This window comes from Anastrepha obliqua, chromosome 3 (genome assembly GCF_027943255.1).
Source record: "Anastrepha obliqua isolate idAnaObli1 chromosome 3, idAnaObli1_1.0, whole genome shotgun sequence".
In the NCBI taxonomy this organism is placed as follows: Eukaryota; Metazoa; Arthropoda; class Insecta; order Diptera; family Tephritidae; genus Anastrepha; species Anastrepha obliqua.
Genome location: NC_072894.1, coordinates 52,940,612 through 53,012,700, shown reverse-complemented (window position 1 = coordinate 53,012,700; position 72,089 = coordinate 52,940,612).

Sequence of the window (72,089 nt, the reverse complement as noted above, 5' to 3'; positions counted from 1 at the left end):
TTTTTTTTGTGCACTTCCAAATGCACAAATAAATGATAATACATATATGAAAATATTAGCTGCTTACGGCTTTGGCATTAAAAACAGCTGAGAGCAATTATAGTAGTGGTTAATACTACGGCTAAGGTTATGGCCTTATGGTATAGTACTTCTAATTTAACCTTTAAGTGCCTATAAAATACAGCTCGTCATTAAGTGTGAGATGTATCTTGAACGGCAGAAAAGAATAGATTTTCTGCATCACATCGTCACTGGCGATTAAATATGGATCTACAGGGTGAACGATATGAAGTGTTACCTATTCAAAAGACCATAACTTTTTTTGTGTGAAATTAGTTTTTATTGAATTCAAAGACAAAATTGTTCAAAAATGATTACAATTTTAACATATATTCACTTTAGCTCGATATGACCACCTTTTGCCTTGACTATAGCCTTCAAACGGTCAAAAAATGAGTTGCATGCTGCACGAATGTGATCTTGAGGTATTTAGGCCCATACTCCTATAATCGCTTTTTTCAGCGCATCCATACGGGCATATTTTTTAGTCCTCTTTTATTCCGTCTCCAAAATGGACCAGATGGAATAGTCCATCGGATTTGCGTCTGGCGAATTCGAAAGCCATTGTGCGGGCGAAATGAAGTGTGGAACATGATTTTTTAACCATTCTAGGTTCACACAAGCTTTATGAGACGGTGCCGAGTTCTGTTGGAACGTCCATGGTCTACGACCGAAATGTTTGCGTGTCCACGGCTCTAAGGCAGCTTCTAAAACATTTTTCCGATAATAAGTCGCATTCACTTTGACACCAGGCTCGATAAAAACGATTGGAGAGCGTCCATCAGCGGTCACTGCGGCCCAAACCATTACTTGCGATGGGAAATTGCTTCGAGTGGCCATACGTAGGCTCAAATTATCGTACAAGCGTTCAGTCAAGTTTGATTGTTTATGAACTGCTCAATTGGGAAATTTTTTCCATCAGAAAACTCAATGTTAGGAAATCCGCCACGTTCGTGCAAGCGCAACAACTCTTTTGCTCTTTCGCACCGAACTTTTTTTTGCTGAGGTGAAAGATCGTGTGCTTTTTGGAACTTATAAGTCCTGACCTTGAGCTCATTTTTCAAGAAAACTGAGACGCAAATGCTTTTGATGGCTTATAAACAATATATTGTATATACTGTCATTAGAACAATTTTGACGTTGATCTCATGAGCTGTTTTACAGATACAAGCAGTGTGAAATTGGTAATCGTTCACCCTGTATTATGATAACCTTAAGCGTCGAAAATGTTGGAGCCTGCCAGGTGAACTAGGTCCATAAAATAATCATGCTTCAAAAGTTATGTTGTGCATCTGGTGTCATCTATTTTGAAGTCCTTAAACCATCTGAAACCATCAATGGTGATCGTCACCGATTTATCGATTGCAGCTAATGCGTTTGAATCGAGCTCTCAAAGAAAGAAAGAAAAGAGACCGGAATGGGACGGTAGGCAAGGAAAACTAATTTTGCTGCATTGCAACCCACACGTTTTTAAATCGGTCCAGAAATACTTAGAGGGACTGAATTGGGAAATGTCGTATTTCCCAGACATTGCACCTTCAGATTACCATCTGTTCCGATGAGGAATCCGTATGCTGCCTGAAAGATGGAGTAAAGTTGTAGCTTCCAATGGCACATACTTTACTTAATATAATGGATTATTTAATTAGGTAAATAATAAGTAATTTTGGCTAAGAAAGGACGAAAACTTATTTCCATACCCAATAATTCGTTCCAAAATATAGTTCTTGGTATAAGTTCAACAAATTTGTTCTTAAATCGCACTTGGGAGTTTCTGCTAATAATTTTTATTTGTACCAAATATTTATGTATTTACACACATAAATATGCACATATGTATATGAAGCAGATTTCCGCTGCCTATAAAATATGTTATTTATATTCGGATATTAATTTAAATTTATTTTTAAACCTTTCGCAGCTTGTTTCTCTCTAAATAACAATTCACATTTATGCTACTACTTTCACCAAAACGGATTTTATGCTTTTCATTTTCTTTACCCTTCTGAAATCCAACCTTTTGTAAGTGGTTATCGAAACTCTAATGCCAGAAGTGAGCAAACCTTGAATAGGTGAATCATGGCCTTAAGTATGCCTTCAATAAATTTCAATACATATTTTGCCATTTTATTGAGTTTTATTTTCTCCTCGGTAAAATTTGTTTCCCCAGGAGCTTGTGCCGCTTACGCATCAGTGCTCGGCACGCTGTCAATACATATTTGGCGATTTGTTCTTCCTGCCAACAGAACCTGCAAGTTCAGTTGGAGTATATTTCTAGGTTAGTAACCACTGCAGATGCAAAACTTTGACAGCAATTATTTATGATATGCTAAATTTTATTTTAATTTTTTTTTTCAGGCAGTTGCCAAAATTAGCCGCGAAGAGATACTCAGTTGAACAAACCGTTTTATGAAAATGGTCGCTCTGCAAGAAATACCTACATTTCCCGCATGGTGGGATTTTTTTGAGTCAACTCATTTCAACAAGCAAAACAGGCGCACGGGAGAACATGCCATTCAAGAAGAAACTATAGACCCGAACCAGTCCCAAGTTTGGCGTAGTTTTTGGACTGGCTGAGTCATCGGAAAATAATAAAGTGTGATTTTTCATGAGCTTGCGGACTTAAAATGATGGTACAATACTGAAAAATTTTTAGAATGTATTTGTTTTGCCAATATCCTTACGTAAAATTGTCCACGTAGTCGAAAGACAAATGCCAACAAGTCGAGAATAATGGCGAATCCACAATTCGGCATCTTCTTCAACACTTCGCTTTATCAATTTCGCGAAAAAATTTATTTCAAAGGGAATTCCCACAATTTGGTTGCCTTGCCCTGGCGTTAAACGATTTGCGATGACTGAACAGAATAGTAAATAAAACCTTACTGAATAAATAATAAATTTCTTGAACTTGAACAATAGATGGGGCCACTTGCCACACGGCGCTTGAAGCAATGGGGGTATTGCAAATGAAGGTTCCAGAATGCATCATCTCATGAAACAATGAAATAAAATGGCCGCCGAGATCTTGCGAACAAGCCCGAGACGATTCCAGAACTGAAAAACGAAAACATACGCGTTATAAATGATATACAGCCCGAACTATACCAAGAAGTCATGGAAAATATAAGTCATGGAAAATATTTATATGAGCATCCTGTGTTGCTGGAGGAATATTGGAGGGCGTCTAACGGATTTTTTGCTTTATGTACTAAAACAATAGAAAAAAAATTATTTCGAAAAAATATATATTTATATAACATGGCGCGTTAACAGCGTATCATTAGATTTTATGCATGAGTTAAAATGGTTAAAGATACAATTTACTTGACTCCCATATTGGCATATTTTATGCACATTCCTTTTAAACAATTCGAACAGTAAACGTAGAGCAAAATCTCAGTCATCCAGGTACTGCTGATTAAAAGGACTAATCAAATATCGAGTAAGGAATGCAAGGAATGCTTTGCCAAGCCCTAAATAGTGTAAAAAGATATGCAGATCTTCTACAACTTTCATTAATCTACGCACATACACATGTACATAAATTGTAAAATGTACACACCCTAAAATAAATTTTCGTCATTTACTCAAGTGCCATTGATGCGTGCACTATTCATCACATGTCATGATCTGGTGCAACAACATTTTTAACGAAAAATTAGAGCATCTGAAACAAATGTTGCGCGGAGTTAAAGTGCCGATGCCAGCATTCGATATAATTTTGAAATTTCATAAGAAACAATTAAATCACTGACAATGCACTGACAGCTCAAAATGAATTAGTACACATACATGCATTTGTACGTTTGTATGTATGCTTTGAGGTAATGTTGTGACCTATTGAAATATGTGAATTTATTGAGTGAAAATGGCTTGAGACACTTGAGACAGTTTCTCGCATGATTTTCCATTTGTTCTGTCGCTTTTTCCTCATATACAAAAGTATATTTTGTGGCAACAACCGAAATTGTGTGTGTTCTATGTATGAGTATTGTAAAAATTCGAGTTTCTGTTTATTGCTTTCAAATTGAAATTTTTGGGTGGCCCTTAGCAGTCTCGGCTTTGGCGTTGCTGCCGCATCAAATCTTACATCAAATACTTAGTTGTATGACAGCATACAGCTGTGACTCTGAGAAATGCGCAGCTTGCTACATTTTTTCAGCTATTCACATTTCTCCTTTCTTTGCACATTTTCATTAAAACTTTTCCAAAAGTGCTTTTTTGTATGAGTGCATGCACGAGTTTTGAAAAGAAGAGGTTATCCATTCGACATAAATTTGTGTGTGTGTTTATGTTGCTTTCATAGGGTTGCAAAGGTAAGTTCACTTAAAACCTGAATATAAAGTGTATGCAAATCTGGGGGTCTAACTCAATGATAAATACAAAGTAATGTTCCCATGACCGCCATGTACTCGAAACCTAGGTCGTACACTCAAAAATAATAAATCAACGCAACGTCCTTTTTCGACTCACTACTGCTTAAATCTGGGCAGTTACTTTGATGGCCGAATTGTGTGTCACAGTAAATCAAAGGTGCAAAATAAAGGTCGAAATAACGGATGGCTTTCCATAGGGCTCGGTAAGCCTAGAAATATTATATAATGGATTAATGATAATAAAGAAATACTGATAGGTACGCCAACAAAAAAGCATCCACCACTACGACAGCACTGTCGAGTTGATGTTGAACGTAAGAGGACCAAAACAATCGGCGTCAGCTCCTGTCCAATGTCGTGAAAAGCCAAACTATGTATGGTGCACCTATTTGGGCGAAAAAACACATAATCTATCATACCTTCCATGATTAAAATCTACTTACCGGTTGTGCGTACCATCGATGATGCAGCCTTAGTTATATCTGGCATGTACCCGCTAGAGATAATATATTAGCAATGGAAGTTGCTCATACAGGCAGAATACAGAGACCAATAAACTCGTCTACTGGTACGGTATTAAGAGAAAACTGCATCGATGAGTGGCAAAGAAGGTGGAATGAATATTGAGGGATGTTGGACGCACAAATGTATTTCCAACCTAAAGCTTCAGATGACGAGCTGGAGAAGTGGATTTTTACCTGACCCAGTTCTTAGGTGGACATGGGTGCTTCAAAGCATATTTACACAGGTTCAATAACTACGATAATTCCTATTATGATTACTTCGACGATGAGGATTGAAGATGTTCAGAACATATTCTTCACACGCTCGCGCCTCCGTTCTGCAAAAGAAACACTCCATACCTTTGGATAACCTCCTTTGCCGGAAGCAGTCATGCAACGTACCTGAGTACTAGAATTGAGAACTTGAGTACAAAAAGTGCTCAGTACTTTCAACCTCAAATTCGCGAGAACTTCGATTTAAACAAGGAAATTATATGACTCATAAAACGACATTAAAAATATAATTGTGTTTGAGTTTTTCATAGTATTTACCTGTAGTTACTCGCAACAAAATGCCGCTAATTATGGCAAAGCAAGCCACTGGGCCTGATTAGCTTACAAGTAAACGTTTAATGCCCATAATAAACTTTAAACATTGAAATTTTCCTCGAAGAGAGGCCCATTTTTAGACTTTCATTGTAGTCTAAACTCTATATTCAACAAGACAAACTGTGGCGCGTACAAATCTATTATATTTTAATGGTACCAAGTCATAGTGGCAAATTACTCGATTGAACAAATTCCACATTTTTATTCTGATCGATTTCAAAACGTGCGATTTGACTAGTACTTTTCTTAAAGGATTTTCTGAAGCCACGGCCTATGCTACTAATCCACGACCTACTGCTGCCCTCAAAATCAACCTAGCTCAGATCCATGCAACTGGTTTTATTCTAATTCGATATGCCCTTTCAGGTAACCAATATGTATTAAATTGGTTGGTTTCGAAGTCTGATGTAAAGGGGTTTTAATAAGAGGTGTTATTTTGATATTCAAAGATATTAATATAAATGAACGGATGTTGATTTCATTATAAAGAGGAAGGTATGCTTTCGCCGTTAATAGTGGAAAATAACATCAGGCAAATGGACACCACGACCACGCTTACAGGACAATATCCTTTTCATGATATTTTCCATAACCGATTGCAAAGTGGCTGCTCTATGTCCTCGATAGCCTCACGAACTCCATCTTTGAGGTCTTTAATCGACCCTGGGCTGTTTGCGAAGATCTTCTCTTTCACGTGGCCCCAAAGAAAAAAGTCACAAGGTGTCAAACAAGTTATTGAGCCAGTTTTTAAGGAACTCTTTGTTATCGAAAGTAACGCCCTTCATATGGTTTGACAGGGAGCGCAAAATATGGTAATCGGTCGGTGAAAGATCTGGAGAATACGGCGAATGTTGAAGGACCTCCCATGTAGTGCGACTTTCACGATTTGTGTAACATGGAGCCTGGTGCTGTCGTGAAAGGGTATGGTTTGACCATGTCGATCAGGTATTTTCTGTCGAATAGAGCAATGTAGAGCTCCTTGTTAACAGTGGGATTCTTTTCGAGCATTTTTCAGAGCACCATGCTCTCCCAGTGACACCAAACACAATTATGATCTGTTCGACTCTTCCAAAATAGATTTGGAAATCGTTTCCTACAGGTATCAACTCTAATGCGAATGATGGTTGTGACAATACTCACCTTTTTACAAAACTGAGAGCTACTGCATTCACTAAACACCTAACAATCGCTGGTGGCCACTCTTATTAAGTTAATAGTAAATAATTCCTAGACGGTTACACAAATGTAGAATTACGCGTTAAAATTATTGAAATTTATTATAAAAATGGAAGTTATCGTCCGAGTGAATGACAATTCAAAGGTTGGCAAAACAATTTCAAGAGACTGTTTCTGTTGAATAGAGAAAAAAGGACTAGCCCAAAAACATGACGTTCTGTTGGGAATTTTACTACTGTAGCGCTAAGTGTTGCTCAACAACCTTCAAAATGAATATCTCGACGTTCTAAATAATCACGAATCGATTGTTTGCTGGATTTTAACTGTAGACGTGGTCGTGATGGACATTTGAATGAAGTGATTTTTCAGATTAATTGTTAAGAGCCGTACTTTGAATAAAAATATTAAAAATTGTGAAACTTAAAACAATCTACATTTGTAAATGTTTTATTTAAAACACCGTCCACGCACTTCTTTTGAAAGACTCTTTATTTTTATATGTACTCAATCTGCGCGTACATCTTTTGTTAGGCGCTTGTCTAAGTTTCTCCAACAATTTATGGTGAGCGTCTTAATGTTGGCGTAGAAATTAAAAAAAATTGAATTTTTATGCTGCTTCCAAATGATAAACTTTCTAATATCAGAAATGCATTTGCTGGTTTGCCTAGGGTGGCTGCTATTAAAATCCAATTTTTCTCTCAGTTCATGTCCTTTAACGTACAAACCTACACGGCTACCGGACAAATATTACTACCGGTTACCAACAGTAGCTGTTTTCGATTAATCTATTCTCTACTTGCTAAGGGAAAAAATTTTATGTAAAAGCAGCAGTTTAAAGATGCTCTAGCGATTTAGTTTTCAGCGGCATGCTTGGGTCAGTGCTCCTAAGAATAAGTAGAGATATTTGTTTATCATATTTTGCATACTTTCAAACTGGATACGTTGAGCAGCAATGGAGTTTCGAACAGTTTGTCAACACGATAACAATGCATTGCTTCTAAATCATGTGCAATATTGGAATCAAGCAAAATTCTTTACTTTATTTCCTACTCGGTAGTTGATAAGCAGAGATCGGATTCTTATGCAAGTGCATATTTTGTTTAACATCACATGAAGTTCGCACCTAGGTAGAAACTCATTATAATAAAATATTCAATTTGCATAAAAATCCGATTTCTAGTGATAAGTTAATCGAAAGCAATGAATATCTATGTAGGTCGGTTATCCACTAATCAGAAATGGATCAATAAAAAGTACAGAAAATATTTGTTCTCTATTTACCTGATTCATTAACGAAGTCGTGTCTATTAATTTTCCCTATACGGTTTTACTATTCTTTCAACTTTTCAATGCTACAAAAAATTTGTACGTTGTATATTTTTTACTTTGCTGACTTTTCCAGACGCCACAATACATTTTGACAGTTGAACAAGAAAGTTTTGACACTTATTTGACTTGGTGGCGTTTGTTAAAATGTACTTAAGGGTTAAACGAATAGACATGTGCGTCTGGTGGAAGAGAAATTGAAAACCGCAACGCGTGAAAGAGGTGTAAAATAAAACATAAATACGTACTGAAAATAGTGTGTACATGGAAATCAAATAGCAGGAGCTGAAATCACATTTGTTAAGTTTTTTTTCTTTTTTTTTTTGCATATTCACTTTCAATCAATTTACGGTGGCAACCACAATTCCACCGCAAGTACTCAAATAGCTGCCAGTATTCATTCTAATTAGTTAACTCGTGGCTTTGAATAGGATGCTGATGCAAAAGCCACTTTGTGGCATGCCTCTGCTTCCTGATTTGGCACTCAATAGGAGTGGGTGTGAAAGCCCATGCCCGTATGCAATATTCGCAGGCCGTAATGTTTTTTTTATATATAAATATATATATGTAAATATGTACAATACAAACGTGCACATGTATATGTTTTTGTGTATATTTATCGGGTGTTTTTTAATAACTTGAGAGCTTAAAATGATATATGGTATATTTATATAATACTCGTATAATTAGCGCTTACATCCTTTATTGGGTGTTTCGTCAAGGTCTTCCTCCTCTTTGTGGTGTGCGTCTTGTTGTTGTTGTTCCACAAACGGAGGGACCTATAGTATTAAGCCGACTCCGAACGAAAGATATTTTTTTATGAAGAGCTTTTTCATGGCAGAAATACAGTCGCAGGCTTGCCATTGCCTGCCGAGGATCGACCGCTGTTAGAAAAAACTTTTTTATCATTTTGGTGTTTCACCGAGATTAAAACCTACGTTCTCTGAATTCAGAATAGTAGTCACGCACCAACCCATTCGACTACGGCAGCTGCCAAACCTTACCGAACAGATGTATAAAAACAGTTTGCCATTCTCGACTGCTAAACCATAGTTATCGATGTCGATAGTTCTCATGCAGCTGAAAAAACACCCTATAGTACTAACATACATGCATACATACATACGTATTTGTTAATTTATAAATATTACTTTCTGAAAAGCAACACTAAAAACTCACTGGTGGCCAACATTGAAAAATATGGTATACAAGAGCAAACTGGAAAATGTACAAAAGGCATCATTCATACTTGTTACAGGAGCACTGCTTTCTACCCCAAAGGCCTTGAAACTCTGTTAGACCCCCGATAGATATTTATTGCAAATTTCGTGCTTATTGCAACGCAATCATTCTGAATGCATACCTACCCTAGAAAATTTTGAGATTTGAGCACCCGAATATTTTCGGAACTCTTCCGGGAACTCATACATAGGAAGCTAGATTACACTACTTCGCAATTCTGTTTTGAAAATAATTCTTCCACGCGAGTCTCAGAAAAATTTGAATGGGACAACACTAAGGATATTGACTCAGCGTCAGTGACTATCTTCACTGATCGACCAAGACTAAATAATAAGGTCGGGAGTGGCATGTACTCAGAAGTGCTGTAACTGAACTTGAGTTTACTGCATCGTTTTTCAAGCTGAATTAAGAGCTATAAAACAGCCTGCGTTGTAGATCAAGAATTCGTAGCAATAGAATGTAGAATGTGTCATTCTAACTGGTGCATCACAAATGTTGTCTGGGTTGCTGGACACAAAGACATTCCTAGAAACTTCAACGCGGATGAGCTGGCTATGAGAGAAACACGTTTCAAAACAGTAAATTCTGTCCAATAAGTGGGCATCCCTTTACCCTTAAGCAATCTCTACATTAGCTGGGTCTACATCCCGTAGGTCAACAGCAGATAGTCAACAACAGCTCACTTGTGAGACAACCAGACAGGTCGGGCTGAGAAAATGTTAACCAGATCCCTAATCAATCTAGACGGACCTTTCATTAGTGCAGTGGTTGTCATCATCATCGAGTAGTGCTTAATGGAAACATATGGAAAACATATCAGGTTGCTCTCCAATGGCTTTTGTCACAGCTGGAACAAGGAATAGGGAGGAGATGGGAAGTTGAACAGTTCTTCTGCTATCCGCTCTTACCAGAACGCCATAAGCGTCTTATCTTGGAATCAGCAGCCATCGACAATATTTTATAGTCTATTGGAGAGACTAAGTGGTTTTACGCCATTACGAATTAGAAGTTGAGTGCAAACTAGTGGTATATTAATAGACCTCCAGGTCAAAGTGGTCCCTCTCTATTCTCCGATGAGTGGTAATCACCGAAACCCAAATCATCGTCATGTATCAAGTGAAAATATTATATGGGCAACCAGCATCGAAAAATTGATAAGGGTTTGATAGACGGGTTCGAGAACTTAGAGAAATATTTATAGAAATATATATGTATATAAATATTTAATCAAAAGCTAAATTTCTTGCTACGTAGTTTCGCTTTCAAAGTAAAAAAAAAATAATTTCAAATGCTTTTCTGGCATGTTTTGATGGTCATTGCCAAGGTAAACGAGAATAAATTGATAGTCAGAAGTGGTTGGAGAGCTGTCGAAATACCTAATATCCTTAGCTTACCGTAAGTCACGGCTTAATTTCAGAGAGGTTGAGTTTTATTGCATACTATAAAAGCTTTTTATATTTATATTATACTACAGGGTGGCTGATGAATTTTGCTACATTAAGAAACTCAAATAACTTCTTTTTAGTGTATGGAATTCATTTATTTTTTTTCAAGTTGAAGATCATTAAATTTTAATAAATGTAGCTTAACTAGTTTTAAAAATAATTGAATTTAAATGCCCCCATGCTCGTTTACACAAGTGCGGCATCTTAGTAAAAAGTTGTTCATTGCTGCTTTGAGAGTTGCGACAGGAATAGCCGCAATTGTTGCCCGAATGGATTGTTTTAGTTCATCCAAATTTGTTGGCTTTGTTTTATAAACTTATTGTTTACATAAACCCCACAAGAAAAAGTCAGGTGCAGTAAGGTCAGGCGACCGGGGGGGCCAACGAAATTCGGAGTTTCTTGAAATCAGTTCATTGGGAAATTTTCGTCGCAACTCTGTCATAACAGTCTGGGCTATGTGAGACGTTGCCCCATCTTGTTGAAACCACACAGAGTTGAAAGGAATTCTCTTTCGGCGTAGTTCTTTCAGCATTTTCAAATAACGGTCTCCAGTAACCGTAACGGTGTGACCATTTTCTTCAAAAAAATAAGGCCCGACAATACAGCGTGAAGAAACCGCACACCACACTGTCACGCGAAGAGGATGCAATTCCGTCTCATGGAGTATCTGTGGGTTAGAAGTACTCCATATTCGACAATTTTGTTTGTTCACATTGCCGTTTAAATCGAAATGGGCCTCATCAGACATGAAAAGGCAGTTTAACATGTTTTGGTCTTCTTCCACCATTTGCAGGATCTTCTGGCAAAATTCCAAGCGAATCGGCAAGTCTGCTGCATTCAGTTTGTTAACCATTTGAATTTTGTAGGGAAATAAGTCTAAATCTTTGTGCATTATTGTTTGCAAAGACTGTCGGCTGACACCAAGTTGAGCAGATAAGCTTCTTGTTGAAACCCTTGGATTGCTTTGTATAGCTGCAGCTACAGCAGCGATCGTTTCCTCCATCCGAACTGGTGGGTTTCGATGATAAGGCCTTCTTGCGACTGTTCCTTGCTCAGCAAAATTATTCACCAGCCTCATTATGGTCCATCTGCTCGGGGGATCGCCGCCAAACATCCGCCTGTACTCTCTCTGTACCAAAACTACGGACTCCAGTGCGTGATAGCGGCGGACTATCCAAATTCTTGTTTGCGTGTCCCAGTTATCCATTTTAATAAATTTTAAAGATCAATCTGCAAATTAAAACAAAAATGGAACAGATAACTTAAAAAGAAAAAAAGTTATTCAATTTTTTTTTGGTAGCGGCTTTCATCAGCCACCCTGTATAATATCGAAAATTTATATAGTAATCTTAGCAAGTTTGAGCATTTAAGTACTTCTCACAAATTCCCATATACCTATGTTGTCCTGTGAACACATCCTCAGAGGTAACGTGGCAAATTTGTCCTAGTTTGTTTAAGATCAAGCCAAACAATTACTAAGGAAACTGTGAAGTTTTCCCAAATGGATCTCCTAAAGTTGACCTTCGATTTTGTATATCTTTGGTTGATTTTTTACTTCTTGGGTAAAAGTAAATGGACAAAATATTTATTTTTTAAAAGCTCACAGCTATTTAAAGCTAATCATCTCATTAAAAAAAAAAAAGAAAACTAAAAATAAAAGGTTATTTTCAGTTTTTTAAAGCGATATTGAGCATTCAGAAGAAACAGTTTTTTGTAGGCAGAAAATTGAGCCAGGAAAGTAGCAAAAAGACAACGTAGCAAAGAATTTCTGGAAATTTTACACTAAGATAATTTTAGTTCTGAACCTCATCAGAATTGTTTCTATCGCAAGTTAAATAGAGGAAACTTCTGAGGAAAGCGCAAAAAAGATGGTGCACCATTTCCTTATGTGCTATTTCGAAAACCCTTTGGCTCCAGTACAATAAACGTATGAAGCAGAAAGTCCTGGGGACTCCATGCCAATCAATTTCCAAACTCTTATCAAAGTGTTTACCGGTCGTTGGACGATCGGCACACACGCGGAAAACCTAGATTTATCATTTAACCCCCATTGCAAAGGCTGTAAGGACCATTTCAGAGACGGAGACTATTGAGCACATTCCCCGTAAATGCTCTTTTCAGCGATAGCTTGAGGCAGTGCGTCCACCTAAATCCCATTAAATCTCTGGCTGGCTGTAGATATGTGACCTCCAACCAGGGTCTCATAATAGTATCAATAACTCAACTAGGCAGGAAGTTTTTGAAGGTAGAGCACACCCCATAAACTTCTTGAAATTGTTCAGCATATTTTGTTGACTAATAATATACTATAGTCGAGTCCTTACACACGTGTTCCGTTTCCTCTTCTTACTACTTCAAAAATATTTCGTTATTAGGACTCTCCCATTTTTTTACAAATTCATACACGCATAATACAACGCCTCTGATTACTTTCTATCCACAATTCACACAAGCATACACAACACTTTTTCCAAGAGTTTGCACATGAAAATGGATGTCAAGTATGTATTTGAATGAGGGAGCAGAAAAAAATTTTATTTTTTATCTGCGTGTTTGTGGCAACTGGGTTTCGGTTGTCCATATGTTAGATTTGTACTGTATTGGGTGTTGAAACTTGGTCTGTAATCATTTTGATTTGTTTTTGTTAGAAATAAACTTTTATTGCCCAGAACGAAAAGTATACTTCATCCGTAGCTACAACTTGCGCATGTCTTTTTAAAGAAGCGCTATTCTTTGGATGTGATGTCTTTAATATAAAAAGTTTTGACATATTCAAAGAAATCTAAATGCCCTCGATCAAAGTACATAAATAGCAAAATAGTGGTGAATACTCGAATGCTTCTCAGTTTTAGCATTTTTCCCCCTGTTTACTCCTCTCGGGAGCATAGAATCCGACAACACTCACCCTTGCGTTGATTTCGTTAATCTATTTTGATTTCCGACAGTGTAAGTGATTAGCCTGCCGCTACCAGGCCTAAGTAGTGGGAATGTCCACCTGTCGTTGCATAGGAACAACGCCTTCTTACTAGTAGGAGCGCCATCTGTGTTTCACATTTTTCTGGCAGAAGGATCGCACAGATGGTTGAGCACTTCGCTAAGTTTCGTGCGCCTACGCTATTACCGCGATCGCCCCCTTCCTCTTGCTGGCTCCCCTGATGCAATGCCACTGATTTTTCTTGTTTAGCAGTCACAATGCATATAATGCGCTTATTATTGCGTGTAAGGATGGAAAGGATATGGTTTTGGGGTTGGGGAGTGATTTTTTTTTCTTTTTGTTTGTTTAAAACAGGGGAAGTATGTAAATTTGGAAAAGTGCGAGGGCCGTGCTTTACGTGGGGTTCGAACCTCCATCCTCTGGGATGGCAGGGTAGTGCACTTACGCTAGACTACCTAGGCAGTTATGGCATTACCAATGCATAATTTTTCTTTTGTACAGAAACATAAAATGCAGTCTACTAGTGGACGAAAATCAACTTATCATGACCATTGAGTCAATCTGGTCGCTTTTTGTCAATGCGGTAGTCATCATCCGGGAATGTTTCGGAGTGTCTCAAAAACTCATACAGAACTGTTAATACCATATTAGGACAAAGGCTTTCCACAATGATGTATATTTTCTCAATACTTTCTATTTCACTATAGCGGTCGACCTCTGATTTTCTATTCAGAAATGCAATATAATTTGTAGATTGCAGGAGGAAAATTAAGCCCCGCGAAAAAATATAGCATCCCAATATTTTAGCAAGTTTTGAATACTTATTTATTTATTTTCAAATGAGATTCAGTTCTTCCATGTTGGTCCAAGTTTCAAACGTTGCACAAGTCTTTTAAAAATTCGAAAAATTGTCATCAAAATTTTTAAGCAGAACTTACAAAAAAAATCGAGTATACAGTTGTATAGCCTGCTAGCTGTTCCCGGCGCGCGTTGCTACGCCAACAACTAATATAAATTTAAGAAAAATAACTTTAAAGAAAAATCTGTACACAAATATTCAATTCATTCTAAACCATTTTATTGATTTTGTTTATTTCAAAAAAATCGGTTGAACGGTGCAGAAGTTGCTACTCTGCAGCGCCACCTGGTGGCGAGTGGCTGCATTTAGCTTATTCTACAAACCTTCTCCGTGGAAAAATACATATATATATACCAATTTTTATAATAATCGGTCCAGTAGTCCTTGAGTTCATCAAGGACATACAGACAAACATTCATTTTTATATATAAAGAAGAAGATGGAATTTTAGTACAACAAAGTGGAAGTTTTACGGTTATGATGCGAGCCTTATAAAGTATTAGTTTTGTTCCTCGAGAGAGAACGTTACTACTTAATTGTCTATCGAAATCAGAACTGTCAACAGTGACGTGAGTGCCGACACGCGAGTGCGTCGACTGTTAGCAACAGTTTCCGATGTAACGATCAACATTTAGAGGAAATAATTAAAAATCAATAAATAAATAGTGTAAACAAGTTCTGTGTAATAGGTATTGAAAAAAAGTTTTGTCATTAATAATTATTTTTCAATTTAGTTTATAATTCCTAATTCTGGTCTAATGGTTATGCCATCGAAACCAAAGCCCAATCATCGCAATGAAAGAGTCCAGGAGAGCCAAGAGTCTATAGCAGAAAATCACAACATTTGTCTTATTTATGCCTCTCACAAACAAACTAAAACCGCGAACATATCTTCGAGGCAAATGTACCAACAAAGGAAAGTCGAATGCACGTAGCTCGCGAAATTCGGAAATTTGCCTTATTTTTTTTAACAGACCTCGTATATGCAAATAAGTACGCAAACTACCCACTGCGGAAATTTCACCCAATCACTTTTTAGATCTGCATAAATTCGGTGCGCGCCATATACTGAAGACTTACTGCATGAATTCGAAGTGCAAAATTGGCGTTGCTAAAATACAGCTAACAGAATATTTCCAGACTTTAGAAACAAGCAAACCATAGCACGTCAAATATTTATTTTGTAGGTTTACTGACACCCCAATGTGTCTACCGGAGGTTTGGAAGATTTGGTAGAGAAAACTATTGTAAGAGATGTTGTTTCGCTGAAGCTACAAACAAATGTTTTGCTGAAAAAATGTGCAAATTGCAAGCTCCCTTCTATTCGTATAATTTTCCGGTTTTCGCCAGTTAAAAATAATTACTTGTATTCTACCATTTGGCTTGTTACATAATAATTGTGGTAGATGTCATATTTATTCGTACCCATTTAGAATAACTGTAACATTTTCGCAAATAGCTGATCAGTGTAGTGTAGTAAATATCGTTTTTGAGAAAACGTCGTGTATTACTTTAAAGAACTTTGCAACGAATTGTGTACTAAATTAAGAATTGCTGCTTTTTACTTTTTGGAAAACACGTTTTAAGACTAAGCGTAACACCCCATATATGGTCATAGCTTTAAGGGTATGTACTGCCTTTTATTTACTTACTGCTAAGTTCGTTCGAGTTGTAGAGAGAGAAAATATTTTAATGGCATGGCGCGCCATATGCAAAAAACTTTGCACTTACGCACTTTTTGCAGATTACTTTGTATGTAAACACTTAAGTATGTACGTATGTATGCTAGTATATACGCGATCGCACTTTTACACGAGTGCATTGGAGATTTCCACATCCGCGCACTGAAAAATATGGAAAGTGCAAAAAAATCGATTACGAGAGTGAAAGTTTTAATGCGATGATTTTTCCACGCTGGCAGGAATTTTGAAAATAACTATTGCAAAGAAATCTCTCTATACGTGTATATGCAAGTACTTACATTCGTTTACATACACATAAATGCATAGACGCATATAGACATTTAGACATTTGCATTGGCGTACGTATACTTTATGCATGCACTTTAATTTGAGTAGTGTTAAAAGTTTAACTGTAACTGCGCCTTGAAGTTGGCAAACAAACCGTTAAAATATTAAAAGTATACTTTTGTAATTGGATACGAGCAAACAAACCGCCTGCAACTTGCAACACAGATTTAAATACAGCATTAATCATCAAGAAAAGTTTGAATATGCTTTCGAGCATTTTAAGGAGAGAAAAAAGTTACATAAATGCAAGTTTTTCACTTTAATGAGTATCCATTTGCAGAGCAAATCAAAGCTACGAGTATTATAGCGAACAGCTATAACGTTGTTTCTTTGTAGCACTTATGCAAACTCAAATAAGGATGGAAAAGGCTTTATCCTCTTTGAATTTTAGGCAAAGAATGAAAAGAGTAGTAATTTTACTCTCGTACCATAGTACTCAGTCATTACTAGCTATCACTGGCTTTTACTGGAGCATTAAGAAAATTGCTTGTAAATATTTGAAAAAGTTTAACAAGCACGCTTTTTAGCCTTAAAATATGCAAAGAAAAATAAAAAATCACACTTGCATTAGAATAATAATTGCAGTGTTGAAAAAAGGAATAAGAGTGGGGAGCATAAAATACTATTAGAAAAAATATTATATCTCTTAGTGCTCGAGGGCGGGGTGGGCGGAAGTGTATATTCTGAGCATCTGTGGATCTCCTGCAGTTTTTGGCTTTCCGACTACTGTAGTGTCTATAAGGCTGAACTGATGGCATTAATGAATGCCGTGGCACTGGTACAGTGTGATACGTTACCTGGAGATGATACCTACACTAAATCAATTTATTTTGCAAAACTACACATAAATGTTGGTTTTAACCATATTTATATCTGCTTTAAGAAAAATATGACGAACATATTCGGTCGAAAGTAAGGCATATTGAAAAGGTAGGATCAGTAGAGCAGCTGATTTGATTTTTTCCAATTATTTGGTCTCTAAATTGTCAGATTTTGTGTAAGTTACTCTAAGCGGCCAAGATCTGCTTAATGATTTTGACTAGCAGCGAAAGCAAAAAGTAAGAGCAAAATATAATACATGGCTTCTGCTACTATCTGTTCAACGTGTCTTGGCTGAAAGCAATAAATGAAAAATAATTGTTTATTTAATTTTCACCCTCCCTTTTATTTAATGTTGCGAGTTTTTTGTTCTACCCTAGTGCTAACCCACATTAGAATGAAGCATGATCTGAGTGCTTCCTCTCGCGGCATGTGAGTTTGTATTGTTTCGTATGAGCCAACTATGGAACGCTCCCAGCTTTCAGTTGTTCTCTGTTCTTCAAAAAAATATTTTCTATAAGGGACATGGCCGTCAAAATGCAGCAAAGATTGTCAATCAATAGTGAATAACGTGTCCGGCAACGCCACGCCGACACACTACGACAGGCGTAATAACATATGGCAAGGGCGTGACAATTTTGCTTCATAGACAGGCAGTCTGTTCTCATAAAGCAAAATCATAAGCAGGCGCATGAAAATATATGTACATATGAATTTAAGTATGCACGCCAAACAAACAGACAACTGGATAGATGTTTGGCAGAACAGAAAGTCAATGCAGCGCAGCAACTTATTGGCAGGATAAGCCAGACAGGCACCGATGACAGTTTACGACTCGACACAAGCGTAGACGTTGCTGTGAACTTCAATTGTGACGGACGGTCATAAAGTACTTACTATAGCCATGCATTGTTGGAATAATAATAATAATAAATTTCATAAATGCTGATATGACAATGTGGTTGCAGCAAATTTTATGTTTGTTTGCGTTGTTTTTTTTTCGAAGGAATGACGGTTAGCACACCTTGGTTGCGAGAATAATGGAATGAATACTTATGCAAGTGATGGAATATTTATTGGTATTCTAATGAAAATCGTAAAACTTGACTTGAACAAATGGGAGTCGCATGAAGTTTTCTCATATGTACGCGCGTTAGCATTTTCTCATTAATTTTTTCACGCCTTCACTGTTGGCTCATGCACAACTTTTCCACCAGTAGATTGCTACTTGACCTTCGACCTGCAATTTTACGACTTTTCAACTCCACTGCACACGTGCCACTTTCTTTCGTAGCAACGTGTTGCAATAAAAAGTGGCGACGCGACAGGAAAAGTTGTAAATTCCCCTAATCTGTATAAGTTTTCATATTTTTATTTACATATTACTTTTTTGCGCTGTTAAAAATTCTTGCATGTAACGCACGTACTCGTCTTTTACACTTTGACTTTCCGGTTTTACAGTTTTCCTTTCATTTTTTTCGCTAGACAAAACAAACTTCTGCAGCTATTTGCCAACAAAGAACAAAACTGGCGAATACAGTAACGCTTACAGCCTGCTCAGCTCTGTAGATAAGTTCATAGTAATATTGTGTTCCCAAAACTGTAGCCTTCCAAGTATAAATACAGTATCTGTCCAATGAATTATGAGCGGAAAGAAAATATCACAAACTCTCACTTTGGCTAGCAATAAAAGCGAAAGTATGTTGGTGTGCGCCAATGGAAATAAGTTTTTTAGAGAACGATCGAAATCGATTGTTTAGGCCGAACCGATACCGGAACCGAACATTTTCAAAGTCCCAAGTGATGAACAAGCAATAACCTTTTAAAAATTTAGTATTTTCAGTTTCAAAAAAGCAAAAGAAGGTGGATAAGTCACAAGTACCTTAATTTCAGTCTTTTATGTTCGCAAAAGTAACAGAAAAAACTAATTTTTAAACATGTATTGCACGTAAGTACAGTAAGCGACCAGTATAACGAACTTTCGGAAGAATGAATGAATTAAAAAATCATCAAAATTAGCTAACTAAAGTTTCTATATTACGAACGCTAATGAATTTTAGTATTAAATATAATGAACGTAACGCTTAAACTTCGCGTTATTTGCAAAAAACAAAGGTTTCGTCAAGCTAACGGTATTATTTATTATTTTAAACTAATTTTAAGATCTTTGAAATTGAAAAACGCACCGAACGAAATCAATACACAAGACCCTAACAGAAAGTGAATTTCACAGAATGGAGAAAGCCATTTTTTTAACTAATTTGAAAATTTTTGAAATTGAAAAAGGCATCGAACGAAATCAATACACTAAACCCTAACGGAAAATGAATTTCACAGAATTGAGAAAGTCTTCTGCAAATGATTTATAACTCAACGTCGACACCATATCCCTGTTATTGCTGTCGTTTTGAAGGCTGAAAAAGTTTCGTTCAAGTTCGTTCGTAAATTGTCAAGAGCATATTTTTGCCAGTCATGACTAAATTCAAAAAATGCCTCGGAATGCGCTAAGGATACGTACAAATGATAGATTACCAGGTTTGGCCTTCAGCTGTGGCCTTCAGCTACGGTGAAAAATAAAATTATGCTAGTAGCTTCGGTTGCTAAGTCACCGGGTACTCAGCAATCGAATTCTGTCCGCTCATTTCACACACTCGACCAATCAGTCGTTGCTCACAGGGCAAAGAAGTAACTTAAGCGTACGCTGTGCTTTATTTTTTTTTGTACAAACACTAACACAACCTTTCAATTTCTTTTTTCAAATTCGCTAAGAATAGTTTAACGGTCTGATTTTGGTCACACCTTTTGTTTTCTTTTCACCATGGAAATAGTCCGGAGTATAAGATAGCTAGCGGAGATAAAGAAGCTAGAGGACGTAATAAAAAATAACAATCTCCCACACGGTGTAGTTTTTAGTGCAGACGAAAGCGGTATTTATTTTAGATTGCTTTCGAAAAGGCATACGTTCTCGGTAAGAACGAACACCAAAAAAACTTCGATACTTTTAGTGTTCGTCAGCGCTTCAGGAAACAAGAAATTACCACTTTTAGTCATTGGAAAATCACAGAAACCTATATCAGCTCAAAGACTATTTGGATGAACACTTTCATCTTTAAAAAATGGTTTTTGATAACTTTGTCCAACAAGTGGGTACAATAAGAACGAAATCTTTAGTTTATTTTCTTTTCATGAATTCTTGTTTTGAAGGTTGTTCGATTTTTGGAGGAACAGAACCTTTCCGCCATCCACCTGGAAACGAAATGTATACAGATGACGGATTGACCTTCTGTAGCTGACGTCTTAGCCGAATAAGTTGGTGCGTGACTACCATTCGGAAGGATCAACACAAAGTGTGGATACCTATTTCACTTTTGAAGAACATAAAACATAAATGGTGGTAATACCTTCACTATTAAAGTTTGCGTAATTTACTTTCTTTGAATAGGTAATCTGTGCTAAAGATGATTAAGAAATGAAAATTCTCTCAATTACTTTTAGTACAAACCTATAAATTTTTTAGTATAAGTACAACCTATAAATACTTATTTTTCATAAATCTTACTTTGCTTCAATAGATTGAGTTAATCCTCTCATGAAGTTGACCATACAATAGGCGCCTTCGATAGATAAAATATGTAAGTTTCGTATAGGTTTTTTTATCCTGACCTCTTTCATTTTTCGTGTATTTTGTTACACAAAATTCTTACAGTTCATCATTAGTTGACCCAATACTGTATATGTGTAGATAGACATCTTGCTTATGTTCTGTTACGTGCCACAGAATTTGCATATTTCAACAATTTGATATCTTTCTCTTTGTTTCACTACGACATACGCGTATAACCCTCAAAGCATCTCACCCACCTGCTTTTCCGCATCGACCCCGTTTAGTAAGAAGCTCAACCAGCTCACGGCAAGACTAGTCGTTAGATAAATTTCTGCAGGGTGTACAAGTCTTAGAGTATTTCGCGAATATTTTTGTCATACTTTTCCATTTTAAAAGGATTTTTGTATATTTTTCGCGCTTACGTGCCTTTGGAAAATGATTTCTTTATTGCCTCGCGCAAGATATTATTTTATTCCCACGTAGATGGATTGAGGGCTGAAAGGCAGTGTATTGTCTTCAATTTATAGATTTGGAAACTTACAGGTAACAAAATAAAATACAAATAAAAACTTTGGCAAATTTTATAGACTTTTTGTATGCCATATTAAATGCTTTTTCTTATGCTAAAAGATGCAGCAAATATTGTGTAGCCCCAAGTATGCAAGTTTGGCTTGAACAACACTCACGGTTTCCGCCCACGTATAGTACAAACAGGAGAGAATGTAGCTACCAATTGACTCACTATCAATCTCAACAACTCAGCATTTCAAATAGCGGCCTAATGCAAATTTTGCTCAAGGTCCAATTGACTCAGCTATGGAAACCATACGATCACCCCCATTTCAGTTTAAGCCTTAGAGCAGCTCGAAATGTACAACGACTTTGTGCGAATAATTATCTCTTCAGACGAAGAGATATAGAAAGAAAGCGCATTTTCGTCTCGGCGGCTATGTTAACATCCAAAACTGCTGCATCCGGAAATTGGAAAATTCGCACGTAATTGTCGGATAGTCAATACACCCTAAGATAATGAACACAAATTTTTGAGCGGTGGCATCATTGGCCCATTTTTATTTGATATTGACGCTAGAAACACCACTTTGGAGGGCTACAGGGGCATGATAAACCATTTGTTATAGTCGGCAAATGAAGGCACGGACCTGGACGATCACGATACACCATTTTGTACGAAGTTCGTTAACTTTGTTATCAACCGTCTTGGTAGTATGAATTGGCCACCTTAGTATTTCGATTTGACGATGTCAGGGTTTCACCAAGGATCGGTGTTATGTGAATCATACGTTAATGATTGATCGTAAGAATATCGAAGCATCAAAATTCTTTGAGAAAGAAGAAAATCATGCCGAGATAGCTGGACATGTACTTTTAGATGTATGCCGTGTTTAATCCATGATGGTCTCCATATGGAAACTCTCAGCACACTGACCACCTTGTAACTCTGCAGGTAAGCAAGTAATATTGCCATTATTTATACAAGAGACTTTTGCAATGATACGCTTATAGTGACTATACAAGAAAATCGCAAGTAGCGAAAGAAGTTCCAAGTACCAAGGATTCAGAGAAGTCATCATCCTGTATACGCCATGGTTTTGGTAGGGAGTATCCTATAGACGCTACATTTTTTTGCATGCTTGCGAAAAGAGTGTAAAACTGGAACAGGAAAGTGTATTGGAAGACGAGGTAAACGATTTATTATGAAATCTCCTTAATGGAGATCACTGGATATTTTAACTATACTCTTCACCGTCACGTAAAACTAAAGCAAACCAAAAATAGTTAAGGCAAATATTCCGGCTTTTATTAATGTTAAAGATTGTCTCTTGGGTATCCCAAATTTAATTCGTTTCCACCACGGATTATAGCTAGAGAGAGTTAGTGTGTATGATCTGCAAAGTTCGCTACCAACATTTTGAGAATCTCAAGTAAGCATTATAGCATAAGTATCCGGTTTCGATGGATTATACTGGAGAAATTTAAGAAGTAATAGAATCGTTGCCATGACAAAGCTCCTGTAGGTCCCTTCATTTTGTGGAACACATCAAGACGCACCCACAAATAGGAGGAAGAACTCGGCCAAACACCCAAGGGGGTGCACGCGCCAATTATATGCCTTTATATATATAATATAATCAAATATCCAACACCCTTATGGGACTCGATATAAAACTCAAAAAACTGATCTAATTCTCTTCACAAAGAAACACGCCTTCGTATAGTCTACCCGCTAGTTTTATAAGGTGTGGAGATTCCTTTGAGGTGAAATGTTAAGTATTTAGGACTTATATTAGAGAGGAAACTCACGTTGAAACCGAATATTGAACAAAGAGTAAAGCAGGCCAACCGTTAAGAAGAGAGATATTGAGGGAAACTGTAAAGCCGTTGAGCTAGCCTGGAAAGATACCACTCTTCAACTGCTTAGTGATAGAAATGCCATTGGAATACCTATGGCCACGAACAAACTAATAATCAGAAACAACTTTATCCAAGAGGCCAATAGGTCATGGAAAGATGAAGACATATGCGTATCAGCTAGGCTACAGTGTCCGTAAATAATTAAGAAAAATACAAAGGAACTGCTTATCCTTTCAAGAAAAGAATCAACAAGATCGTGGTTTTTATATCCGGTCATTGGCTATTTGGCAAGCATCCCTTCAGATTACGAGTTTTCTCCCATGAATATTGTAAAAGTTGTAAAGATGAGGTAGGGGATGAAACAGTTGAGCACTTCCTTTGCAATTGTTCAGCCTTAGCTAAAATCAGAGCAGGTTTTCTATGTAGATACTTATTTAATTCTTTTACGGAACTGTCCGGCGTGGGGATTGGACCAAACTTGGGTTTAATAAGAGCCAAAAAATAGTTAAATGAAGAAAACTAAATGGGGTTTCCGTGTGGCACAGTGGCTTCATAACGGACCTGTAAGGTCTAAGTGTTGGTCGTATAGTCCGACTATCACCATAACCTAATCTAATAGAATCATTAAGATTGTAGTACACTGAAAGCCGTTTGGAACATTTGTCACAAAAAGTTTCTAGTTAGGTGCGAATTTGTCATCATTTCTTTGACCGCTTCGGACAATGGCAGCATCCATTTTGTGTATAAATAGGAATTTTCTTTCAGACATGATTGACTGAAATATTGTACACGAAATTATTTTGACCGTCGTAGCCGACAGGGTTGGTGCGTGATCACCATTCGGAAATGTCCTGATTCGTATCTCCAGGAATGTAAGATCAAATGGTAGACTAAGTTTTGTCTAATATCGGTAGCCTCCCGTCGTGCAATGGAAATTCCCCGTTTGTATGTATTTCTGCCAATAAAAATAAATCTTCTCATAAAAAACCATAAAAAAAAGTTTCTTGTTTAATTTATTTTAAAAGAGTGATTTGATAAACAAAACGAAAAATGTATCTATATATTTTGTGATACAAAACTCGAGCAGTGAATTGATAAAAAAAGTAAAATTACAATGAAGTTCAAAAACTCGTTCTCTTATAAAATGTTTACAGATCTTACATCCTCCTTTTGCCTGCCAACCAGTCTTAGTTTTTGGCACTAATGCGAATTAACGAAACTGAAAAAAATTCTATCACAGCACCGATTATTCATTAAAACATCGTTTAACTTTGAACCACCTCAAATTTGAAGGAATTAAAGTTTATTACAACAAATTAATTAAATTATTTCTCGAATATCCTTGTGACGACAAATAAGCCGCGATTTAAATCCATTATGCAATGTTCCACAACTAATGAGCGTTTAATTGCATATAGAAAAAAATCGATTTCGTTGGCAGATCGATTGATTAACGGATTACAAACTTGAATGCAGTATTTTAGTCGCAGAAAGGCAAACTAATTGAATTGGTGAAAAACATATGTAATACATTTGTATTAGCATGCACTTAAGTATATCTATGTAGAGAAATCCACTGGTGCCGCATTAGTGCATTTAGACCACAACTAGTCCGCATTACATCTGCTTTTCAAATATGTAGTTATGTACATAAGCAACTCTAACTGATACATTTTACATAGCGTTGACCTAGTAAGTATCAATTGTGACACGCTGCATACCCTTTTCGAGAGTTGGGAACTGACACTACTTCTGACAGGCGGGAACTAGTACACTCTGAATCACTTATCCTATAGTCTCGATCATGCACATTTAGTTTCATTGACGATGTTTTTGTGCAAAAGTTAAAGATTTAAAGCCATATTCTACTGTTTTTATTATCGTTATTTAATTAGAAATACTTCAAAACTGTAAAAGATCTGAGCATTTTTCAACAGATATCGTTAGCGAGTCATAATTCACGATGCATCGGGTCATATTATACGAGTACTCGATGTTGGAATCTAGAATTAAAAGTGCAGAATTAGGAGGAAGAATACACAATATCAAGCACTCAAAAGTTTGCCCGCAAGAGACGTACTCTGCCCTCTTCTGTGGACACTAGTAATAAACGAACTTCTTCACAAACTGAACAATCTAGGTTTCCATATCAGTATGATATGCAAATGGTGCACCGACAAAGAGTTCTCTATTGACTCAACGAAAACTGCGCTAGTGTCGTTCACTACGAAAAGGAACATCAAAATCAAATGTCGACATAACAGGAGCAATGAAAACATGCCCAACTGACACATTAGGTGCGCTTTTATGCATATCATCGCTTCCAATTTTGATTGAAAAAGAAGCTCGTTTGAGCCTCTAAGATTAAAAGTTGTATTTGATTTAAAAAGTGGGGATATGAATGGACATTTAAAGAAGTTAGAAGACTTCTGACACACTCCTGTTCTTTTTAAGATGGACGCATTATCTCCGAAAACCATTCTCTTCAGGAACTTTCAAGTTCTTATTGATGATCGTACGGCCTGGAAAAATAATTGTACCACCTTCAAACCTGGATGCAGATGTAGTATACTGTTTGGTCGAAGTTAGAGGATGGTAGAACAGGAGCGAGAATCAATGGGCCAAAATTAAAACAAATCAATTTAAATGGGTTTTACCGAACAATCTTTCAGGCAGGAATACATGCCATTGAGATGTGTGTGAAGAAATTCCTCCATAAAAAAATGAGAGAAACCAACATTGACATACTTGCAGATAGTCAGGCTGCTTTAAAAGCCCTTTCATCGAATATAATCACCTCGAAAATGGCATATGACTGCCTGAACTTTCTCAACATGTTAGGGAACTTCAACACAGTATTACCAGGTCGAGTTGCTACACACGAGGGACTTGAGGAGAATGAAATAGCGGACTATATAGCTAGGCAGACAAGCCTCTAATTTGTCCTCAGCCTTTCTGAGGGCTTACATTAATGAATTTCTCATGAGGTGGGAAAGGAAGAAAATCGATGAACACTGGCGAAATTCTATAGGTCAGCGACAAGCAAAACAATTCCTAGGGCCAGACAGAGGAATTTCAGATAAGCTACTTTCCCTCAGCAGAGTATACTTAAGACTTTTTACTGGTTACTTTACATGTCACTACAGCCTAACATATGTAAGATATCACTTAAACAAAATTGGTCCGTCATCTGCCGATTCTGTGAAATGGACACTGAAAATTCAGAAAACATTCCTTGTGGATGTCCTGTACTAGGCAGAAAAAAACTGTAACTCCTTGGCAGTATTGCCGTGCATCATAAAAATTATGCAAAAATGAAGCCCAGAAGGGGCTAAAATTTTCAAAAATCCTTGAAAATTACGGTACCTCAGACCTAGTATAATATTTGCATAATATATCTCCTTTGGTCGCAGTACGTAGAAGCCTAATAATAATAATCCCTAGGTTAAGAGGCCTAATTACTATTGGAAAAATGTCCCTTAATAGCTTTATGGAGATAAAATAAAAATAGAAAGAGAGAAATTAAGTGCAGCTACAACCAAGGAGAAAAAATATATGCAGTTTGTGAACTCAATTTAGAGTCGTATGCAATAGTAAAGCGGTGATTCAAACAATTCTGTTCTGTTGGTATGGACGTGGAAGATGTGGCAACCTGTCTTTGAAAGAGTCGATGCAATCATGAAACTCGTGGGCTCGCATTAGCATACGAGCACATATTCCATGGCCCAGGAACTAAGGATTAGCCACAAAACTGATAAACTTCCATTTCTAATTTCACCGGCGAAATGGTCGAATTCTTGCTATGCAAATGCCTGTAACCTCGGTTGTGCTTACTCAAGTTTAAGTGCTTTATCAAGTTTATTGGTATATATAGAAATAAATAAACGAATGCATATGATTTTAACTTAAAAATACTTATATTTGTGTCGCTATGCGTGTAAAAAAATGTTTTCGTTGACATGACCTTGAAAATAGTTCGTCAGATTTAAAATTTTAATGTTCTGTATCTAAACTTTGAAAATGCTGACATTTGGACACCTTCAAAAATAATTCAAAATTATACGTATTGTAAGTGGTTTGAAACTTATTTCAAACTGCGATCTTTTGAATTGTGCGACTAATACCGTCTAGCCAAATACTATGAAAGCGATTTTCTTCAAACTAGGCTTTTTATGTATTTTTTTTTTATTTTTCAGTATTTTCATTTTTCGTTTTTTTTTAACGTAAATGGTTGTATATACATATTCATTTAATGAACACAATTATCTGAATTAAAAAAAATTAGCATTCAAAAAAAAAACATATCAGCTTCTAGCCCGCCTCAAACCAGCAACTTATTGAATGAGAAGGGATTGTCATCGCATGACGCAACGGTTGCTTTTACTTTTCTACTTGGGGCACTTTCCCTCTTGAAATACAAATGTCGCTGCTTTACAGTACGACGTAAGTAGTAAAGTGATTAGAAGTTGGCAAAATCGCTCCAGTTCTGAATCAAGTTATTATTTTCCCAGTTCGGGGTTTTGCCTGCTGGGTGGGACTGGTATGCATTGGTTTGTATGCATCTAAGCACGCGTGTACACAAAATTAATTTCGGTTTCAGCAGACTGATAATCTGTTTGATTTGTTTTTCAAATGGCTTGTAAACCAGCTGTACATTTGCCGCGGCAATTGCGGCGACGTTGGTTGTTTTGATGATGGTTGATAAAATCAAATCAGTTGCGAAAATAGAAAATAAATTTATGAGCTCAAATACAAATTTGAGCTGTAAATTTGTTGTTTTGTTTCACAATTGGGGTGATAGTTGGGCATGGTAAATGCGGCTCAGGAGCTACATACATACATATGTATGTCTGTACATATGCATATTAAAGAGTGTCGATTTGAGAGGAAAGATCGAATATAATTGAATACAAAAACTATTTTTACAGCCTTGAAATGCCTTGAAGTGTATGTGTCCGAGGTTATTCAATTTTAGAATTCGATATTTTCAATTGGCTTAGCAATTATTTTTTTGGTTTTGGTCTTCTTCTCTTTAAGTGTTTGTCCCACTAATGGCATACTGATGCCCCTAAGTATACAAAATCGGAGATGCAGATTGCAGTTAAGTGGTTAGATAAATAGATTTCCAACCCTGATGCATTTTGAAGTGAATTAGTAAACTATGAAAGACTCATTACTTATTTAAATTTTAAATCCACAAAAGCAGGACAGCTGACGAAAATATGCTGAAATAACTCAACTTAAGTAGTTGACGCTCAATTAGAGTCCATAATGAATTTTGATAGCGAATTGAACTTCCCAGTGTGGCGCTCCAATAGACAGGGCGAAATTTTTAGCTGATTAATTAGCCTTAAATGATTTTCCGACTCTGCTCAAATTTTGTTCAAATATTTGTTGGCATTTACTAAGTTGACTAAAAGCCCCACTATCCAAGAGCTGTCATCAACACTCTCCCAATATTGGTTTTTCCTGAGCAAGCGAGCACAATGGAAAGATAATCAAAACTTAAGCGTAAGACCACTTATGCCTTATAACACATGGTCTGAAAAGTGATGGGCCTAACAGAGAACACACTTTTTTTTTTGTTCACAATTAGTTTTATTCATCAACGTAAATTCTATCAAGAACAATGGAATGATTCCAGCGCCACTTTAACATTTCAATACCACTTTTGTAGAACGATTTATGTATCTATTTTTATTTTTACCTGATTTTCATTAAAATTATTTCAAATGAAGAAGTCAATGTATTTTTTTCAAAATTGGAATACAGTTTATTTATACATTAAAATAATATAATTTTTTTTTTATTTTAATCATTTAAAATGCCGGATGTACACTCAATACTTCCAGGAAGGTCGCAGCGGGGCTTCTCAATCGGCGGGCATTGTAGCATCGGCATCAGTGACCTGAATACAAAAAACCAAACATTTTTTTGTTTATTAATGTGATAATTTCTATATGAATTAAAAAAATGGAATAAAATGCTTAAAAAAATGAATTTTGGGGCAAATTTTCTAAATATTTTTTTTCTTGGTAAAAATTACTTTTTTGAAAAATTTTCGAAAACTTAAAATCATATGGAAAGTAATATCATAAAAAAGATGTGTGCAAAATTTCGGGGAGATCGGTTAATAACTTTTTGAGCTATCGTGTACGCCAATTCGAAAAATATAGTTTTGAGAAAAACGCGTCCAAATTTGTATACAAACTGTACCTCTCCCAGCGCTCGAACGCAACGAATAGAGTCGCCACGGTTGACGATCTATAATATAAGAAATACTTAAATTTACGTTCTAAAAATTTGTTGACATATTCTTGAAGGATTATACTAACATTTTATGAAAAATTCGAAATTTTACAGGTATCTGACCCCTTAATGGATTTTATAATTGCGATTTTTTTTATGATTATTAATTTTTTTGCATCTGATTCTATAAAATGTTAACTGGAAAAATATTTTTTGAAGTATAATTATGGAATCGTGAGTAGTCGTAAGAAGTCTTCCCATAAAGCTCGGTGTCCACCATTTTTTTCATGAAGGATGGCAAGCAATTTGGAATGAAGTTTTCACCTGTAATGATATCCCGGCTATACATGTATGCGTGTACTATATAAGAAGTGAAGAGAAAATACCACCTTGATCAAAAAATTCCCGGGTCGAGCCGCCAGGCCAACCGCTAATAGCCCAACTAATTTGAGTTCTGTCTTTTTTTTCGGTTGTCACATCTGTGATTAACATTCAAAATTCTCTCACCATTGCTTGACATTTGTTAAAGTCACACCGTCTTTAGTATATGCAGCCTCTGCACGTATTTTCGATTTACAATTACAATTTACAATTTTCAAAATGGAGTTGAACACTTTTGCAACGAGTTTGTATTAAATTTTCCGACAAAAATGATTTCAATGGTGCGAAAACCTTAGCAATTTTGGAAAATTAGAAATTAAATTCTTTTCCGGTAATAATATTTAAAAAAAACAGCCTACTGCTGTTCACGAGTAGTTTAAATACGTAAGCAGCAAGTCGGATGCCGGCAAAATCGTTCCTTCATTGATAACAATAACACTATGCGAGTGATATTTGAGCAATGTATTGAATATATGTAATATCACCCTATATATTATATGACATTCGCTGATTATGAAAAGACATTTGACTTTGTCAAAAGGGCATACATAGGGAAGCCTTAAATAGGTTAGGTATACCGAGGAAAATCATAAATCTAATTAGAAATAGCTACAACGGTGAGAATTGTAGAGTTTTTCACAGTGGAAAGCTCAATGAAGTTTCCAGCTCCATTACTGGAGTGCGACAAAGGTGTGTCTTGCCTCCTTTGTTATTTATCGATGTAGTATTCAAATATTTGAGTTCAAACGTTGTAGAGTTCAAATATTTGACTCTGTAAACCGTGGAATTACCTAGAGAATGAACGCCAGTCTCGAAGATCTGGAACACGCAGATGACGCTATTTTACTCTCATTACCATCAACATATGTAGATGAAATTAAATTTGATTCAGCAGGAGTCCGCAAAAGCAGGACTCAAAATTAATATTAAAAAAATGAGGAAATGCGTTGTTTATTTACAATATGGCGCTCCAACAACATCACAATTTGCACAAAGGTTACAAGGTTTAACGCTTTCGTTAAGTCCGTGCTGCTGTACGGATCCGAAATTTGGCTGGTAACTTCGACAAGGAACGCAAAGCTGCAGGCGTTTATAAACAGGTGTCTGCGAAATATACTTAAGATATGCTGACCCAGGGTTATAACAAAAGGGGAGCTCTGGAGAATTACGCACCAAGATAGCATCAGCAGTGAAATAAAGAAAAGAAAATATGAATGGATATGAATAAAAATGTATTTTGAAGTTTCTCAATGTAAAAGGTTTTTCAATAAGGGCGAGTAGATGTAGATGTTGTCAATCGTGGCGTTTGCTGTAGCACGTAGCGCCGTCCTGCTGGAACCACATGTCGTCTAGGTCCATATGGTTCAATGTGGGCCATAAGAAATTGGTTATCATCGTTGTGTAGCGCTCGCTGTTGACGGTGACCGTCACACCAACGTCGTTTTCAAAAAAGAACGGACCAATGACGCCGCTGGCCCAAAATCCACACCAAACGGTAACTTTTTGAGGATGCATTATCACCTGGTGAGCCTCGTGTGGATTGGTGTCGTCCCATATACGGAAATTTTGTTTGTTAACACAGCCATTCATCCAAAAATGCGGGTCGTCACTTAAGATTATTTTTCGCCAAAACTGGGGTTCTCTTCTAAACGATTCGAAGCCCAGTCAGCGAACAAACGGCATTGTCTATGGTCATCAACTTTGAGCTCCTGAGTCAGTTGGATCTTGTACGGGTGTAGGCCCAAGTCCCGACGCAAAATTCGCCAAGTTGAAGTCTGCGAAAGGCCAAGTTCTTGTGCACGGCGAGGAATAGACTGCCTCGGGTTCTGCTGTACACTTTCACGGACCGCGGCAATGTTCTCGGCTGATCTTGCGTTCCTTGAACGTACGGGTGTTGGCTGATTGTTTACTGACTCGGTCGTCTCAAATTTGGCCACAAACGTTGAAGAGTCGACTTTGAAGGGCCACCACGTCTACCAAAAAATGGGCACAATTCGCGCAACGTTTGCGTTAATGAACACTCATTTTGATAATAAAGTTTTATCATTTGAACGTGCTGTTCAATCGTGTAACTTGCCATGATGATTTGGCATAAACAACTGAATAATAAACAAAAGATTTGACAGATGTCACCAAAACAAAATGGCTGCCACAGGGCGCCAAAATCGACCCGCACCAATTGAAAAACCCTTTATTTCAGAAACTTTTTGATCACTATCCACATAATTTGCTGCAGATCATAGAATGGTAAATAGAAACCATACATACATGCGAAGAAAGGCACAAACATGAATATATTATGCACATACACACATACATATATTTATATATATATATAAATGGCGCGTATACCCTGTTTTAGGTGCTTTGCCGGATTTCTCCATTAACTTGGATATTGAACCCACTTCAAAGGACTAATGGTTTCAAAGAGATGCGCTTTCATGGCATAAACACACTCCATCTGCTTGACATTGCTTGCTGAGGGGCAACCCCTATTAGAAAAAAACTGTTTTTATCAGATGATGTTTCATACTCGCAATGGGCATCGAACTCGAAACGAGTTAATTGATATATTTGTCAGCTGAAAAAAATGCCGAAAGCGATTGCGCATGGAACAATTAGTATTAGGTTCTAGCTCAAGGCTTCAGCAACGGAAGAATTTTATAATAGGGCAAAGAAAAAGCAATAAAAGACAGACAAAAATTTAACCATTGAACTAAATGCATTCATATGTATGTGTATGTATGTATAGAAGTATGTATGTAAGAGTGCAAATTTCGTCGAGCCATGTGTATACATACATACATATGTACATTGGTTCGTACGAACAAACATAATGGCAAATTTCGAAATGTTGGCATCCGCTGAGCAACAACGCTGCTGTTGGTGATATGCTGCGGCCACACTGATGTGCAACCACACTGATGTTGGTGTTGCTGCTGTTGCTGTTGCTGTTATTATTGTGAATACGATATGCATGCCAATACGAACGTCGGTGACACTGACAGGCATAACAACACCAAAAAGCACCGCTCCAAAAGTAGAGAGTGAATCAGCAATAACAGCAGCCGCTGGCAGCCAACAATAATGAACACACGCATACTACTACTAGCGCTAATGAAAATGTGCAAATGTATTGTATTTACATACAGAAGTACGTATGTACATATGTGTGTATGCATAGTATGTGTACGCACAACGTCAGTCGGTAAAAGGATATGTTTTGCTGGGGTTGCGGTTGTTCAGAATGCCACATCCCGGGAGATATGCAGCAGCAACAATGCAGCGGTTTTAGTAGAAAATGCACAGCTACACATACAATAACAACAAACAACTTTAAAATAATAACAACAACAACCGCCTGAGCTTTAGGGGGTTATCGACGCACAACGTGCAGAATAAAACAAAGCAAGCGAAAGGAATATTACAACATTAACAACAACTAAAGCAGCAGCTAAAAACCCCAAATGAGTGCGGCACATCCCAGACTCACAACTACGTACATACATAGAAGCATTCATGCATTTGTGCTTGCGCTTATGTTTATAAGTTCGAATGCAGCCATGTGGCAAATGTGCGACTGGCATTGCTGCGTTTGTGCCAAACTAACCATTCGAATAGATGTGAATTTCTATTGGTTTACGCGCTTATGTCGCGTTGCATCGCATCGCTTGGTATTTGTGCCCTGTTGACCGTCCAACACTGTCACCAACAACAACAATAACATCACATTGTTATGCGCTGCGTGCACTTCATCACTCGGGATATCGAAGTTCACGTGTGGTTTTCAGATTAATTACTCAAAATGTGTTTCGAAATGTATAAAAACGATGAGAACGCGCGGCAATAAAAACAAAAGTCGACAACGCAACAGCAACAACAACAACAACAATTTGCATGGGACCATGCACGAATGAACGAGATATTCAGTGTGACACATTGGCAGTGCTTGCGAAAATTAAGCACACATTCGCATGATTATTTTTGATAATACATACAGTGGCTTACAAAAGTATTTTGCATAGCCACTTTCATGTACAAATTTCAAATTACTGATGTATTAAGTAAACGAATTTCCTTTTTTCAATGTGTTTACTAAATGTTGCGCATTTCTTTTTAAATTGGGTAGTTAACAAGCACAAATATAAGAAAAAAGGTGTTTTTCATCACAATGAAGAAAATCCTACAAAATAAATTGATATGTTTGTTGTATTTCTGATATGTCGCCAAACATTAGAAAACGCATGAAAATGGCATAAAGAAAGTGGTGGTCAGCCAAAGTTGCTGACAGTCAGAGATGAACCCGAATATTAAAAGAAAATCGCCAAAACCCTTAAACACTAATGACAAACTAAAATAACACTTAGGACCTAAGCATCCGAATCTACAGTTCGCATAGTGCTACGGACTACCAATTATCCATGGTATTATATAAAAAAATAACGACTTTTATTCGCCCGTAATCTTCAGTGGCGAAGCCGAATGGTTGGTGCGTGACTACCATTCGGAAGTGCGTTTGTTCGAAGCCACGTGTACGAAACACATATACGCGTAGATAGAAAAGGTGTTTTCTAATATCGGTCGCTCCTCGACAGACATCCAAATACTGAGTATTTCTGCCACAAACAAAGATCCTCACAGAAAAATATCTGCCGTTCGGGGTCACTTAAAAACTGTACGTCCCTCCATTTGTAGACGCGCGCCACAAATAGGAGGAGGAGCTCGGCCATATATTATATTATTTAATATTTTGTTGAAAAAAGATGTTGTCTGTAAAGTCGGTTTACTGCCGATAGTTTAACGTGACAACGTCATAAGGAAATATTGATGGAATGGTTGCATTTTTCAAAAGAAAATTTTAATTTTATTTATTTGATAGATATTTTGTATGGATATAGAGAAGGAGGTAAATGGAATCGCAATGGAATAGGTCAAGTTACATTTACACAAACGTGAAAAATGACAAAACATTTATCAAATTCTTGAAAGATATGTTCAATTTCAATTGTGCATCAGACGTTAATAAGTCCACAACACTAAGAAGTTTTACCATGGCAGGAGTGCATTTGGAGGTTTGACATTGCCTACCGAGGAGTGGTTGCTTTAGGGAACACTCTTTTTCTATCATTTAATATTTCCGAATGTTAATCACACACCAACACCCACAACCGCATATAACAGCCGTATATTTATCTGCTTGTCCGATTCGACTTCCTCACTATCGCTGATGAAAATCATCTCACGTGCAAAGGTTCTCCAGAGAATTCGGGGGTGGAATTTAATTCTTTCGTGTCAGTCTTTCATATAAGTTTTTCTGGTTTTTTCATGTTTGCTTTGGTTGAGCCACTCTCATAGATGGGTAGATGGGCATAAGCATATTGAGTTACTACTGTTGCAATGGGCGCTTGGGTGTTTGCTTAATAATTAAAAGTGTTACCAAAAAGCAAAAGCAAGAAAAAATTTCAAGTTTTATTTACATATAAATATGTATGTGCATACAAACATACATACATTTGTTTAAATGAATACCATTTTTGTTGAAATCTGACAGGCCATTTATTCAACAGCTAAAGTTGGGCTACAAAACCACTTGGCCCGTAATTTTTAACATTGCACTCAAACGTGTAACCATTAAACTTAGCCGACCCAAAATGAGTTGTGCAAATTCGTATTTTTTTAGATGCGCCCACTTGTGCACAAGGGTATTATAATTTTTATTAAGTACATTTCATATTGCTGTCCTTTTTCTTTGCAACTTTTTAACCGGAGGTGTCGATTTCGACGCTTTGTTTATACCATCTTCACTCGTGTTGCAAGTGCACAAGTGTGCAAGTTCAACATTTGTATGTATATATAAGAAAAAGTATATGTATGTACATACACACGTACGGTTTAGTAGGTGCTGCATATATTTCCTTCTTTGGCGAATTTTAACACACACTGCAGACAGTTTGTCTCTGAATCCCTTACTGGACGCCTGTCATTTCATTTTTTTTCGCTATGTTCAGCTCAAATGAATGTTGATGGTACCAAGTCTAATGTTGTTGTTGTTCTTGTCATTTCATGCCCCACTTGCAACTTGTCACGACATATTAGATACAGAAACAGATGTGGGTTATGATTATTAAGATGATAACGACGTGGATGGGTATGACATCCTTTAGAGTTTATTCCACAAACTGCGATGAATACACAAATATATGAATGCTCGTGTGTATGTGAGTGCTGTTAAATTATTGCGCAAATATTTCAACGCAATGGGGTCAACCTTAATCGTCGTGACAGTCAAAGATACATCCTTGCACATTCTCATGCAGCTGCGTTCATATTACTAATAGCAGTTCCAAGCTTCACGAGATTAAAAAAAATATGGTTTCTTATGAATTTCTCAAAGTTCTCGATAAGCGAAGAAAGAATCATGTGTATATGTATGTATGTATTCATTTAAAAACCAATATTTTCTAATAAAGGGCTTAAAGGACTTTTATATAAGAGTGAATGCACTAAACTTTCGCTGAATATTGAAGTAGGACCCTCCAAGAAGACAAGTCTTCAGTAAATGGTCAATAAGCTTCTCTCATGTCTAGTACATACTAAATACTTGTACTATGGCGGCTCTACTCACAACTAAGCTACAAAATTTTATGGTAGCCTCCATTACTTAATATTTTTTTTTTGTTTTGGAAGAAACTGACTACAGGAGTACCAGCTGTTATTTAAATTAAAAAGGTTTTTATTTCTATATTTACATATTACAAATTCTGCACTTGATTAAATTTAACTTGAACAGGAGTATAATTATAATTGAAATAAGAGCTCATTTGGGCAAGACTCAGGTAAAATTTTACATATTTTACGCTAAGCTACCAAACCAGCATAACGGGTTTTAAGTTAGCCTATACTCCACTTAACTTAGAAAATATAGAGAGCTGCAGATTTTAGATTCCTAAGTTATGAATTTTAAGCAAATTGGGAGCTGCGACAAAATCATTCCTTCTTTTACCTGTTTTTTAAAATGTTTCTCAAGATATACCGCACAAAATATATTTTTCGTGCAATTGTAAAACATATCACCTTGATCAAAAAGCTTCCGGAAAATATTCAGAATATCCAATAAACAAATTTATTCCTCAAACGTAATACAATATTATTGTCTTCAAAGTACTCCTCATCAATTGCAACGCACTTATGATGGGCCAGCGTTTGATCCAGCTCTCGAAATCTATTTTCGACATAGCCATTTCAATTTTTCTGTTACTTCCTTTCGGCTATTAAAACACGTTCCTTGCAGTGATTTTTTGTCTCGATCAAACAGAAAAAAATCACAGGCAGGTGTTTCTTTACGTAATCGCCCCATAATGGCCAAATAATTGTCCTTATTAACTGTCTGGAAAAAAAATCGTGGTGTATAATACCGTCGTAATCCATAAAAATCATGAGCATCGCTTTATTTTTTGACTCAAAACGACGTGTTGGTCTTGGTTCATTTGGTCCACTCACTCGCCTTATGTCTGTATTGTGTACTCATAAACCCATATGTCGTCTCCAGTAATGATGCGTTTGATGAATGTTGTGTCGGACTCAGCCTTTCTTGTATGAAATTTAGGTCCTTTGGGACGAACTTTGAAGCAATACGGGGCAAACCCAATTTATTAATAATAATGTACTAAAATGTCCTGAACGGATCGATTTGAACATTAATCCTCAGCCAACTCTCTGATGGTTGAATTGCGTTTATTGGTTAAGTATTCTTTCACTTTATTGATGTTTTCATCAGCTTCCGATGTCAACGGCCACCCACTTTGCAGGACGTTCGTTATACTCGATGAACTCAAGATCTCTTTTGACGCATTCATGCCACTCGTGAACTGTTGTTTTCTTTAAAGTATTTTTACTGAAACACATCCCAACATTTCTAATATTTTTGCTCCATTGAATCCATTTTTAACGCAAAATGTACTAGAAATTCGTTGTCGCAAATCAAATCCCTTTTTAAAACTGTAAAGAAACGAAAACACGTGCATGGGTAGATTGACTCAAGACGGCGTAATTTTTACAAATGTCAAGTAATAGCGACAAAATTTTAATCGCAAATCAGTTGATTTAGAGCCTTACTTGGCGGTTGTTCCGGAAACCTTTTCATCAAGATGGTATGGAAACGTGTCAGCCCGGAAAGAAAGCCAATGAAAGAACTATGGAAAATATCGCAGGCGCAAACATGATGACGTGCTGTTTAACAATCTCCAAGATTCTATGAAAACTAAGTTAAAACTCAGTCTTGGCTTACACCGCCCTAAAAATTAACTTCGCGTAGCAGACAGCGCACACTTCCATTGCAACTGCTAGTGATGCAGTAAAGTTGTGTGCTCTTGTTCTTCGCTAGTTTGAAGGCATCAGAGAGCAGATCCACTGAATGTGGGTGGCTTAACCAGTACGAGAAGAGTAACCATCCGATTATTATGTTAAGTTCCCTTGCCAGCACAACTCCGTTTAGGCGAACTGTTGCAGGTTGTTCATGATTGTGGAAATTTAGGCAACATTGACCATCGCCCTGTATTGCGTTCACTGGAGCGATCAGTATATGCCCCAAAAAGGATAGGACATGATCTATAGCATACCATTAGCACATCTGTTTACCAAAGAAACTGTCTCCCCGAGTGTGTTGAGACTAAATGGAACTGGCACCTTGGGGAGACTCATTCTACAAGCATACGCATTCAATGACCCAGGAATTCTTACCAAATTAGTAATAGAAAAACGATCGACAAGTGAAAAAGTGAATGTACCTTCAGATTCCAAAAACTGAAGAAAATTCCTTCACATCCAGGATCTTATGCTATACTACAACAAGGGCTAGTTTTAACTTCAGAAGACTATTCTGTCTGGAAGGCTGTTATAAAATTCTCCTAACCTCAACCGAGAGCAAGAGCTCCTTTCGCTGAACCTTCAGAAAACTAGACAGCGTCTATAATGGCAACTTCAAACTTTGTAGAAAAAAGTGGTAGTAAACATAGCAGCGCCATAATTTGGGTACTGTGCCGCCGTAACATCCTTAGTAATCGGTTAAACGATAAGCTTACCCGACAGCGCGCTGGATGAGTCGGAGTTAAATGCACGGTGTATACTTGCCTAAGAGATTTTTAAGACGACTGAGGCCAGCCGAACTTTCCTCGGAAGAATTGATTCTCATTAACTCCGTAAGGATACAAAGTATGGAGCTAGTAATATTATATTGCTTCTTATTTCACACAACTTAAAAATATCCAATTCTCAATTTGAAATAGATTTCGTAATTTATTATTTCATTCGCGCAATATATGTCTACATCTCTCAACTGGCTTACGAGATAAGCACAACCCAACACTTTTGGAATAATTGGCTTATCCCGCCAAAACAGACTTGTAGCGGGGCAGCGGGAAACGGGTCAGTTTATTCACTTTCGTCCGAAAGTTCCGTCGGTTAAACACTATTGCTACGGGATGGTTTTCAGTTAACATTTTGCGATTGCAATAAAGTTAATTTTGTAGTGAAATATTTTGGTTTACTATATTTGTGAAGCAATTCGTTAAAGCTCATTGTTGCAAAAACTTATTTCCAAATTATTGATATTTTCTGGATTTCTTATGCAAATCGAATATTATTGCCCGCTGTTGCTTGTTAACAAATTGCAACCCCGAGTCTTCAACCCTTCGGAGAAAATTGAAATGAAGATAATTATTTTGCCGCCGTGAAAATAACAAACGGCAAGAAAAGCGTTCTAATTTTGACAACGGTTTCCCGTGAACCCGTCAACCCGCTATCCGACGCAATTCTGTTCAATTGGTAAGTGACACCATTTCGGCTCCTTCTTGTTTATTTGTTTGGATGACATACATTATGGTGGTAAACTTTGGATTGATAGAGACTTCGATCGTCCTACCTGCCAGTAACAGATTATTATTCGTCAGCTATGAACTAATTCCAGCTATGTTTAAGCTAATCCCTTAATAGGGACATAAACAACTTTAGCATATTCAGGTGTACGTTGGAGTTCCCGACTAGTTCAAGCAGTACCTGGTGCATGAGCTACCAGACTTACTAAATGTTCTAAGGAAGTATCATCTACATACTTAGCTATCTTTTAAGCTGTAGGACCTTGATAGCCAGAAGTTGAATTTAAAATATAAAATTTACTAGTTTAAAAAATATTGTTTTATTGAATCTTATAATTGACAAACTTATTGGAAGGCTTATTTTAATTTTTTGCAAACACTAAGTTTTTAGGCTGTAGATCCTATAATTCTGCTACTAAAAGAGGGATGTAAAAACTCCTCACAAAAAACCATTTGTCATTAGGAGGCCGCATAAAACCGTAGGCCCCTCCATACACAGCAAGGCGCATACTAAAGGTTCAACGAAAAGTTTGGCCTACACTCTTCAAAAGATATTCGCGCCAATTATATATAGTACATACATACATACATACTCTTGTATACTAATAATCCTAACATATCTGTGTATCGGGGCAATGAAATATGACAAGCTTTGTAGAATCATACATGAGCTCCATTAAATTTGTCTCAGTTTTACTTAACCTTTTCTTTCACATTTAGCTAAAAATGAGATTTCATTAAACATCCCAGAAATTTCAACTTTCATTTACAAGTACCAATTTTTCTACACTTTTTCGTGCATACTCGTGCGTCATGTAACTTTTATCCCTTCAAACGCCAACCAAAAACTTTGTTAATGCAAAGCAAATATTTCTTTCAGCGAAATATGCTGAAAACAACATTTTTCACTACTCTTTGTTACGTGTTACATAATAAGTATGGTTTTCACCCCTCCCCCTCTAACGCCTCGCTGCGTACTTTTGTATATTTTTAATACATAATTTGCATAGCCAATTTAATGAGTGGAAAATTATAGTCGCACATTGCCTTCTGCTTATGTAGTCTCTACATTGTACGTGTAAACTCGCGCTACCTTCTTTTCTATCGGCAAATGAGCTCCGTTTTAAGCGCTGCTGCTCTGGTCATGAGCCAAGCTTTTTATGCTTACAGTCAAGATTTTCATAAAAAAAGTTTCTTGCTTATAATTTTTGTTACACTATGTTTTTGCGGACGCATAACAATTAAGGAAAACTGTAAAAGTATACGTATATTTAATGTGGGTCAAGTTACTATAATGGGCGCTAACTGTATACCTTTTCAGCTAAGTTGGTAAGTGACTTCTGTTTTGTACACCTAAAGGGTAACTTTTTCATTCAACTATTTAACATCGAGAGCATCGTTAAGGGGGCGAGTAAAAAGTGGCATAATTACCAGTTTCACCTGAGCTTCGAGCTGTACCTTAATTGGATGCAAGCAGGCTGATGGGAAGTGAGAGTAGGAAAAGAAAAGCAAATTTATTGTTGTTGTTATTTTGAGCATTTGTTTGGCGCATTAACATTTGTTAGAATAAGAAATGATTTTTAACGCCTTTTTTAACAGCTGAAACTTTCATTCTCGTTACGTTGTGGAAAGTTTTGTTAGTGTTTTATTGTTTGGTTTAAGTTATTACTTATTTGTAATTTTGCTGAATTTAGCTTATTAGTTCTAAGAAAGACTCATAGTCCGGAAAACCTGGAAAGTACGGTTCAAAATACTTCATATAGTATGTCGATTTACACATTTTTCTTTTTAATTTATCTGCAATAAATTTTTGTCGAGGCCTATTTGAAAAAAAAAAAATATAAAAAAATCTGAAACACAAGTAGGTGGACTTGCTTTCAACATTAAAAAAAAAAAACGAAACACAAAAATAAAGAATAAAGAAGTCAAGGGCGGTATGAAGCTCTCTGCAAGCAATTTCGAACACATCACACATATCACGGCGAACAAAACATCGAATTTTTAATTCCAATGTAATGACCCAAGGAAGTCCCAGACGGGTTACACTGGCGATCACGTGGATACGACTGCTGGAGTCAGAAACCCGCGACATGACCTTAGCTGGAATTACGTTAAGAGATTGGCCCAAAATGGACCCAAATGGAGGAAATTTGTCGTCGCCTTATGTTCCACACTGGAATTTATGAAATACAAAAACAATATTTGACTTTACTTTTCTTTAAATTTGATTTCAGGGAATAGAGTGTTACTTATTACAGATGATCTCGCTGTATATTATGTATTTCCTTTTTTAACTTTTGACCTAAACAAAAACAACTAGATGGTAGTTACTGCCGCTCTCCTTGGTTTTCGAAATTAGTCTCACTTTGAAGTATAGTTAAGGTTATAGAGTAATTAGATTTTGGCTAATTTTTATGCTGCAGATGTTTCCAGCACCTCTATTTCGCTAAAACCATTAGATATGCAATTCGAATTGAATCAGTTCCTTACTATTTAGTTATTATAATCCAAATAATCAAGCTGTTAAAGCAAATATCTACCAGGCGATTAGGAGTTCCCTCTATTAATACCCACTATATTGCTGTAGGAGTACATATTACTTAAAATAGTAGCTAGAAAAATTTAGTTGGTGGTTAAACGCTCTCAAAATGGGCTGAAACGGTATGGCCAGTTGGTCGCCTATAAACTGCGATTTGACTTCATTGCAGTATTTGTTGTATGGCGCCATTGAGTATAACTAAACCATCCACAGATGAGATTTTAAACATAAAATTGAAAATGTACTGAAACTAATTGAATGAAATTTTTATCCGCATATAATTTTAAGGGCGAAGTTCAGACTCGAGTAAAAAAAAAATGAATTATTGAAAAATACTTATACGTATGTTATTTGCAGCCGAATTAAATTACAAATGCTAAATGGACCATTCTCTAGATACATCCAGCCTCCCTATAATTGTACCAAATTTAGAGGATCATACCCGAGACGGCTCGAGATTACTCGTCACTGTATACGATCCCATAATAATGTTCCCTGATACTTTTTTACCAGCTCGTCACTATTTTTTACTAGCACGGCCAAACACAAGGCGCATAATAACTCGAGCTGTAACTCTTTGAAACTGAAAGGTGTCATAACCTTCATTAATAAGGATAAACATAATTGTCCGACAAACGAAGACGATGGCGAGCCCTTGGCTATCTGAAGAATAATTTTTAAATGCGGCCCTCAAATATTCTAAAAATGCATGCAAGTTAGTAAAAATTAAATTTGAACAACCTTACATAGCTGCCGCAACACAAAGCAAAAATTAATCAAGATAGCCTCACTTCCTACTTATTGTTGGATCCACATCCCAAAGTGAGCAACGGGATTGAATAGTGTGGGCACTTCAAGTTCACAAAACCGAATTTTGGAGTGGTCGAACCGTAACAGCCAGATGGTTAAGTGGTATATTTTTTGGTAGGAGTGGGTAACAAACAAACCCAGTTTGCATTTAAGGGCCGGAAATCGTTTTACATATTTCTACAAGTGAATCCAATTAAGAAAGAAAAGCTAAACGAGAGGCTAAACTTTCAACTATCCATTTTTTAATTAAGCATTCACGACGAGGTTTGTACTCAAACAACTATGGTCTTCAGGTTTGATAGTTAGGTAACTCGATTGAACCGATAGTGCTTTTAAGAATACTCTAAAAAATGTTTTAAATAAGTATGAATTGAGACAGTCATACATAGTTTCCACATTTCTTAGCTACGAACATTTCATAGCACTGCAGTACTGAATTTATTTGTATTGCCGGGCATAATCGACGTTTAAAGAAAACTGTTCAATGCATAAGATAACTAGATTAGACAGTATCGGAGCCACTATCCCGGATAAGGGCACTTTCGTTTCAATAAATCCCTTACTTTTGCATGAACCAAATAAAACTAATTCAAATTCACACTTAAGTGCTGCGTGAAAATTAGTATGATATCTGTTTTTTTAGGTTTTTTCGGTGAAAAGTCTGAATTTGGCGAATTATTCTGATGATTTTCAAACCAAACCATAATTGGGCCATTGAAGTTTCTTTCTAAACTTCGATGTAGTGTACAGAGGAACTCAACTCGTTCAGTCAATGGTTAGATATCTCTCTAGTATGAGTTCCAGACCATAAGCACAACCGGATTAAGGAGAGGGCGGATGACCTTGATAGGCTAGGCCCACACTTAAACTCTGCCGAAGTAAAACTAGTAGAAGTTGCCTTCAAGATTAAGGATGGACCAAGCATTGCATTGCAAGTAGAGGATAAAAGGGACTATCGATCTGTGTCATTTCGAGCGAGACATGGCTTGATTGCAATGCATCAAAAACCAAATATTTGCTGGTATACGGACGACCCAACATCTCAATACTAACCGCAGTTCTCCCAGGACACCGGAAGGAACACGAGGCGATATTAAAAAATGGGAGCAGAATACTCCCTAGGATGACAAGCTGTTTGCAAGCCCTTCATCAACAACATTAATGAAATTTCAGTTTTGAAATTTACTTTTCTTACTCAAACAAAAACAACCTCACATCCCTTGGCATTAGTGATAAGGGCTTTAAATAACCTTTGTTCAGCTTTGTAATTAGCGGCCAATGCAAAACTATTGGGTTCAGTAAACCTTGATGAACTGGATAATCTAATCAAGGGTCGCTTGCAATCAGTGTAGTAACTATTTTCTTAGTCGTGAACTTGAACTCAACGTGCTAGCCCCTCCTATAAAGGAATTTCTTGTTACTTTGGACAAGTTAAACTACTGATGCTCAAAAAGTAAAAGAAAAAAAATTAATTAGTACCTAACATGGCTTGAAACTTTCTGACATCCCTTTCCTACACCCAGCTATACATTAGTTTTCAAACTTACTTTTAATACCAAAAGTACGAAAAACAAAAAACGCAAAATTGCTTGTCGCCGAAAGCAAACAATAAACTCAAAACATTAGAGCAATAATGATAACAAGCAACTTACGAGAGATGCCATCTCCTAACAGTATCTACATACATATATGTGTACACGTGCAGCATCAAACTCTCGTAAATATTCCATCAACGGAAGAATTCAACTCACAAAACATATTTCAGCATTAATCATTTCGCTTATCGCTAACATTACATGCCACAAATGTCACATCCAGCTGTGGCGGCCAAACTGGAAGGCTGCTACGCTGAGGCGCATTATAAGTGAAATTCCAAGGATGCCATAAAATTTTACTATTACATGAATTTTTCGCACCAACAATGAGGCGTTGCGTAGAACGCAAAAAAAAACAAACAACACTCGAAATTGTCTACGCACTCCGCTCGTATTTATGAGCGCAAGGGAGCACAAAAAAATAGCTAACAACTATAAACTTTAATAATAACTTTTAATGCCATACCTGCCATTGCCTGCCGCCCGCCCATGTGGCACTTAGGCCTTGCAGCACTGTGTTGTAATGTAAATCAAATGAGTAGCAATGCTCGAGCGTTACGCCCACATGTGGCACTAATTAGGCGCATATAAGCACTTATATGTATATACATGAGCATGTAGCATACTTCTTTAGAGTTTTCTTCTAAGCTATATTCCTGCAAACTAGTTCGTAACTAGTCTCGAAAAATTGAGTGTTGACTCAGGACATGCAGAGCAGCCGAAAACTTTGCCCATTATTTTCGATAATATTCAATGATGATAGTTTGGAAAAACTTTGGATAAAACAAGCTCTGTCGGAGCCACACAAGTAGTAAATTTGTTGGGCAAAGGCTTGATTAGCTTTAAAGAGGACCTAATGCACTATTTCAGCATGATTACAAAATACCACAATGCGTCACGCACCACCTGAATTTGGCTTTAGGAAAAGCAGATGTAAGTATTAGAGTGACCATCACGATCCCCATACTAAAATCGACTCGAGAAGATGTTGGGTAATCTTTCTCGTCGAATATACACTTAAATACTTGAAGCTTCACATCTTAGAAGAGCTATACTACGCCGGTATGAAAGAATGGTCTCAAGTACCACTTTCATAGTTCCAAATGCCTCCGATGCCAAACCAGACTCTTGAAGTAATAAATAAATTTGGAGGTTGGACTCACTATTAATCTTACATTACACCCATTTATCATAAATTTCCGATCACTTTTTTGAATAATTCGAATCATTTTAGTATTTAAATTTTAAGTAAGTACATAATTAGAATTTAGCATTTAAGTTTTGCCCGGCAAATATGTGTTCCATTTGAATGAAGAATTTCTAACTTGTAACACTGCTAGTAAATATGTAAAAAAAAATGTCAAAAAGGTATGAGAGCTTTAGAGTTTTTCTTCGAAATTTCTTAAGAAAAAAAAAAGATGCCTTAAGGGGTTAGGCCACTCTAGGATTTTCAAAATATCGAAATTTTTTTTTTTGCTTAAAAGATGCTTTAAACTCTTTAGAATATAAAACAAAAAGTCCTATGCGTGAAAAAAATGTTAATCTCTAATATTTCGCACTTTTGCGCGAGCGCCTCTGACGTCTCTGACACGACTATTCAAATTTAAACCGTGTTTATCTCAAAACGTGATTTTTCAAAACTGCACGCAGCATAACACAAACAATTTTTAATATTTTCACTTGTAATTGTACAAGGATCTTTAGAACATTATTCCGCACTGAAATACGTACGGATTTTTTTATTAATTAATTAGAAAAATTTTTATAAACAATTAACGGTTCCATTTTAGATGAAACATTCTACTTTTGACTTCAAACATCTGCAAAATACACAAATTTCAATATTTCTAAAATCCCGTACGTATTTCTACAGCTATACTCACGTCGATTGAGAAGAATTTTTTTATTTGGTTTAGGTGGACATTTACGTCAGTTGTACTGCGTGCCGTGAAGTGCCTTTTTCGCAGGGCGCGTTCAGAGATTCACTCCAAAGGCGCCATTTTGTAATATTTTTCAATAAAAATATTTGTTATTACACTTAAATACATGCTTAATAATATACTTAAAAATTTTTTTCCTAGCACCTTTCTTTCAATGTAAAAAAAATCCTTAAAAAACTGCTTTTTTTACAGTAGCTAGAGTGGCGTAACCCCTTAAACTGAATTTCGGGTTGTGTATATCTTTTTTCGGGTATTTATTCGAGCTCTCTTTCGGATACGTCGTCACCTATAGTTTTAAGCCTGCTCCCAACGGCAATGGTTTTCCATGAAGAGCTTCTTCATATCAGAAATACACTCGAAGGTTTGTCATTGCCTGCCGAAGGGTGGCTAAATTAAAAAAAAACCTTTTCTATCATTTGGTGTTTCATGCTCATATTGTGGCTTTGAACCCGAGATCTACCAAATGGTAGTCACAAGCCCATGTGGCTAAAGAAATGTACTTTCATTTTTAGAAAATCTGAATAGATTTCGAGAAACTAATTCGTGTTTTGAATTTCTCCCTCATTTCTAAAAATTTGAAGTTTTACAAAAAATATTTGGAATGCATTCCTAGCACTGCTTTCCTCGAGTTTTACGCAATAAAAATTCACCGACGGGTATTCTCTCTACTGGTCTACAGGGTTGTATGCATGTTTCATTAGTATTTCTATATGCTCACACACACATATGTATCTGGCAGTTACTCATATTGTACATCTCAGAAGATGCACTGTAAGTGGATGCTTTTAGAAGGCGTGCGACCTCCTATCAAATGTCACCTCTAAATGCACTTGTTATGGCTAACAATAAAATCATAGACACAAATTTCATAAAAACCACTTTAATTTAAAGTCAGCGACAAATGTTAGACATCGTCGGAGTGCAAAAATTAGCCATTATGCAAGGGATGTGGAACAGTGCACAGACTGGCAGACAAAGAACGACGAGCAGTACTGTTGAATGCGATTTTCTATGCAATAAAAAAATTTCAAAATACTTATGCATACATACATACATACACACATACATATGTCTATAGTCACTTGTTTGTCATTAAATATGCAGCTCAGACAGGCAGACCGACATACAGATATTCACTGCCGCGAGCCTCTAAACTTTTAATATACACCTCCCGCAGTTTGCTTTTGTTCAGCATCGTCTGACGGGCATTTAATATACATTTTATGTCAACTACTCACTCTTATTACTTCGAAATTTTTTTTCTTTCATTCAATTTTTTAATGGATTTAGGACGTATACATAAAGTACAACTTTTTGCTGTTGCAGTCATAAAATGCAAGCAGACTCACTTGAGATCGTATTTTGTGCTAACTTTCTATTTTAGGTGTCGTTTAAATTTTTATTCATTATTTATTAGTAAAAAAAAAAAGTAAGGATTTCTTTTGCTGTAGGATTTGAATTAGGCTGACTCACCATAAAAAAGTTGTTGGTTTTCTTAACAGAATTATAAAATTTATTATACTCGAATTTTAAGACTTACGCCGAAATACTTTGGAAAATTATTAAGCCTTACGAGAGCTGGATCGATTTGAAAATACCTTCGGAAAACTAATATAGTTTTCTACAAATAAAATCAGTTTTAAAAAATATTTTTCAAAAAAATCACCTCATATGATGGAAGAGTTTAAGATTTGAGAGCTTTGAGATTAAGACAGCTTAAAAAATTTGCATACAATGCTTAAACAATTTATAAACGGAATCATAAACTAAGCCAAATCTTGACCGATTTAAACTTATAAAACATGCAATAGGTTAGGTTATGTTGAAAGCCATCACATACACCTATTGGTCCTTAGTGGTACCAGATGGAGCTATACCTTTATATTTTTTTATAGTAGACATCTGGTAGTAAGTCTGCGTCTTTTGCGAACCTAAGAAAACTCTGAAGCTCCTAAACATTTCATTCGTGTTCTAGCTAATGCGCTCCGCTAGTAAATTGTGGCCTGTCAAAGAAAGAGAGAGGCTGCAGATGGACTAAACCGATTTTACCTGTCCTGCCCGATCGACTGTCGCAAATCCTCCTGTCATTAAGCAGAAGGGACTGCAGACAGGTGGTTGGACTGATGACGGGCCACTTTCTGTGGGCGAAGCACATGGAAAAGGTAGCTATCTCAAGCATTGCACTCTTTTTAGCATGTTAAGAGGAGGATGAGACGGCGGACCACTTCCTGAGTCTGCCCCGCCTTCGCTCGAATCAGGTTTGAGGTCTTTTGCACTGATGTGTTAAAAAGCGACCACCTTGGCTCCTTAGCACCACAAGATCTACTCAGATTTCTTCGGAGATCGGATAAATTTAAAGAAAATTAATAGGAATCCAAGTGTAGCACAATGAACTTAATTTTGTCTGAGTGCTGTACTTGCTAGTTGTCCCAACAAAAAAAAGGCTTAAATATGTCGTTTCCTTTTTCAAATGGCATGCGAACTGCGCTCTTGGCAATCTCATCTATAATTTCATTTCCGTATGCCCGAGTAGCCAATCTCTCTATGGCCTCCCTGCTTTGAAATAAATGTTTAGTGAAATTTCTATGAGTTTATTGCCTTTACTGGTGTTTGACAGTCATCGTATATATTTATTTTGGATTTCCTCGATGTCTTTGCGATTGCTAGTTCTGCTGCCTTTCTTATAGCCAAGACTTCTGCTTACAATACACTGCAGTGATTAAGCAGCTTGAACGGATGTCTGATGACAAGCTCTGCGCAATAGATCCCTGCACCTGCTTCGTCTAACATTTTCGAGCAGTCAGTAAATATATTAAACGTATTAGGGCTAGGTTTCATTCCTCTTTTCCATCCCTCTTCTATTATTGTACGGAATTTCCGCTCCCAATTGTATTTCGGTGTCATATTGTCTGTATTGACCCTATAACACACGCCTATTGAGCTGTGCCCGAATATTTTATAGGTATATTCACCTATTTTGTTGACAGTATGTTGAGCATTCTTTCAAGTGCTGCCATAGGAGTAGTTTTAATTGCCCCTGTAGGGCAAAGTGCACCACGACGTTGAATACTTTCCATACGTATTTTGTATGTTGTTTTCCTCAGCACGGTCCACCACACTAAAGTACCGTAGATTAATATATTATTAGAGTATTATATTATTAAAACATAATTGGAAATGTATTTTCCCACTGCTCTAGCGAAGAGTAGCTACATAAATTAGTAAGCAGATGCACGATGTTTATTTTTATTGGTTCGGTGTACGTATTTGAATATAACCCGTAAACTTATGGAGATCCAACTTTCAGAGATTACTAAGTAGAGTCACACGTAGAGAGAAAGTATTTTTCAAAAATGGCACAGAAATTCCTATAAATGAAAAAAATATAGGAGTATATTCTATATCTGAAATATATATCTATGTATTGATGGAAAATTCAGTTTAAAAGATATATTTTATCCACAGAAATGAAGGAATTTTTAAAAATTAAAAAAAAAAAACGAATATATTTAACATTACACGGTGTGACAAAAAAAAAAAAATTAAATATACTTTTATGGAGACCTAGCACGATTTGTGGCTATAGAAAAACTAAAAAAAATGGTATAGGAGAAATTTCCAATACACCCCCAAAATCTCATTTTATGGCCATAAAACCGTTTTTCAATAGGTTGATGTGAACAATCCCTCCTAACTTCGCCAATTTCCATCCGATTTCGAATTTGTTTTTTTATTTCGAAAGAACAAAAACAAGCCTTTTTGACAGTGTGTTGACATTTTTTCTGAAATGACAACTGACGAGACTGTAGACGGAAGTATTCGGACTTTTTTTTATTTTTTCTCTATTTTTTCAACTTTGACATCATTTTTGCGATATTATCCGATATTGAGGATGTTTTTTAGTAGACTACTGTTATAGTGAATTTAATTCTGCGTCGAATGAGCTATATTTGACTGTAATTGAATTAAAATTCATAGAGTTGTGCGAGTTGTGCGAGTTTTAAGATTTTATTTTTTTTACTAATTTTATAGCAAGTGTCAGTATAAACACATCATCAGTACGAAAATTTTAAAAGATGTCGGGAAAAACTAATCTTCATTTCAAAAATGTTTGCTAGACCTGCTCCGTTTATAAGAGTCATCACAATTTTAGGGATCCTTGTCGGGCCTCAGATTCGAAAACTCATGCGAGATGAGAAATTTACGAGTAAGCTCAGTGCAGTGGAAAGACGGGCATGGGAAAGTTTTAAATCATTGTGTAAGAAGTTCCTTGAAAATAAAAAGAGCTCTGATTATGTTGAAGTCGTCAAAGAGTTTTTGAGTGCGTACGAAAAAATGGAATGCAATATGTCCATCAAGATATACTTTCTGCACTCACATTTGAATTTTTTCCCGGAAAACCTGGGCCAGATGAGCGATGAACAGGGTGAAAGATTTCACCAGGAGATAGGAGTCATCGAAAAACGTTTTCAAGGGAAGAACTCCATCAACATGCTTGCTGATTACTGCTGGTCCTTGAAACGTAAAACAAGTGATGATGACTCTTATAAACGGAGCAGGTCTAGCAAACATTTTTGAAATGAAGATTAGTTTTTCCCGACATCTTTTAAAATTTTCGTACTGATGATGTGTTTATACTGACACTTGCTATAAAATTAGTAAAAAAAATAAAATCTTAAAACTCGCACAACTCGCACAACTCTATGAATTTTAATTCAATTACAGTCAAATATAGCTCATTCGACGCAGAATTAAATTCACTATAACAGTAGTCTACTAAAAAACATCCTCAATATCGGATAATATCGCAAAAATGATGTCAAAGTTGAAAAAATAGAGAAAAAATAAAAAAATTCCGAATACTTCCGTCTACAGTCTCGTCAGTTGTCATTTCAAAAAAATTGTCAACACACTGTTAAAAAGGCTTGTTTTTCTTCTTTCGAACTAAAAAAACAAATTCGAAATCGGATGGAAATTGGCGAAGTTAGGAGGGATTGTTCACATCAACCTATTGAAAAACGGTTTTATGGCCATAAAATGAGATTTTGGGGGTGTATTGGAAATTTCTCCTATACCATGTTTCTTAGTTTTACTATACCTACAAGTTGTACTAGGTCTCTATAAAAGTATAATTTCACTGTCGCACAGTGTTATTATTCTTATTACTTCTTATTCTTGTGAATTTTACAAATAGATCACTTTTTATGAGAATTGACGACCATGTCTTGAGTCACTTGACATGGAAGCATTCACCTGCCACAGATATTTTATAAAATTTATGTATAGAGAATAAAAATAAACTCATGCACTTCGACTTGTTATATGTAAAAAGTCCCAAAAAAGGTTAATAAGAAGCGTAATGTTCACACAGCTCAGAATATGAAGATTGCTGGTTCATCAGCTGGTGTCTTGACGTTCGTAAAAGCTGGATCATTACGTGCCTTATAACCTCCGGGTTGCTTTTTATTCTAAAGACGAGTGGAGAGCGTCATGCGGCGACTGATGGAAAGCAATAGCAGCGAGTGCTGTTTAACAATGAGAGGATTTGGCACTACGCCCCGAAAAGTCTTTTGTGCCCACTTCATGGATTCAGAATTTTTCTCCAAAATAAATGATTAGTACTAAATAAATGAAATAATACTATTTTATTGAGTTTTATTACCTCCTATGGTAAAATTAGTTTACCCATTCGTGCATCAGTTCCGGACATGATGCCAGCACAGTTTGGCAGTTTCATCTTTCGCCATACAGTTCAATGGAGTATATTCCCCGGTTAGTAAGATGTTTATCAGAAGAGCATCTGTACCTACTTCGCCTATTTATTAGTTTAAGAAGGATTCTCGCAAAGCCCTTTGGGCTGAAATACATGAGTATTGAAGGGCAGCTCGTACTACGTAGCTCGTCAGGTGAACTTCAAAAATAGGTTTAACGCAATAATAGACACACAAAAGTTAAAAGAAATTACCCTTGCATTTACTAAAGACGGATTTAGTAATAATAATTTGGACAATTCAGTATATTTCGTTCAGAACTTGGCTTTCGTGGTCGTCATCTACAGGGTGGCCCAAATAGCGTTTGCTTTTTGAACCACCTATTTTTTTGAGAATGGTAACACAAATGACATGTCAAATGTGTTCATAATTTACTCAAAGGTTTGACATTTACGAAATGGGACGCTATACGCTTGAACAAAATTGGGAAATATTGAAAACCTATTTCCAAAGTGGTGAGTCTTCTTCTTCTTTTCTGATTTTCACATTGGTGGCTACGTCAATAAGCAAAATTGTCGGATTTGGGGCTCAGAAGATCCACACGTTACTGTAGAGAATCAAATGCATCCACAACGAGTCACTGTTTGGTGCGGTTTTTGGTCTGGCGGCATCATCGGGCCATTTTTTTTTGGAAAATGAGCGAGGAGCCGCGGATACAGTAAATGGCGAGCGTTACCGTGACATGCTCAACGAGTTGTTTCCAAAAATTGAAGAGGATGACATGGACGACATTTGGTTTCAACAGGACGGGGCAACTTGTCACACTGCCAAAGTTACACTCGAACTTTTGGCTACCGTTTTTGAAAACCGAATAATCAGCCGAAATTCCGATATCAATTGGCCGCCTCGGAGCTGTGATTGAAGCCCGTTGAACTATTTTTTGTGGAGAGCCCGTAAAGACAAATGCTATGCGAACCATCCAGAGACGATTGATGCTTTAAAACACGAAATCGAAGTTGCCATTCATGAAATTGGAGCCCAAACAATCGAAAATATGCTTAAAAATTAGGTTGATCGAATGACCTACTGTAAAGCCAGTCGTGGCAGTCATTTGAACGATATTATTTTTCATTCATAAATGACAATGTTTAATCTTCAAAATAAAAAAAAAAATTTGAAAAAATATTGGTTAGTTTTTTTTTATACCCGATTCAAAAAGCAAATTTTACATGGCCCACTCTATACAATGCAATTAAAGCGGCTGAGTTAGCACCCGAAAAATCCACTCTTAACTTTCACGAACAAACCAAAAGAGTCTCACAGCCACCCGCCTCGATCAGACAACTTAGAAAAGAAGTATATACAGTGATTTGTGAGGTAAATACCGTGTGCCTAAACGAAAACCAACAATCATACTTTGATGCTCCCAAGGGAAGATAGTAACTAGACGTTGAGGTACTGCCTATATGAGTGAATTCTATAGTGCACCTTCTGTGTCACGGCCCAGCATTTTACAAATCGTGGCAGAGCTGCTCTGATTATGTATTATATTTTCGATCCATGTATTTCAACATCATCTTCAAAATTTTCAAGACGTAGCACAAAAAACTAGTTGAAATGAATCCTCTTGGGTGCGTTGTCTCAGCTAACAGTCAACTAGACTTTGCTGAACTAAACAATTTCCTTGCGAGATTCGGCGAAGTCCTTTTTTAAATCATTTAAGAAAAGTGTTTATATCGGGTGTTGTTTTTACCTACAGGTCTACAGAGGTCTATTATTAGATTATTTTTAGATTAATTGTCGAAAAACAAATGGCAATTAAAATAAATAAAATTCATTCCAAAAATATTTCTATTTCGTATTATCATTATAAGTTCCCAAACTTTAAAAAAAACACCCTTTACATATGTTTATATGTACCATACGTCTTATTCTCTATTTGCATGTAATATTTCCTTTCATCGTTTATTGGCGCTTTTTATTATTACACACCGTTGCATCGCTGCAAATTTTCAGCGGATTTTGGTTTTTTAATACCGGCCTTGTGTTTCATCTTGCAGCAGGTGCTCAACTTTGGCATTTATGAATAAAAAAAATCTTACAAATACTTGTGAAAGCATTAAAAGTGCAGCCCTACATACATATGTATGTATGTGCGGTATATAAGTGGTCGTTTGTGTGTAGAGTGTAACTCACAGTCGGTCAGTTGGTGGCATTGCGTATGCCAGCCTCGACGGCCAAGGTGGTCTCAACACTCAAAAACGTCATTCCCTCCGCTTGGATCACGCACACATCCCATACTTTTAAGCGTAAGAACACTGCAGCACAGCTTTATTTATCTTTACGATTGTGTGAAACGAAAAACTTCATAACGCAGACAAGCAAAGGAAGAGAGATCATTAATGTTTGATCTGATACTTGAATGGTGTAAATATGTTTCGACACAATCTGAGAGGCGTACAGTTGTTTTTGTTGTTTGACAATGCATCATATTTCGATTGAAGTTCCTTGAAACATTGAGCATTTAGAAATTGATAAGCTATCGCTTGATAACTAAAAGTAATTCACTAAGCTTAAAACTAAATTGTATGGCGCATGCACATCAGAAGAAAAACATAGTCATAAGTATAACAAATCACAAATGTAGGTATTATGGGTGAGACCTAAATTCTCCCAACATGGTCAGAGTTAATGCAAAATTAAATTCGTCATATAATGGGCCGCGATTATTTGACAAGATCGGTGATTTTCCTTAGTGCAAGTAAAACTTAACAAAAAAAAATTATATTGGCAAACATCCAGAATCGTGAAAAATGTTTCTATTTGGATATTGGTTGATAGATAATCAAGTTGCGCATTATGAAAACTCTTATTTTGTTTGGTACAAAACCATCTATAAACCCCTCCAAATGTTCGATAATGTTGAGGCATACACCAAAATTTTTTATTTTTCGTTTATGCGTTTTGATATTTTTTATTTTAGCGAGTAGCTGGGAGAGAGAAGGCCTAAACTCAGAAAATGCTGTGCTTCACAAGAAAAATAACAGTAACTTTCAGCTTCCCATTAAAAAAATTTAGAGTTTTTTGATTTCTTCTTTTTACATAAAAAAACTTTGTAGAAGTTACAAATAAATCATCTTTCCAAAGCGGCACCAAGATGTTAGTAGTGAACAACTCCTAGACGTTAATGTAATACTATAGAAAAAGGCGTTCAAATTTTTTAAACATAAATATTATGAGAATGGCCGATCTTTTTAGTGGAAATGCTCAACTGAATGAGTCGACAATTCAAAAGTTGGTGAACAAATTTTAAGAAACAGGTTCTGCCGAGAATAGAAGAAGGAGAATAGAGTGAGAATATTGCTTCTGTAGCGCAAAGTGTTGCTGAACATCGATATCCCGATATTCTCTACAATTAGATATTCATGAATTGACTGTTTGACAGATTTGACCAGAAGACGTGCTCGTATCGGGCATTTAAATGATATTTTTTTCGTATATATATTAATATTTAATACCTGTATTTTAAATAAAAATAGTAAAATCACAAAGAATCAAAATTTCTACCTGTGTTTTTTTTAATTTTTTAACAACAACATTTAAGAACTCTTTATTTCAATAATTGTTTATGACTTCTACAAATAATTGGTTTTACACAACAAACTACAAATAGTGGCAAAAAAAGTACCGAGAATTGCTCATTAAAACGCAAAATAATTGTTTAATCAACAAAATTTATTGTGTCGCCTTCAAATAGGCTCCATTCGAAGCAATGTACATGTACCAACGATTAGTCCAGTCATCAAAACAACTTTTCAAGGCGTTAGAAGAGATCTTTTTCAGCGCCTTCAGCGAATTCTCCGTAATGGCCTCTATCGACTCAAAGCGCTGTCCCGGGGTGGCACTTTCAGTTTTGGGAAAAGGAAAAAGTTACAGGGGGCTAAATTCGGTGAATACGGTGGTTGTTCGATGATATTTGTCGATTTTATACTCAAAAAAGTGTTCGCAATATGAGCCTTGTGAGACGATGCGTTATCATGGTGCAAGATCCAAGAGTTTTTTTTCTACAAATTAGGCTCTTTCCTACGCATATTCTCTCTCAAACGTCGCATAACTTCCAAATAATATTCTTAATTTACCATTTACCGCAGAACCATTTGAAATGAATTCCGAGTGCACAGCACCATGATAATCATAGAGAACGAAAAGAAACAAAGTCATACTACTTGCACTTTGACATGTTTCTTTGGGTTTCAGCTCATGTGGATAGCGTCATTCAGCCGCATGCTGACTGCTTTGCATGTCAAACTCATATACCCACGTTTCACCACATGTTATGTTATACGAATTGATTCATGAAATACGCTAAGATCATGGGCAACTTCCCTCAAACTTAAATGATGACTTTCCAGCACCATTTCCTTGACTTTGTCGACGTTTTTGTCCGTTGATGATGTTGAGGAGCGACCAGATCGGGGAAAATCTTCCACGACTTCTCGATCCTTTGCAAAAGCCTTTTACCACTGGTGGACCTGTGTTTTAAATCCAAAGGCTTCCTGCAACATTTTCAATGATTCGGCAAACGAAATCCCGTTCAAAACACAAAATTTAATATAAATTCTTTCTTCGATATTTTTATCCATAGTGAAAATCAAAAGTCAAAGTGCGGTTGACTGATATAATATAATTAAATGCCAAAATCAAGCTTCTGTCAATTAGCTATTGTCTCACACTCTGCGACACTATAGATGACAGTTGTACCAACATTCCAGCAAAAAAGATTTAGACATATATCAATATCATCATTAATAACTATACCAAAAATTTAAAAGTTGCGTGACCTGTCTTGTATACAACATAAAAAACAAAATGTTGTAAAAAAACTCGAATTAAGCAAGAAACTGGAACGAAAGCCAGAGTAGCTAGCTTCCCTCATAAATATGTTATTTGTAAAATTTATTTGCAACTAACTTTTAATAAATAAATTAAACCAAAGAAAAAGCTCGAACGACGAAAAAACTTTTTAACCTTCATGAAGTTTCATGCATCTGTAACAATAAAATTTAGATACGGGAAGTGTTGATTTTCCTCTTTCATTCGAAAAACACGGCGGCTGAAGCGCATTGAGAACTACAAAAAGTTCATGGAGATGCTGCTTTAAGTGAAACAACGTGCCGAGATTGGTTCCGTCACTTCAAAGACGGTTATTTTAATGTTGACGAAGGTCCGCGTGAAGGAAGTCCAGAAACCTTCGAAGACACAGAATCGGAGGCATTGCTCATTGAGGATCCATGTCAAACGCAAGAAGAGCTTGCTTCAGTATTAGGAGTTACCGCCAATCCATTTCCAAACGATTGCATGCTTTGGGAATTATTCATATACAGGGGACTTGGGTTCCTTGTGAATTAAAACCAATGGATGTTGAACGTCGTTTTTTCGTCTGTGAACAACTGCTCCAGCGGGAAAAAAGGAAGGGTTTTCTTCATTGCATCGTGACGGGTGATGGAAAATGGATTCATTACAGCAACCCAAAGAAAATAAAGTCGTGGGGACTGCCCGGTCATACTTCTACGTCGTCGCCTCGGCCGAATATTCACGGTGCAAGGGTTATGCTATGCATTTGGTGGGACCAAGTTGGTGTTATTTGTTATGAACTATTAAAACCAAGCGAAACCATCACTGGGGATCGGTATCGACTTCAATTGATGTGATTGAGTTGAGCACTGCGCGAGAAGCGGCTGCAATACGCGGAGAGACATGAAAAAGTTATTCTACAGCATGACAACGCTCGGCCTCGCATTGTCAAACCCGTTAAAAACTACCTGGAAGCACTGAAATGGGAAAACTTACCCCATTCGACATATTCTAAAGCTATTGCGCGGTCCGATTATCACCTGTTCCGATCGATGGCACATGGTCTAGCTGACCAGCAGTTCCATTCATATGACGACATCAAAAAATGGCTTAATCCGTGGCGAGGGTCAAAAGATGATCAGTTTTACCGCGACGGTATACGAGATCTACCAGAAAGATGGGAAAAAGTAGTAGCCAGCGGTGGGCAATACTTTCAATGATTCACTTGTAACCATTTTTTCAGAATAAAGTTGTATTTTCATCAAAGAGAGCTTAGTTGCGCACCAATATATGGAAGGGTTATTAGGGCGGCCCTTTTGTTCGCGTCACCGATCTGGGCTGATGCATTATAAATAGCTACTGAACAAAACTAATAGCCGTCTATCGACGTTTGTTGCATCCATGCAGGTCTAATCCCCGTAGATATTTTGGCAAAAGAAAAAGGAGAGTATATTGAAGGCTATCGGAACACAGCGATAGAGCAAGGCGTAAAGAAATTGCAGCAGAAAAAATGCTAATCACCTAACTGTAGATGGACGCATGAGTTAATACCCGTCCTTAAGACGTAACTAGAAACGGACCGTAGGAAAATAAACTATCATACCACCTACCTCAATCCCTTTCTGGGCACGGAGTATTAGAAAATACCTCCATGGATTTCCCCATGCTATTTCATCAAACTGTTTCATCTGTACGGAGAGAGGGGAAGATGTTGATAACGTCTTGCTCGAATGCCTAGCAACCAATGGGCAATGGTCCGAAATCTCTAAAATCTTAAATGGAGAAAATATTACAGATTTTATCTGGTGATAATTGGAAGGGAATCTGGACGTATGTAACACATATTCATAATGATCCAGTTTCCGCCTCATGGGCGTAATCCTAGAAAAAAAAAAACAGTTTTGTGGTATACCGCCGCCAAACTAGAGATGATTGGTTTATGAGAAGGTTCCTTACGACAGACATAAATTTGAAGATCTGCCATTTCCACAATTAGAAAAAGAGTTTTCTATAATTTTGGAATTACGCAGTTACAGCGGGTTTCGAACCTGGGCACTACCAAATGATAGTCACGCAAAAGGTCGTTGGCTACGCCAGCCGCCATATTTAATTAAAATGTGCAAATTATGGCAAAAAATGAAACTTGCTGATCGTCGTGGCAAAATTTTCAATTCTGAAATGGAGATTACAGTACATTTTTGTTTCAATTAGTACCAAAAGTAAATATTCTATTGCATGATGTAAGAATGTAATATATAACGGTCAAAAAAATTGCATATGAACAATCGTGTGTTGCAAGTTGTGCTTCATTCTTCTCTACTTAAGAGTTTCTTTTTGTTGCAGGAAAAAAGTTACAAAGGAGTAGGAAGCAAGCATGCGAAATAGTTGAATAGTCGTAGTTGAACGCCTAAAGCAATTCAATGTTTTTGGCTATGGAGGTGAACAATAGGATCTGTGTTGTGTATTCAGTGCATAAGAAATTCCAACAAAATTAAATGGTTGAAATAGTAACACAACAAAGCATCAACAAGTACAAATTTAAATGAAAATTAAATAATAGTTTTAGTAAGCAGACAGTTTCAGGAAATATTTATAAGATGAATGGAGAACTCTGAATACATAAATTGTCTTCATTTATTGTAGATTGCATTAAAGTTTAAATATATATAATTTGTTTTGCTGTTTTATTAAAATGTTATAAATTCTTAAACACATTTAATTCAATTACAGCTAGTGATAATGACAAAGTAATTTTCTATTTCTATTAATTAGAAAACGAGAGTAATTAACAAATAAAGCAAATACTGGGCGTAATCTAATTATTAACGCTAGAGAGAGCAGAATACTAAAGCGGACTATCAAGGAGAATACCCCGTTCAGGTTTGTTGTTCTCGCAGAAAACTCCGCAGGATTGATTGACAAAGCAGTAAGAGCAGCAACACTATTTTGAATTTCAATATATTCTATCCATTAGTTTTTGAGTGATTTTGATAAGAGTGTCGTTACTTTGGTTATTATTGTCTTGGGCCATTCCATCTGAAACAACAATAAAACGATGGTTTGCTAACTTCAAACGTGGTCGTAGAGAAACCGATGATGCAAAACGCAGTGGACGTCCAAACGAGGCGGTAAAATCCCTAAACCGTTTTGAATGATCGAAAAGTGAAGTTGCGTGAGTTAACTGACATCGTAAAGATATCAAAAGAACGCTTTATACTGCATGAACATTTGACTATGAGAAATCTCTGTTGAAAGTGGGCGCCGCGTTTGCTGGATGTTGACCAAAAACAAGAACGTGTTGAGCTCTGTTTGGCCATACTTCAACGTAATAATCCCAAATTTTTGCTTCAATATGTGAATATATGTCATTCGGCCGCCGTAGCCGAATGGGTTGGTGCGTGACTACCATTCGGAATTCACAGAGTGAACGTAGGTACGGATCTCGGTGAAACACAAAAATTAAGAAAAACATTTTTCTAATAGAGGTGGTTCCTCGGCAGGCAATGGCAAACCTCCGAGCGTGTTTCTGCCATGAAAAAGCTCCTCATAAAAATATCTGCCGTTCGGAGTAGGTTTGAAACAGTAGGTCCCTCTATTTGTGGAACAACATCAAGACGCACACCACAAATAGGAGGAGGAGCTCGGCCAAACACCCAAAAACGGTGTAGGCGCCAATTATATATACATATATATATATGTGACAAAGGACGAAACATGGATCCATCGCTCGCCCCATATTTCAACAAAAGCAATAATAGTGTCTGCAAGCTTCCGATTCATCTGGCATGATTAAGTGTAGTTTTCTCCGGTTCACGAGACTCAAGTTACTATGATACTTCGCTGAAGTCGTTTTGATATGATTGAACCGGTAAAAGTGAATTCAGAGGACGGAGCTAAAGGTGAATTCAAATTCGTTAAGTGTTTTGAAGATTGTAAGCTAATTGAATGAAGAAGCTTAAGTATTCAATTTCCCTTTGTTTTTTCGTTGCATTTAAACAATTCATCAAATTTTCTCCTCATTACTGGAATATTCAAAGAATTATTGGCAGTAAACCAGCTGCATTTTTCTAGGTATTTTTCAAAGTATTTAATAAAATATTTAAAGCAATTTCAAATAAAAATTTCTGCATCCAACTCAATTAAATCAAACTAGATTATTTGCTAGCCACTAGCATTTATGGGGCAAGTACACACATTCTCGCAACGAAAAAAAGAGGTTCATACGCACAGCTGCCCTTATGTGCACCAATGGTGGGGCGCAATTTGAAGATGGGGAAAATAGTGCGAGCTCTAGTTCTTCCACTTCTAAATACTTCTACTTGACACTCAGTTCGTGCATCAATGTGGTTGTTAGCCTGATTTGGTTGAGGCATTCGCTGTGTTACAACTAATATTGCAACAGTAACAACACAAACTGCAATTGGAGCATACCAGCTTTATCGGCATCGGAGCTCTATTGGCAGCAGCAGCAACATCGACAATAACCACAAGAAGTAGGTATAGCAGCATGCCAGAGTGCTTGTGAAGTGTTTTTAAGGCAATGCGGTGATATGTAGTTGTTGCATACTGTTGCTATTGCGCTTGTTTAGATGTTGCTTACGCTTGTTTTTGTGAATTGCTGTTGCTGCAAGTTATGACACACTTCAATTTCGTATACATATTTATGTGTGCTTTTATTTTGATCTGCCATTCGATGTTGCTTGCTTGCGATGTGCTTTTATTTTTCTTGCTTATGTGTGCGTGCATATACATGTATGGATATGTGCGTGTATGTATACAAATGGGTAATTCAATGTTGCACTACTTTGTACGTAGGTATAGGTTCATAGTTAGATGATGATGCTGCAGACTCTAAACATTTGTTAGAACGCTGTAACTCGGGTAGTACAGATGCATGTGTGCGTGTGTGTGTTTTGTTGTTGAAATTCCATGAATTCTATTGGAGTTTGAATTTCCACGAATTTCCCATGCGTTACTGTGTGTGGAGTCGTCAAGTTGATGGAGAATCCACTTGGAGTAGTCAATGCGTCAATATTTATACAACTTCAAAGTAGTTACTTATTAATAGGAATTTAAAGACACTTACTTAGTTCATTTTTTTTTCTCTTTAACTCTCTTGATTGGTACTTCCATTTGGTGTTACCGCAAAACAACAAAAACAATTTTTATACGACTTTATAATTGAGAATTCATTGTCGAGAAAATGTGCAATGATTCTGTATGTTTCCGTCAATGTGATGGAATTCATACATACACACATACATTTCAGCAGGAAATAAGCAGATTAACTAGAAAAGCAATTGCAATACTGGCAACAACAAAAGCTACTTGTTTTCCTCTTTTGTAGTTATCTGTTATTAAATTTGCACTAGAACTGTAAATCTGTAATTATTATTATTATTGCTGTTGTTGAAAGAAGGGGAGATAGCAGCAGAACTGCGCACCATTCTGGATAGTGAAATGGGAAGGATACTCACAAAAATATTTTTTGCAAAACTTTAACTTGTCTGGGCGCCTGTAAATCTGCTGCCGGGAGACTTATAATAATTTTTACTAAAGAAACCTATAGTTTCGACATATATGTACATAAGTATTGTACATACACTTAGTGTCAAAAGTAAGGTGGGCAAAAAGTAAGGTGAATTTATTTGTCAAACTTCGCGGGATTAAAATTTCGCTCTAGTTATTTTTTTCATGAGTTAGCAGCACTGTTAATAACATCTGGGCCAACTTTCATTTGAATGTCATTATCAATAATATATTTACGCTTGTGTTTACCAAACGACCAAGAGTGCATTTTTCGATTTTTACAATGTCTGATTTGATTGGGCAGAGAAGTGCCATCAAATTTTGTTTGCGGAATGAAATTTCGGCTGCGGAATCGTTTAGCATGCAGAAGGCATTTGGTGATTCGACAATGACGCAGAAAATGTTCATAAGTGGTACAAAGACTTCAAAGAGGGTCGAGAACGTGTTGATGACTTGGAGCGCTCCAGGACGACCATCGACGTCAACAGATGACCAACACGTCAATAAAGTGAAGGAGTTAGTGCTCAAAAATCGTCGGTTGACTGTTAAAGACCTTACTGATATGATCGGAATATCAGAAGGATCTGTGAAAACCATTTTGAAAGACCTTTTGGGCCTACGAAAAGTCAAATCTCGTTTGGTACCGAAAACTCTCAATTTCTTGGAAAAAAGTCGTCGCGTTGATGTGTGTGAAACAATGCTTTCAGACTATCAGGACAAGCACAAATGCATCATGCTTACGACCCTGAAACAACCGACCAATCAAGCGAATATCGTGCTAAAGGCGAGGCCAGACCGAAAAGAGCACATAAAAGCCGTTCAAAAATAAAGGGCATGATGACAGTTTTTTTCGATTTTCGTGGTGTGGTGCACTATGAATTCCTTCCACCTGGCCAAACTGTTAATAAGGAATATTATTTGAGCATTATGCTTCGTTTACGTGAAGCAATTCGTCTAAAAAGACCAGAATTATGGGCCAACAACTCTTGGTTTTTGCATCACGATAATGCACCGTCTCACACTGCACTCGTTCTTCGTGACCATTTCGCCAAAAATTCCACGCATATCGTTCCGCAACCCCGTATTCGCCTGATTTGGCTCCGTGTGACTTCTGGCTATTCCCAAAACTCAAGAGACCACTCCGGGGAACGCGTTTCGAGTCGATTGAGGAGATAAAAGCTGAATCGAAGAAGGTGCTGATGGCTATACCGGAAATGGACTATTTGGCATGTTTCGGCATAAGTGTATTTCTTCGAGAGGGGACTATTTTGAATGGGATCAAATTGATTTACATGAATAAATAAAGATTTTTCATTTTACAACCAAAATGCACCTTACTTTTTACCCACAGTAGTACGTTCCTCTATTGGAAATGTTGAGGTAGTTGGACAAGTAACGATACAAAAAGTTTTTCAGTTTTTGAAAAAAAATTTTTTTATTCATATTTTTTTATGCATAATTCGTTTTAGATAACAGCATTTTACAAATAAATAAAAGACTCCAAAGTCTGCGCTCAGTTATAAAAAATTTAGATATTCAAAAAACACTCAAAAAATATGCCCTCTTTTTGCAACTTGTTGGGTACCCGCGTCATTTACATGTTTATTTATTTACTTATTTATTTACTTATATAAAGTCTATAAAAAACAAATTCTTACGGACTACTAACATAAGTTAAATATAATAGTATTTATATACAAGAATAAGAAGTTTATACAAGATTTCAGAGGGTTAATGAAAACACTATTAGGCAAAGAAAAATCAAGCTCAAGAGATGAGATCAAAACTTTAGATTTGGTTTTAAAATAACCAAATAAGCTGGCTTATTTGTTGTTGTATCAATAAACTGCAATTTCCCTACGCCACCACCTGCCAAACACCCCCACAATATCACACTAACCCATCAAGTCTCACTGTTGGCAGTAACTTTTCTTTATTCAGAGCTGCCCAAAAATGCAAAATTTCATCCAAAAAAAATTAGTTTCTTCCAAAAATCCTGGAGACTTGTGTATCCTCATTTGCTTAAGCCATGCGTTTTTATGCTTATTTATTAGGGAAACAACAAGGAAACCACCCGGGGGATTCTTACACCCAAAATGGCTTTCCAGAAATATCTGAAAAAAAGAATAACGCTGCAATGTCAAGTTTAAACTTCACATGGCCCGCACTGCTGTTAACAAAAATTGTTTTAAAAATAAATGGTTTCTGGGCTATGGTTTTTAAGCAAATAAGATTGGCTTATAATTTGACATGGCTTAAAAGATTTTTTGTGTAAAATAAATGAATCTATATATCTATCTATTAGGGAAATAAATCGCTTCCCCCCAGCAACTCTCCAGGATAATTGGCTTTTCTTAAGACTGTTCCGCCAGTTGAAGCACCAATATATTTTTGAAATTTATTCCTTATTTCATATTCCACATTTGAAGCAGTTATCTTAACAGCTTTCTTCACAAGTCCTATAATACTGAGCTGTTCCCTATTTTGTAATTTGTAAGGTCGCCTCGGTCTTGGCCTTAAAATCATAATTCCGGTATTAATCAGAATCTCACGATTTTTATGCTAACTTAGCACTTAAATTTAAATATTGTTTTTTTTATTGTGAAAAAATTGCCGAAAATATCCAGAATTTTCGAGCTCTAGACCACCAGGGGTCCCGGTGGTTTTTATGTATTTTTTTATATATTTTAATTAATATTTAATTTTTTATGCTTTTTATTTAACTTCTTTTACATACAAAACTGAATTTTTTTTTTTATTTTAATAATTTAAAAAAATGGTGCTGAGGTTGACCCCCCAAAAAAACCAAAAAATTATTAATCAGTATGACTGTAGCTATGTCCCGCGGGGTTTTGAATTTGACACTCTAAAAATCGGGTTTTTTTCAGTTTTTTTGATCAAAAAATTCGAAATAATAATAGGATTCTAATGTGGGCGATGGGCGTTGGTGTTGTCAAGACCATATTTAAATTTCAAACGATTCGGTTGAATAGATTTTGTTTTTGTTTTTGACCACACCAGGCCGAAAAAAGTCGTTTCGAGATAAATAAGCTTAAAGTTTGATTTACAGGAGCGCGCGGACCGCTCTCTACCTAGTTAATGGGCTGTAGAAGCTATAATATTAGGAATTTCGGCATGAAAATTTTACATTATATTCTTAAGATACTTCTCTTCTTCTTACTTGGCGCGATAACCCCTTACGCGATTTTGGCCGAGTTTAACAAAGCGCGCCAGTCGTTTCTTTCTCGTGCTAACCGGCGCCAATTGGACACACCAAGTGAAGCCAAGTCCTTCTCCACCTGATCTTTCCAATGCCACCACGAGCTGGTACCGCATCGAATACTTTCAGAGCCGGAGCGTTTGTATCCATTCGGGCGACATGACCCAGCCGGCGTAGCATCTGGATCTTTATTCAGATACTATACTTTCGAAATATCGAAAAAACAAAAAATCGATTTTTTTACAACAGGAAATCTTTTTAACCTAAACGCGAGACGTTTTAGAATGTAGGAATGTAATTACTTGTACAGTTTGCATCTTGGGTGTCCCTGAAAACATCCAACACTTCATAGGCATCTGCCCAATTCATACAAATTTTCGTTTATAATAATAAAATAATATGTTATATATAATAAAAAATACTCTAGTGATTGGAGTGTTGTTGTAAAAGTTTGATATTTACGAATCAGCCTGCATTTCAAATAATTCTGTTTAGGTGTCAGTCCGCTATTGCATTGCAGAAATATATTCGGAGATCTTTCTACTTTTTCTACCATTGTGTGTTCCATGTCATGCGACAGCCCATTCTGGTGGCCGCCCATTCTGAGTATACCCACTCAATAATTACACGCCTAGACAGCCCCCAACAAAAAAGTTATACACATTTTGACAAGTGCCTCTTATGGAGTTCCCGTATCTTAGATGTACTCATACAGTTACGAATGTTTATCAATATCGCATCCATTCAATTTTCTTCAGGACAAGCACTCATATGTAGGCTTTGTTACATAACTTAATTTTTGCTTCAGTTATTGTGTGCTCATAGGTCATACCGACGTTCAGACAAAGATAAATGCTTCAATCAATTGTTCAGTCGTTGTGAACATTTTGGGACAAATATGTCAATATCTATCTAAATTCTGGCAAGATTAGTTATACTCGTATAAAAGTCTTTGTATGTGGAATATATTTATTCTGCTACCCACTCTACCCACTACCACATCAACCAATCATAAAAAGCTAAAAATGGAACACAATGGCGGTATTCGGCTAGTCATAAGTCGCATGGAAGTAAATTAAAATGATATTAAGTCAGGAATTCTTTGTTAACGCATTCCCCAAAGTCCTGCTGATTGTCATAATAAATTGGAATGTGTACTTATATACTGTATATGTACATGTAGATATGAAAGCAAAGAGGACACATCAAAACTGGGTATTATTGTACAATATTTGTTGTACTTGCATTTTCAAATAATGAAGCCATGCGACCAACTGTGGCTTCAATGGGCAACAATGTTGGTAGTTGCAAGCGGAAAGAAACTAAACATATTTGCTCCTATTGTTCAATTATGTATATGTAAACGTAATTATGTAGTTACTTGAGTGTGTTTGTGTGAGTTGATACATTAGCAGTGGTTGGCAACTGGTAGCGGATGTACCATAAACGCTGAACAATTATTGAAAACCTTTTTCGTCTTATGTTCAGATTACAGCTCTTAGGCCAAACAGCGATAGGGACAGACAGCTTTCGACCATTTCTCGATAATACCGAGTTTATTCCTTGACCGATACGAGTTATACCATGCCAGTAAGTACTTTTTGAATCTCCCACTCTGCTCGTTTAATTTTTTCCTCTCACCGCGAAGAAGCTTCCGGTTCCCATTAGTGATCTTTCTGCGACTTCTCCGGCTAATTTAACAGCTTCTTCATCTCCTTTAAATGTTTTGTGGTCAGAGATCAAAACAAGTTGCATGCAATTATATTGGGCTAGCGAGTTAGGTATTTGCATACTCTAGGCATAATTTGATTACACGTGAAAGGATAAAGACAAATGCCACCTTGATCAAAAACTTCCAGCACCAACCGCCAGGTGACGCTTCCAGTCCACTAATTTGAGCTCTGTTTTTGTTTTTTTAGCTTGCCACATCAGTGGTTGATATTCTTAACTTAAAATTTATCGCCATTGCTTCCCATTTGTAAAATTTACACCGTCTTCACTAAATCTACCTGTGTATCTGTTTTCGATTTTTTTTTTCAGTTTTAAAAATGGGTCTAACTTTTCAAGAGCTTTGCAATGAGTTTGCATTAAATTTTGCGTTAAAAATGGACTCAATGGTGAAAAAACCTTCGAAATGTTTGGAAACTCTTTCGGCATAAAAGTTTCAGAGCAGACTGTGTATCCATCGAAGATCAGGAACTTCGACTAATGGCAGCCCGTCGACATCAAGAACTGATGAAAACATTAATAAAGTGAAAGAAAGGTTGATCAATAACCGCAAGTTAGCCATCAGAGAGTTGGTTAATGGTTGTAAATGGTTGTGCACAATAGATCAACATGGTCGCAGTGCTAAAGGGCTACTCCTTAACCCTTTACAACCATCAGAGAGTTGGCAAAGGACTTGAACATTGCTTATGTATCCATTCAGGATTTGGTTTGTTTTTGCGCTGAGTTGCTGCAAAGTTGGTCCCAAAAGACCTGAATGTCACGCAAAAGGGAACGCGCTGATAACCCCAAAGGCATGATTTCCAACGCTAAATCCGACTCCACATTCATCAAACACGTCATTCCTGGAGACGAGACGTAGGTTTATGTGTATGACACACAACCCAGAAATCAGGCAAGTGAGTGGAGAGCTCCGAATGAGCCAAGACCAAAAAAAACAACGTCGTTTTCAGTTCAAAAAGAAAGTGATGCTAACGGTTTTTATGGATTACAACGGTATTTTAGACCATGAATTTTTCCCAGAAGATCAGACAGCTAATAAGGACTATTACTTAGAGCAATCCCCCAAAAACGAAAGGTTTTTTGGAGAAAACACGTGAAGTTTGCACGATGAAAATGCACCGTCGCGCAGTGTCATCATTGTCCATGAATTTTCGACCCAGAACGAAACGTATACCATCCACCAGTCATCGAATTCACTTGAGTTGGCTCCCTGCGACTTTTATGTTTTTCTATTTGATCAGGGAAAAAAACCGCTACTAATTTTATGGTGAAATTCCAAGAAAGTTATATCACGAAAATTTCATTAATTAGAAGACATTTCGACAACATCTCTTTTGTATAAATTCCTAAGACGACTGAGTAACCATTTCAGCCCTGGTCGCCAAATAAACAGCTATCCTTACTAATGACTTTAAACGGAAACAAAAGGTGGAAAGTAAGATTCTCTCGCCGGATGTCTGACTCATATTTAGCCTTACTGCAGTCGGCCTGCTTCAAAGTCTTTCGAGTATTGTAAACTCTTTTAACGAGTAATGATCGAACTTGGCGAAGACTTCTATGAGCCGGCCGACCAAAACACATGTGGGTAATATGGATTTGGTCGGCGAGATCAACCAAATAACTGAATAATAGCTCATGGGCTGTTAACATGCCTCTGCAGTGGCTCCGGCGGAGCCTGCGGTCGGAAAAGGTTTCGACATATCGAGGGGATATATGTAAAACTAAGGTTTGCCAGAAAATTATTCTCCTCTTCTGGTTTAAGGAGTTCGCAACTCTTCGTTTCATACGATCACTGCTATTCTCTGTCTTCTTACTGGCTATTTTAGCTTGAAAACTTTTCAGTCGTAAGGAATTCAGAGTTTCGCAGCGCAATCAAATCTACAATCCCGAATGGATTGGCGTGGAATTCCGAAATCTAAGCCTAAAAGCTGGTCCGCTCGAGAAACTTCTTCTGTCATATCACATTCAGGCCCTGAGAAAACAAATATTTTCGTTTTATCTCAGTAAAGTCAATAGCTCTGAATTGCCGACTCCTGCAAAAAGCACACTACATATGCCAAGAGGAATGTGTAATGCAAGGAAGTGCTGTAAAGTGAGGCAACTATTCAAACTTCCAGAGCGACAACAAAAATGCATGGTATGAACATACATATGTATGTGTGTATGCATGTAGGTAAGTTTTTGACTAAAGTTGGCTAGTTGGCCGATCAACTAACTGGTCGACAGTTTGATTCTTTGGCTATAAGCCGGTCGTTGGAGGCCGCCTATGCAGCTAAAGAGATTTATCAACGGCTATGATCTGATATGGTTTCGTTTTACTTGCAGTTGGCACTGCACACTTGGGTGCACACTTGATGCAAACACAGTCCCATGCATACATATGCAGGTATTTTAGTAATGGTTGCCACCCTTTTGCCGCCAATGTTGGCATCTCCGAGCTATCCACCGGCTGTCTGTTCATTCGCATGTAATTGAAGACGAAAAGCGCTTGCGCACATATTTCAAAATAAATTTGCCATCAATCATTCAAGCAGCAACTTGAACCAGTGTGGCAGTACGGCCATGCCATGCAGCAAAGGCGACAACAAAAACGTTAACTTAGCGACTACAGGGCGTACAACGTTCGGAAGATGATGTAGATGCCACTAGAGTATGTTGCAAAAGAATTCACAGACGAAATTCCAGCTATAAACTATTTATATGAGTGCATACATACATATGAGTCCATGTATAAGGCCATTTCTATCCTACCCACATCTATATATGCACGTAGGTGTGACAATGTGAACGTGTGCGTGCCAACACGTTGCGCACGACCGGTGAGTTCTCGCTCAAACTGTTGAGCGTTGTGGCAAATTTGCTTCACTCGCGCAAAGCAGCAAAATCTCATGCTAACGCATTTATGTGTATGTATGTGTGCATATGGAGAATTTTGCATTTTTGAATTTTGACCGAAGTGGTGTTAGCTGAAGGCCGTTGAGCAGCCGCAACACCCAGCAAAAGCTTGCAAATTTTCACTCATCGCCCGCGATACACAACAACCTCCACTTTATGTTATTTCTTAAAGTAAGAACGTCTGTGTTTATATGTAAATTTTTAAATTTTTTTGTCATTCATTGCCTCAAGAACTCGTCCTTGTCTCAATCAACACTTCTCGTCCTTTCTGCGCCCGCCCTTTATTGAACTAAGTCAACAACCAGCAGTCTTCTTCATCTTTTTTCCATTTTGTCATCTTTGTCGACGTCTCTTTATTTAACACATTCATTACAATGCTTTTGCCGACATATTTTGCATTTGTTTGTTTGTTGCAATGCGGCAAATTTGCATATCTCGTGAGTTGCCGCAAAAGCTGCTTGTCGTTGTTTGAGTGTCTCACATACTGCCTCGGCTAGTTGGCCGTGGACTCAGGCAACGAATTTGTGCTGTCAACTGCAATAAACATCAACGCGTACTGGAGGCATCTATCCACCATTCGTCCGAGATGCAGAAGTAAGTCCAACAACTACATATATGATAGTAAGTACAACAGTAACAACAATAGTAACTATACTTAGTACTCAGCGCCAAATTCACGCACTTGTGATTTCAGACAACTGGCTGACGACTGACTGCTTGAGTGACTGACAGCATAGTACAGTGCAACAATTGTATTTAGTGATGTTATTTAATTTCCAGGAATCTTTTCAGATCGGGCGAAACATTACAATTTTTAGACTTTGTTTTAGCTTCCAAACCACCTATTAAGGCTGTGTGCGAAACGAACGAAGCAATTTTAATTAAAACAAAATGTGCTAAGTTTAAGAATCATAGATTCCCATGAAAGCTAGGCTCAGTTTCACTAAATATTCAATTATTATAGATGCTTTCCATTTCAATTCAACCGGGCTATTCGGGTCATGTTCTTCGATTTCGCTGTAACTTAAATATGTTGCTCTCTGGTCAAAAAAATGAGACACGTATTTTTTTGTTAGCCCGAAAAAATTTTTTTTCAAGAGTTATCGGCAATTTTGTTTTTCGGTTCAAACTCGATTTTTTGAAGTGAAAACTTCTTTAGAATCGTTGGGAGTGATTTGAGAAAAAGTGAAACCGCTCTACTTAGATATAGCGATTATTTTCTATTAGTTCGTCCCGGACTTGGAGAATATTTCCGCGCAGCTCTAAAAGTAGCGCGATCTTGTTAAGTAATCAAAAGCAAAATCAGATTATTTTATAATGATTCAACTACCTTTTGAAATACAACTTCAGTATGAATCTTAGGAAAGCACAATCAACACACTGTCCTCCCAATAGCAAAAGGAAAT